Here is a 72,089-nt window from a genome sequence, read left to right as displayed (position 1 = left end):
ATTTTAAATGCACACAACATTTGTAATCTAAAACCAGTAAACTCTTAAGATACCAGTAAATATTCTGAGTGTACATAAAATTCATTTGGTGAACACTATACTCAAAGAGAGGTTAAGTTACTAATAACGGAATAAAAACTTTAATTAATACAATATTTTTCTTCTGACATAAATTTTGTGTTAGCACTAACAATTCTGACATGCAAATATAGTTGAAATTATTGTGACCAGATAAGCACAACGGTTTAAATAAACAAAGCCATGTTTTTACTGTTGTTGAACTCAGTTATTGTATTTGCAGACTCTTCCTGTATTCTGAGGTCTGTCAACATCATCACTTGGACTAGCAAGGCTCAGTGTTTAAGCTCACTTTGGGAGGAGGCCAAAGGGATGAAGCAGGTGACTGCACTAAAGGTTTCAAAAAATGAAAACTCTAGGGCCTTGTTCCGAAATGATGGTGGTGGTGGAGTGATTGCCTTCTTAGCTCACAACACTGTACAACATCAGCAGCACAGGGGCACAGATCATTTATCTGTTTCTTTTGTTTTGCCTTTGTTAAGCGGAATAGTCTGACTGCGCATAAAAATCCCTGTTCAGCATAGGTTTTCGGAGAAAAGTTCCACAAAACAAATAAAAGATTTATAGTAACATTTAACATGGTACAAAAAAAATGGTTAAACATTGTGACAAAATGTACAACAGTAATTAAAATGATAAAACATGCTGAAGCATGGCATGTACCTTTACACATAAAAGTGAAACATAAGTACATGATATTAAGTTAGAATGTAGGAAAATTAAGGGTAAGTAATATGAATAATATTTAATGGGCGGCCACGGTGGTGCAGTGGTTAGCATTGCCGCCTCACAGCAAGAGGTTCTCCGGTTCGATCCCCGGCTGGGGTGCCTTCTGTGCGGAGTCTGCATGTCCTCCCTGTGGTCGCGTGGGTTTCCTCCGGGTGCTCCGGTTTCCTCCCACATCCCAAAGACATGCTGCAGGTGGATTGGACACTCTAAATTGGCCCTAGGTGTGTGTGTGAGTGTGCCTTCTGTGGAAGGTTGGGCACCGGGCTGGCAACTCGACACCGTAAAACTCCACTGCCATTCAATGTGCGGACAAGGTGATCCGCTGTGGCGACCCCTGACCGGGAAAAAGCCGAAAGAAGAAGAAGAAGAAGAATATGAATAATATTTAATAAAGAGGTCAACATAGATAAGTAGATATTGTATACGTTAGCTTGATTGTCATTTGTATACTTAAACAAAAGAGGCAAATAGATGAAATTGGGAAAAAGAGGGAAAAAGAAAGTTCAGGTGGAATGAAAGCTTTAAAATGACCAATACGTCTCACTAGACTCATATGCAAAGCCATGGAAATAATTATCATGGAAATGCTCAATAATGATATTGGAAACCTCCAGACACTGGACCCAACCCAATTTGGTTTTATCAGGAAAAGGTCATGCCTTCTCAACCTGGTGGACTTCTCTGAGAAAATCACCAAAGCAATAGATGAGGGCATTTTGTTTCACTCTGCCTACCTTGACCTGGCCAGGGCATTTGATGCAATAGCCCACAAGGCCATTGTTGACAAACTCAAGAGGTTAGGTACAAACCCTTATGTCACCAGGTGGATAGCCATCTCGTGGACAGGACCCAGGAAGTTAGAACTGGGGAGTCCACCTCTACAAAGAAGGCAGTCACAAGCAGAGTCCCTCAGGGATTGATCCTGGGTGACTCCTTTTTGGCATTTACTTCTCTGAAGTCAAGGCCAATATCAGTAGCCTCTGGCTGACTAAATTTGCAGATGATTGCAAATTAGGAGCTGTCATTGAATCTCCTACTGACCCAATGTTCTCCAGGAAGGGATGACACAAACAAATAACTGGTGTCAGAGCCATGGACTAAAATGTAATACCAAGAACTGCACAATAGTATCAAAGTCATCCACCCCTGCTTATTATCATATTGACAACTCACACCTAAAGGTTGACCCAGTGGTGAGGGATTTGGGGACACACATAGACAGCAGTTTAGCCTTTGACCATCATGTGTCTACAGTGGTGAGGAAATCATTCTATGCTGAGCACCTTATAAACAAAGGTATGGCATCCAGGTCCAAGGAAGTCATTGTTCCACTGCATTCGGCATTCATCAGACCTACAGTTGAGTAAAAGTTCCCCTTTGGTATGTACCTAACCAAGTATATCCAACAACTGGAACATCTGCAGAGGTTCTTCATGAAAATAATACAGGGTGTAAGTAACATGTCCTATGCAGACTGCTTCAAGGCCCTATCCCTGTATTCTGTCTCCTACAGCTTATTGATGGGAGATCTATGCCTGGCATGCAAAGCATTGTTGTACCCCCATTCTGATGGACCTCCTGCATATCCACAAAACAAACAGCACCAGAATTACCCATTTTAAATACTTAAATCCTGCTTATGATATAAATAGGACCTGCTGGAGAGACAGACATGTATCCCAGAGACCACTCCTTCTCTAGAACAGGCTCCCCATCCATGTGAAGCAGAGTTCCTCCTTAACCCAATTCAAGTGTAGCTTGGACAATTAGATGGGGTACAGGAAATTCATCCCTGGTTTGGCAACTATGTCTCTGATGAGCAAAGGCAGCCTGTAAATGGTTCAACTGCCAGACACTGCTTGTAAATGTTTCATTTCCCAAACCCCTGCTTACAAAGATCAAGGGTACCAGAACTTGCCAGTGATTTAGGATGCATGGCTAGGCTTAAAAAGGTCCTTGTGGTTGTTAGGCTAGTAAACACCTATGAAGCTATAAACAGAAAGGAGGATAAATCAATGGAGTTAAGAGTGAGAAGAATAAGGAAACCGGAGGAGAAATACAGATCCAGGAGAAATAGTGATGCTGAGACAGGCAACTCTACAAGATTCTATAGTATTACATGTTATTGTAGAAGGTTAATAAACAATGAATGTTAGAGATGTACATTGTTTTATCCAGGGGATTAGACAGCCTGAGAGGAGGGAGAGAATTCCTAATTTTAGAAACATAGATGGAGTATAGACCATCTCCAACTGAGTTTTATGATTTTTTTCTATGGCAAGTAGCATTTTACGTTGGGAGTTTAGAGTTCTGATTGCCTTATAAGATTGGTTAATATCTTTTTAAAGCAGGGCATTTACCAGGATTATTTATAAGATCATGTGTGACAGAAAGCTAAGGTAGATGAAGGTTGTGAGGGAGTTAATGGACACGACCCACCTTAGGGCTTGTATTCTCTGGTAGTAGAGAAAAAGCATCAGTTCTAGATGTCTACATACAACGCCTGTATCTATGACCCCATCAGCATGGAAAGGAACAGGAGAACCTGGAAAAACTTTTATCTAGAAGAGGAGGGCACACATTCTTCATGTTTATGTGATGGGAAAGTATTAACAGAAGCATAATCCTTTAGTAATGCAGGGAGTACCACAATAATGCTCTGATACCATGAAAAAGACAAGCTTGTTAAGTACCTTTCTGATGTTAGAAATGTGCTTAACAATCTTTTGTTAAGCACAAATAAGCACTATCAGAAATCATGCTAAGGATGGACATGGGATCATCCTGACTGGTAAAAAACTGCAGCAGAAGGCAAAACAGCTATTAAAAGCCATGAGACCTTCACTTTGTCACACTAACAAAAATTTGTCAGGATCAAGTGTCTGTCAGATTTTAAAGCTCTTCATTCTACCATTTATACCTGCTGTCTGCTTGACAGTGTTTTTACCAGTTTTAAAGGCTTTGAAAACTAATGTATAATACTTCACTGTCCTACACTTTTTTTTCTGTATCTCGCATACCATGAAACAAAAAAGCTCCATAAACTACAAAGAATTATGATCATGTGTCACAGATTACAGATATCAAGATTCACCTCTCGAGCTTCAATATCAAGGTGAATTTCTTGGCATCCATCCATGTGTCAGACACATACGTTTGCTATGATCGCTGATCTGATCGTAATCCCCTTTGAGCCCCTATTAGCAAAAGCATCCCTGACATGTATGAGATGCACAGTGTAGTCCAACCCTTTAAAAGTGAGAGGAAAACTGAGTAATGGGGATCACCTGACGTGAGGAGACAGGGACTGTTATAGACATTGCAATGATTACATGAACTGCCAGCTCAAGAGGTAACAAGGATGGAAAACCCAATGAAGTTTTTACATACAGCTCTGCTCAGCTCAAGAACGGAAGACACAGTAGCTTCCACTCTCCCTTATAAATAAACACTGCATACGCTCTATTTCTTTTCTCTTTAGAAATATTCTCTTGTTTTATACATTTCTCAGGTAAAATGTATGTAATTTTTAATTTCTATACTATCTCTATTAGTAGATGTTGTACTTACCCATACCTCTCAACTGTACAGATTTTTGCAGAATGTCCAGATTTTGGCCTCATAATTTGGTCCATTTTTCATATACGTGTGGTTTTCTGGAAAATTAGTGGTAAATCATTACAGATTGAAGTTAAAAAATAATAACAGACATTTGAGTTTCAGACTTCATATCCTACAGAAAATCTGTGCTAATGCAAAACTTGTTATTCTATCAACTTTCTAAGTTTGTCAGAGCAGTATTTACAAAAATAGTCCCTATTTTTGGGCCTTTGTCCCACTTTTATTTATGGCTTTGTCCAGATTTCTTGCTTTAAGAGGATGAGAGGTATGCTTACTACATATTCTACATTTGTGATTCTTTAATTGTGTTAACTGCAATGTCTAGCCATTGCTTAAGTCACATATTACCTTTCCTTTTAATCTTTTGTTATATCTTATTTTGTGTACAGATCTGTATTGTTTTATTTTCCTATGGTATAATTCATTTGAGCTGTGTCTGAAACGTGCCCACTCTGGTAAATAAATTTAATAAATAATAAATAAGTAATAAAGCAAGTGCATTAAATAATATTAGGTGCAAGACCAGAAGACTGTAACTAGTGTTCATGGAAAGAAAAAGGAATGAATTATACTCTGATGTATATATTTTGGACATATACTGGCATGAACCTTTTTGCCCACATTTAAGTTGTTTTCAAGGAAAGAACAATAATTTCAACCATAGATAAAAGTCATGACAAGCACAGTGCATGGTCTGTTGAGACTGGAAAATGCCAATGCCACTGCTGGCCAAATGAGTTTAGATAAAGGTATCCCTCTTCAGCATTGCTGACTTGGGTTCGGCTAGTTGGCTGTGAGTCAAAGGTCAGCAATGGGAGGTGGCCTCTTTAACTAGAGGCCAACTCATTTTTCTTGAAAGGGGAGAACAAGCAGAGTCACTGCTTCAGATCCCACCCGTAGCAAATCACCCCAAAAACACAGGGGGGTATAAATGATGACGGCAGAAATGTACATGACCTTTGCATACTGCAGCTGTCTCTATGCCCAGGCTCACACCTCCAAAAGAATAACCAGGTCCCACATCAGGAAAAAATACAAGCAACAACAATAAAGCTGGTCTATGAGCATCCCTCCACGCTCACAGGTCAGAAAGCAAAACTGTCCCTTCCAAGAGGAAAATTCCAGGTATAGGGCAGGAATGGGAGGATCCAGTGAACTCAGGCAACAGCTTGGCTTGCCTTAAAAAAACTACCACTGGTAGCATATGGGTGAGCAGGGGAGCATCACCCGTGCAACTTTGTTCATTTCTGTAGCCCATATCTACAGTAAGGTAAAGGCCACGGAGAAGTTCAAACTGTGAAACAAATTATGCACAGGACTGATTCCAAAAGATTAAGAGAGAACAGGAACAGGAGACTTAACTTGTGAACAACAAGGCCAAGGATGAATATAATACAATGCCTCAAAAATATCCCAAATGGGGAGTGGATGAGCTACATGCTAATGGGAGTACAAACTGTTAGGTGTATTTTGTGGGTTAGAGCCATGTTGCATGATGGAGAATACTGGGCAGGTTCTAATGTTCTAGAATAAAGGAGAATATGGCAGGAGTCCACTAGGGAACACATGGTAGAGCGTGGGGGTGGGGGGGGGGGGTGGAAGGGAAGTAATAGGGACCAGTTCAACTGACTAATGAATTAGGTGAGGAGAAACACGACTGACAGGTCTAGGTTTCTAGCAAAAAATGTACTGGAAAGTTATGAATAATCAATCTATTTCATTTATTCTGTTATTCATGTTTATTTTTAACAGAACATTTCAGGACCTTGCATTGGATCTTGTTATTGTATGTTCTAAGCAATGGTTTCAAATAAAATTGGGCTGGACATGGCTTTCTGTAAGCAGTCGCCCTTTATGGGAGATTGCAAGGCACAAATAAAAACAGTTTCTGAAGTCTTTCCAAGTGGTGCAGTTCAGAGCCGTGCACCTTCATGAGATGGACTATATATACATCTATAGCAGCACTAAATTTGATAACTGGCCTAACTCATCTCTTTTCCATGCAAGAACTTATGCATTTTCTCAAGCTGCATTAGAAGTTTTTTTAAAGACCAAAAAGCAACACTATATTCTATAACTAGGTTAAGCACTGAGGTACAGAAAAGGGGAAGGACATCATGTGATCGACTGCATATCACTATGAGTATCTGATATACTAAAGAGTAGGACTCTGACTATGATTGTAATAAGCTGATTAAAACGTTATTTACAACTTAGGCTGGGATTCATAAACACGTTGCATACTGTGCAGTACAAAGCAGCATGGGTAATTACAACGGCTTTGTCTCCATGCTTTGTAACTTACTTAAGAAACTTTAGTGTTACAATTGACCCAAGAATAAAGGAAACACATTTAGCATATTCAGTACATACATTTTTCAAAACTGGTTTACATAAAATGTGATTCAATTAGTCTCAGCAGTTTATAATAATGCTAGATTAAGAGATTCACATCTTTGTTGCATTCTGCAATGCATGACAATTCTCATGTCCCAAACCTCACATAAACATTACTTTTTATAAATGCTGCATCTGCTTAAGTTAAATCATGTTTCAGTTTACATGTTGTATCATTTGTAAATAAATGAAGAAATGCAAGCCAGTTAATACTTCACAGAAATATCTGAGGTTTAACCTGCTGCATATTTAAATTTCACTATGATATGAGAATTCTTACTGTGTTTTTTCAAGGAAAGCATTTTGAGACACCCACATGAATACATGGGGGACCCTATTTACTTTAGATTTAAACATGTTTTTGGACCATAAGAGTGCGGTTGAAATAAACTTTGATATGGGGACAAATAAAATTCTGGTGGTATGAAGTGTAGTGAAAGATGAAGAATGCTGCAATAATCAGATAGCAAATTATAGAATACAGTTGATTCTAATGTTATTCTACCAGAAATGTACATGCAGACAGTACAGGGATTCGGCATCATTATATTTCGGCACACTGCAGGAAATACCAATTATTTCAGCTGGCACTTTGAAGCATTGTGACTCATTCAGATATATCAGCAGTCCTGAATCAGATGCATTACTATCTCTAAAGTTCTGAGATAATGTGCTTTTCTGGTGGAGATGATTTCTAATGGGAACAAGAAGACACCTTACTGTTACTACAGTTCTGAAATATTATATTCAGTTGGTAGGAATGATGTCTCATGAGAACAATTATTTTATTTTCTGTGAAGTAAAACATTTTGATTTTGAACTGAAATGGTGTCATTTCAAGCAATGCAATTTCTGAATCATACAGTTAAATGCATATATACTGACTGTTTTGTACAAAGACCCTTTCCCCATGAGCAAGTTAACTCTGCCAAGGAGAATAACTTTTAGAGTACAAAACATGACTCACTAAGTCAGAAAAGTGAACTCAATATTCAGACAAAAGACTTTTCAGAATGGCCAAAAGGTTTATCGTCCAAGACAATGTGTATAATATGTAAATGCACTGACCAAAGACCTGGAACACTAAAGCAACAGTAAACAACAGCCTACATGGCGTATTAAATACTGCTAACAGGTCATACTGTTACAGCAAAGACTGGCCATGGTAGTAGTGACAGAGAACAAGAAATATACAAAGGAAAAAGAGACCAGTGTCTGGACTGGGCATTGGGCATGTGTAAATAGGAAACATTGATATGATGCTTTGCAAAGTGCGTAGAAATAAACAGAGGTGCACTGCAGCACAACCCAAAGCACAGACATATTCCTCATGCACAGCTATACTCATCTCAGCAGTTATCTCTGCTTCGTAGCTCAGCACCGCTGGACTGTTGTTGGTTTTGAAGGCAGAGTATTTCCCTTGCTGTTGCAAGATGGCACCTGTCTAAGAAACTGCTACACTGGCATGCATGAATTATGGGTACTTCTTCTATCCATCTGTCAAGCATGCAATGCATGCTGTGTGTGTGTGTGTGTGTGTGTGTGTGTGTGTGTGTGTGTGTGTGTGTGTGTGTGTGTGTGTGTGTGTGTGTGTGTGTGTGTGTGTCTGTGTGTGTGCGTATATCTGTATATCTGTACATACTTTGCTAAATGCAATGTCCTCACATCTTCATCACCCTAGAGAGTATTGTATATGTATTAATAAATTTTTGCATCCTAGAAATGCAGTTCAGCTATATAAATAGAAATAATACATTGGCCAAGATGAGTGAGCAGAACAAAATGTACACACACACACACACACACACACACACACACACACACACACACACACACACACACACACACGTATATGGGTCTATGTTCCTTGATCGAAATCTCATAATCTCAATCAAGTAACATCGAAACCCATTAAAGCAAAAGTGCACTAGATCGAAAGTGCACTTTCGCAAAAGCCAGCTCTCTGAAGCGCATTACAGTGGGGATAAGGAAATATATCCTTTTCCCCACTGTAGTGCGATCTTGGAGTTAGTATATTTAAGTAGGGGGTGTGTGGGGGGTGCAGCCCCCCACATGGGGGTACAGGGGGGCTTGTACCCCATGCAAAATACTGTTTGAAGCAGTTTTGTTTTTTTTTCAAGTTCAGAGAACCGGCTTTTGCGAAAGTGCACTTTCAATCTAGTGCATTTTCACTTCAATGGGTTTCAATGTTACTTGATCGCGATTGTGAGATTTCGATCAAGCAACATAGACCCATATATATATATTTATATATTTTATATATATATATATATATATATATATATATATATATATATATATATCAACCAGAAATGTCCTCTACATTTACATATGTATCATTAAAAGTTTTGCAGTATGCAGACAAGGCACTGATGACTCAACAGCAGTTTTTACACCTGTACACCTATGCAGATATCACAGGTTTTAGGTCTGTACTGTTGCCCTGTCCACTACTGCGCTGTGACTAATCTCTAATGCATTGCAGTGATGAGAAGATACTTAACATGTCCAGCAGCTTGAACACTGGGCATGCCAAAAAGGAGTTATATACACTGAACATAGGAACAGACCAAGCATGTGGAGGAAAAGACATACTATAAATTGGTCACTGCCCAAGTTGTGCAGAACATGTTCAGGAAAAATATCTGAGGTGAAAGCTGGTAGCATTTCTCCCAGACAAGAATATCTAGAATGGCAGCCAACAGAGATTTGTGGCAAGTGGAAGGAGTAAGTCAAATCTGATCCAGTTTTATGAATGGGTTACAGGTGAGCTTAGCAGGAAATTACAAGTGCGTTTATATAAAAAAAAATCATACTGTCATTAAAAAAAGACATTTTATGTCACTTCCTATGGCTCATTTAAAATGCCTGCTGAATTAAAGTGACAGGAATACAAAAATACAAAAATGAACAGGAAACACAAAGAAACGCATTGTTAAAGCACCTGAACTTATGCAAGTCAATCACTGTGAGCTAAGATGACATACAGAACACCCCACAAAGTAAAACACATTCTTAAATGGTATATTCTGAAATATTATTCCTGAAGTCAATTGTTGTTAAAAAATATTACAGCAAACTCTGTATGCATAAAATATTAAGAATCATATAATATTTAATGTTAGATAAAAGTATTAACATATTTTCAAAAATCCAAATTATACTTATTGTCTCTGAATCATATAAAATAATAATAATGCAGTACTGTTATATACCACCCTCCTAGTACCCCAGTTAAAATACCTATATACTCAGAACATTTCTCCAATACTAGGAAGGGATAAAGCACCACAATTTGCCATATGGGCACATTGATGGCACATAGCACATTTATACGTCCCAAATGGTTATCGATGAGTCTCCATCCATTAGTACCCTTCTTGAAAAACTTTTTAAGGTTGTAACCTCTCTCGTAGGTGTAAAGAAGAGTTTGAGAGGACACTGATAGACTATTTGGCATTTTGGAGAAAAGATCCCAAAATTGTGTAGCTATTTTCTGAATTTTACCAGAGTCATAAATGAATTTCATAATAAATGACCTGTCCATTGTTTGTTACTTCCCTTGGTAAGGAACAGCCAGATTAATGGTATACATTATTGTTTTCTCGTGTTTAATTCAGTAAAAGAAAAACAAACTTAGTACCCCACCCTGATATAACTTCATTTTTCAAATCCTTAACTAGGGGCTCAGGATATTCCCCTTTCCAAAAAAGCTCTCTATAAATTCCAGTTCAGTTAGAAAATCTTCATATCCAGATGTCATACCGGCTGCTCTGACCATCTGACCCTTTACTATATTTTTCTTTTGATGGATGAGATGGTCGCTATTATAGTACAAGTGAGAGTTAGAAAAGTGTTTTTTTTTTCTATAGAGTTTCGATTTATAACACCCGTGGTCAAAATCTTTTAAAAGTATTACATCCAAATAATTTATCTCAACACTACTAATGCTACTTCTAAATTTCAAAACACTAGTACCCAAGTTAATATACAAATTAAATCCATTTAATGTTTCTTTGGTCCCTTGTCATATAAGGAAAATATTGTTAAGGAACCTGAGATACAAAACAATTGAAGGAAAGTATTGAGAATTAAAAATGTATTCTTGTTCCCAATGTAACAGTACCATGTTGGCAAAAACAGGGGCACATGCACCCCCCCCTTCCCAGCAACCCACTCATTTGTTTGTAATATTCTCCTTCAAAAAATAAAAGAATATGGGTCAAAACGAATTCCATACATCCCATAATTAATCTGTGTGTTTTAAAATTCACTTTGGATCATATTTTCACGTTATTGTAGACCCAAAGTATGCGGGAATAAGAATGAAAATATCTTTAATATCGATGGTCACAAACGTACGGACGGGATGATAACAGTCGTAACAGACATTACTTACTTTTGCTAGAAAATCCGCCAGAATGTGTTTGAATGATTTTAAAACTGATTTGAGCCTTCTGCCAACAAAGACTGCAAGAGATTTTATTTATTAATTTATTTATTTTATTTATTTTACATTTGTTTACCGGGAAAGTCCGACTGGACTAGGTCCATTTACAGCGGAGGCCCGGGGAGAAAAGCTCCACAGTTATAACAATAATACATGTTTTAAACAGAATTATAAGAACAAGCTAGCAGTGAAGAACACCAATAGATCTTTACATGTGGGAATTTATAGGCAGACAAGACATAATAGATATTTAAATGTAGGAATTTTTAGACAGACAAGACATATTAAAACAACATTATTCACATTTTCAGGCTAGAAATATGAATACACACAGAAAATATGTCAGCAGTGATCATGGTTGATGAGCTACTGACTAGCGATAGCTTAACTGTTAGTGCTGTAGAGCGTTACAGTGAAGTAATTAGAAGAAATCATTGTCAACGGAGAGTGAGAGATAGGAAGCATTTATTTTTATGTAATACATGGACATAACCAGGTATTTAGTAGGTGTGCTTTTAGGGTGTTTTTGAAGTGTGAGGTAGAGGAACTTGCTGTAAGTTTTGGACTCTGTAGCGGCCACACTGATTCTGAGAGGGGAATCCAGGATACTCTTGTGTATCTTGGGTATCCCGAAAATGGCTGGAATTATTGGTTTTGAGACTATACGAGAGTCATATAAACTCTTGTCAATAAGATCCTGCAACAGATTGTCCTCTAGGATCATATCAATGTTCCTGTATGTCATCTAGATTTCATTCAAAGAAACCTGAGAGTGTCATCACACTGTTTAATAGCGCAATAATTTTAGCTAAGTACATTCATTGATCCATAATTACCACCCCACTGGCTTTGTTGGGCTTCATCATCTGAATATCCTTGTTCATACTCAACTTGAGAGCTGTCCTTTAATCTTGGGAAAGATTAGGAATCAACCATGTTTTCCTTCTAGGATATCATCTGATTTCATGCTCAACTAGAGCTTCAAAATTTGATAACATTGGATGGGGGGGGGGGGGTTAAAAACACTTTTCTTCCTAAACTCAGGATTCTCATGGCAAGTTCCACTGTGACCAAAAAATAGTTCTAAATTGACCTTTCTTAAAAATAACTTAAAATCAACCAAAAATTCATCAATCCACATATGGGAAGATAGTAGAAAAGTAAATCCCTTATGAAAAATAGAAAAGTGGTTTGAATTGAATTCACAACGTCTATAATGAAATGCTTTGCATTACCCTAATGTACATAGAATGTCATCCATAGTAATAATGTGTTTCAGTTCCTTCTATGATGTGGTTTAATTTCTCCTCCTTTTTGCTATCCATAGTGATAATGTATTTCAGTTCCTTCTTTGATGTGGTTTAATTTCTCCTCCTTTTTGCAATCCATAGTGATAACGTGTTTCAGTTCCTTCTTTGATGTGGTTTAATTTCTCCTCCTTTTTGCTATCCATAGTGATAACGTGTTTCAGTTTCTTCTTTGATGTGGTTTAATTTCTCCTCCTTTTTGCTATCCATAGTGATAACGTGTTTCAGTTTCTTCTTTGATGTGGTTTAATTTCTCCTCCTTTTTGCTATCCATAGTGATAACGTGTTTCAGTTTCTTCTTTGATGTGGTTTAATTTCTCCTCCTTTTTCCTATCCATAGTGATAACGTGTTTCGGTTCCTTCTTTGATGTGGTTTAATTTCTCCTCCTTTTTGCTATCCATAGTGATAACGTGTTTCAGTTCCTTCTTTGATGTGGTTTAATTTCTCCTCTTTTTTGCTATCAATAGTGATAACGTGTTTCAGTTCCTTCTTTGATGTGGTTTAATTTCTCCTCCTTTTTGCCATCCCTAGTGATAATGTGTTTCAGTTCATTCTTTGATGTGGTTTAATTTCTCCTCCTTTTTGCTATCCATAGTGATAACGTATTTCAGTTCCTTCTTTGACGTGGTTTAATTTCTCCTCCTTTTTGCCATCCTTAGTGATAATGTGTTTCAGTTCATTGTTTGATGTGGTTTAATTTCTCCTCTTTTTGCTATCCATAGTGATAACGTGTTTCAGTTCCTTCTTTGATGTGGTTTAATTTCTCCTCTTTTTTGCTATCAATAGTGATAACGTGTTTCAGTTCCTTCTTTGACGTGGTTTAATTTCTCCTCCTTTTTGCCATCCCTAGTGATAATGTGTTTCAGTTCATTCTTTGATGTGGTTTAATTTCTCCTCCTTTTTGCCATCCCTAGTGATGATGTGTTTCAGTTCATTCTTTGATGTGGTTTAATTTCTCCTCCTTTTTGCCATCCCTAGTGATGATGTGTTTCAGTTCATTCTTTGATGTGGTTTAATTTCTCCTCCTTTTTCCTCTTTGTCCCTTTCCTTTGGGAAATCTAAAATCTCTTCTTGTTGAGGTTGCTTCTTGGTAACTGGGTCTCTTAAATGGTCACTTTAATTTAGCAGGAATTTTAAATAAGTCATAGAAAGTGACATAAAATGCCTTTTTAATGACAGTATGATATTTTTATATAAATGTTTTGTATAAGTGGATTGTTCATTCTGATGAAGTCTTTCTTACAAGATGAAAGCTCTAAATAAATGGAGGTATAATTTTACTGCAGTGTTGTTGTTTGTAATATCATTTCCTGCTTGGTGAGCAGCATTTTTTGTTCTAGCTACTGTCAGAGAGGCGTTTAGTTTGGTTATTAGTGTTTTTTTTTTTTTTAACCTTTTCCTGCCAATTGGTTTTGTGCTTCAAGAAAAGTCTAGGGAAGGATTTGAAAAGGCTGACCACGTAGGTAGAAAGATAGCAACTGAAGTTCAGTGCAGGAAGATGCAAAGTGTTGCAGTTTGGGCCATAGCAACCCCGGTGTGAAGTATGATTGAGGGGAGTGTATGAAAATGTTCTGGTGTGTCCAGCATGCATGAAATGGATCAGAAGGAGCAGAGAAAGTGGGCAGTGGAACAGGCACTGTAAACACAAGTTTTATGTGTATCCTCAGGGAAACAGACTCCAGAAGCAAACTCCAAATCCAAGGAAACCACTCCATAAAAGATTCTACACAACCCTGTTTAGACCACACCTTGTGTATTATGTGCAGATTGGAAGGCCATATAAGAAAAGTGATACTAGACTGCTGGAAAGAATCTAGAGAAAAGTCTCATAGAGGTCCATGGTGGGAAAGTAAGACCAGAAACTAGAGGAGCTACAGTTCATCTCACTTAAGATCAGAAAAGATCATGGGGACATGACAGGGTTACATAAGACTGTTTCATGGAGTTGTGAAGATGCCATGCTAAACAGCAAGGACAGACACAGAAGAAAGGAGAGCAGACAGCAGATTGCATTAACTAAGCAATCCCTAGAGCTACAAAACCTGTTCTCTGCACAGAGGGTTGTAGTCCACAGTAGAGCTACAAAACCTCTTCTCTGCACAGAGGGTTGTAGTCCACAGCTGATCGACCAAAACGGTGAAAGTAAGAAACCGTACAAAACAGTTATGATCAAAGACAGACAACAAAGAAAAAGGGCATGTAGGGGAAAGCACTGGGAGGGAAGGAGATGCAAAGGGATGCAGTATTTTAACTTGACGTGACATTACATGTGTGGCAGAAAGGTAATAAGAGGTCTGTGTGGAAATCATTCGATTGTCTTCTCAGCAGTTTTATTTGGTTGTCAGAAAACTGCCAGATTCTAGTGTCATTAGAATAAGCAACCCAATGTGATAATTACCAACTCATCACTACTACTTGTGACAAATGTTAGAGAGTGAACTATGAGAAAATGTAACTGCATATCTGTGAATCTGTTGCATGGTGAAATACAAACAAACTGCACTTTTTATAGTTATTTCTTAGTCTGTAACATGGGTTGTGCCTCATATAAATAGCCTCTCTATCAAAGTGATTCAGAATTTCTAAAGAAGTAGTTATGGGGGGTGCGTCACTTACACCTGAATAATTTCTTCATTTACAGCTGAGAGGTGTAGTCACAGGCTGCCTCACAGAAGTACTGTACTGATCCCTTCACAGTCGTCACTTAACATGTTTAAACATAGCTGAGAGGTGTAGTCACAGGCGGCCCAATAGAAGTACTGTACTGATCCTTTTATAGTCGTCACTTAACATGTTAAACATAGCTGAGAGGTGTAGTCACAGGCGGCCCCATAGAAGTACTGTACTGATCCTTTTATAGTCGTCACTTAACATGTTAAACATAGCTGAGAGGTGTAGTCACAGGCGGCCCCATAGAAGTACTGTACTGATACTTTCATAGTCGTCACTTAACATGTTAAACATTTAGCTTCATCAACAATCTACTCTTTTCTGTATTTTTCATGTGCTCATCGCAGGCAGATGAACATGTTACGTACATATAGGACTTCTAACAATATAACCTGTGAAAGAAATGCTTGTGTGTATGAATATCTGCATATATTACTCAGATTTTAAAGTATGCCAGTACAGTTTTGCTTAAACAGTAGTGCAAACGCCAGGTAAAATGCTCTCTATTCTGATGGTACCAGAATTTTCACTGGCACTGCATTTTTTTTTATTGCACAGCAAAGATTCACTTTACTGAAAAAAAAAAAAAGGCTCCGAGGAGCTTTGTTGCCATAGCAACGATTGTCTGGCCTTCTTGCACAATACCATGTATATAAGCTGCGCTGTATCAGAAAGGCCTTAATAAGTGAGCAGGATGAAATTAGCAAAGGGACTAGTCTGTCCAGTTTAGAGGCAGAAGATAGTGCTTGTCACCATGTCAGATTGGGATCTGGGGATCTGACCTTGGCAGCATCACCAAAATCTAGAACACTGTCAAAGCAGCAATAATAAAAAAACAATAATGAGGGGGGGGGGGTGGCATGTTCTCTTAAATACCCCAGCAGGTATGTGATCTCAGAGAAAAGTAATAACAGGAGGAGATGAAACTTTGATAGTAAACTGCTACAAGCTTGGTACTTAATGAGGGTCTCTATAAATTCAAACACATTTTAGTCCAAGTAAAATAATAATTAATTACATATAAAAAGAATTGACCATCTTAAGTATATTACGTAAGCAGTCCATCATCTGTGAACCTCATACAGCCTCATTATAGTCTTTATTGTAGTGAATTCCTTACAGAGAGCACAGCAATCTGCAGGACAGCAACCAACATGGAATCATGACCAGAAGGACCGGCCAGTCAAACCTGATCCAGTTTTATGACTCGGTTACACATACCTGTGACAGTGGCATAGTAGTAGATGAGTCTACATGGACTTCCAGGAAGGACTTTTGACTGTTTTCCACAAACAAGGATGATAGGAAAACTGGTATTGTTGAGGGCAGGACTAAGATAGAAGAAATAGCTAGCATGTGATTGAATGATAAGACACACAGTGTTTTTGGTGACATGGACAATGTCAGAAACTAGTGACATGAGGAGAGGAGAAATGTGAGTGTCTGTCCTGAGTCCAGCATCCCTCGAAGTGTCTCTGTCAGGCAAATCCAGGGTACTAGAGAACAAAAAGAACGACATCACCAAGACAGGTGCAGCAGTGCAGGACAGGTACAAGAGTCTAGTGAAGGACTGGAAAAGACTGACCACACGGACAGGAAGCTGTCAGCTGCATTTCAAAGCAAAGTACAGAAAAAGGGCCACAACACTGGAATTGCTGCTAAATGAACAGGAAAAGGATCTGGGTGGTGTTGCTCACACCTGGATTGGGCTACCAGCATTAAAGCGGGACGGCGATGACAGCAACAAACAGAAGCTGACCATATCGTCTGGGAGCAGATTTCAAAGACTATACAAGCTAAACCTCTTCTGACTTGAAGTCAGGATAGATTAAATCAGGGAGGTATGAAGTGGTCATTTTGAAGAGAAAGAGTAGAGGGAGGATGCTGGCAACAAATTCTGGTGGCTTACTCCCTGGATCTCCAAAGCTTGGGTACCCATGGTATGGACTATAAGAATAGGTACAGAAGGAATCCAGAGAGACAATCAAAAGGACTTTGGGCACTGGACAAATAGTAAGGGGAGATGGGGAAGGGTAGAAATTAAACCAGTTAAAAAGAAAGACTAGACTGGCATTTTACGCATCTTCTTTGGATGTTCAGATAAGCTCTTTTTGTTGCTTCCATACATGTTGGTCCTTCTCTCTGCTGTGATTTGAAATGTGAAAAGGGATATTTCTATACTTACATACGTATTTAAACCTGGAAAAAAGACTGGTGTGTTTGTGCTCTGCGTGAATATTGTAGTTATCACTCTATACCTGATTCTTCTTCCCTCCCATCTCCATTTCCCTTGTAAAAGATTTAGCTGCTTACTGCACAGTCTAGGATCCAATTCTACACTTCCATCCATTCACAGGGTAAGGAGACAGCATGCTGAAGGTGGGATGTCAGTTCACAGGGTAAGGAGACAGCATGCTGAAGGTGGGATGTCAGTTCACAGGGTAAGGAGACAGCATGCTGAAGGTGGGACGACCGTTCACAGGGTAAGGAGACAGCGTGCTGAAGGCAAGATGTCCATTCACAGGGTAAGGAGACAGTGTGCTGAAGATGGGGTGTCCATTCACAGGGTAAAGAGACAGTATGCTGAAGGCAAGATGTCCATTCACAGGGTAAGGAGACAGCATGCTGAAGGCAGGATGTCCATTCACAGGGTAAGGAGATAGCATGCTGAAGGCAGGATGTGCATTCACAGGGTAAGGAGACAGCATGCTGAAGGTGGGATGTCCATTCACAGGGTTAGGAGACAGCATGCTGAAGGCGGGATGTCAGTTCACAGGGTAAGGTGACAGCATGCTGAAGGCGGGATGTCTGTTCGCAGGGTAAGGAGACAGCATGCTGAAGGTGGGATATCCATTCACAGGGTAAAGAGACAGCATGCTGTAGGCAGGATGTCCATTCACAGGGTAAAGAGACAGCGTGCTGAAGGCGGGATGTCAGTTCACAGGGTAAGGAGACAGCATGCTGAAGGTGGGATGTCCATTCACAGGATAAGGAGACAGCATGCTGAAGGCGGGATGTCCGTTCACAGGGTAAGGAGACAGCATGCTGAAGGTGGGATGTCCGTTCACAGGGTAAGGAGACAGTGTGCTGAAGACGGGGTGTCCATTCACAGGGTAAAGAGACAGCGTGCTGAAGCTGGGATGTCCATTCACAGGGTAAGGAGATAGCATGCTGAAGGCGGGATGTCCATTCACAGGGTAAGGAAACAGCATACTGAAGGCGGGATGTCCATTCACAGGGTAAGGAAACAGCATACTGAAGGTGGGATGTCCGTTCACAGGGTAAGGAGACAGCGTGCTGAAGGTGGGATGTCCGTTCACAGGGTAAGGAGACAGCATGCTGAAGGTGGGATGTCAGTTCACAGGGTAAGGAGACAGCATGCTGAAGGTGGGATGTCAGTTCACAGGGTAAGGAGACAGCATGCTGAAGACGGGATGTCAGTTCACAGGGTAAGGAAACAGCATGCTGAAGGTGGGATGTCAGTTCACAGAGTAAGGAGACAGCATGCTGAAGGTGGGATGTCAGTTCACAGGGTAAGGAGACAGCATGCTGAAGGTGGGATGTCCGTTCACAGGGTAAGGAGACAGCATGCTGAAGGTGGGATGTCAGTTCACAGGGTAAGGAGACAGCATGCTGAAGGTGGGATGTCCGTTCACAGGGTAAGGAGACAGCATGCTGAAGGCGGGATGTCCATTCACAGGGTAAGGAAACAGCATGCTGAAGGTGGGATGTCCATTCACAGGGTAAGGAGACAGCATGCTGAAGGCGGGATGTCCATTCACAGGGTAAGGAAACAGCATGCTGAAGGTGGGATGTCAGTTCACAGGGTAAGGAGACAGTGTGCTGAAGACGGGTGTCCATTCACAGGGTAAAGAGACAGCATGCTGAAGGCGGGATGTCAGTTCACAGGGTAAGGAGACAGCATGCTGAAGGCGGGATGTCCATTCACAGGGTAAAGAGACAGTATGCTGAAGGCAAGATGTCCATTCACAGGGTAAGGAGACAGAATGCGGAAGGTGGGATGTCCGTTCACAAGGTAAGGAGACAGCATGCTGAAGGTGGGATGTCCGTTCACAGGGTAAGGAGACAGCGTGCTGAAGGTGGGATGTCTGTTCACAAGGTAAGGAGACAGCATGCTGAAGGCGGGATGTCCATTCACAGGGTAAGGAGACAGCGTGCTGAAGGCGGGATGTCCGTTCACAAGGTAAGGAGACAGCATGCTGGAGGCGGGATGTCCGTTCACAGGGTAAGAAGACAGCATGCTGAAGGCAAGATGTCCATTCACAGGGTAAGGAGACAGCATGCTGAAGACGGGATGTCCGTTCACAGGGTAAAGAGACAGCATGCTGAAGGTGGGATGTCCATTCACAGGGTAAGGAGACAGCATGCTGAAGGCAGGATGTCTATTCACAGGGTAAGGAGACAATGTGCTGAAGGTGGGATGTCCTTTCGCAGGGTAAGGAGACAGCATGCTGAAGGTGGGCTGTCCATTCACAGGGTAAGGAGACAGAATGCTGAAGGCAGGGTGTCCGTTCACAGGGTAAGGAGACAGCATGCTGAAGGCAGGATGTCCATTCACAGGGTAAGGAGATAGCATGCTGAAGGCAGGATGTGCATTCACAGGGTAAGGAGACAGCATGCTGAAGGTGGGATGTCCATTCACAGGGTTAGGAGACAGCATGCTGAAGGCGGGATGTCAGTTCACAGGGTAAGGTGACAGCATGCTGAAGGCGGGATGTCTGTTCACAGGGTAAGGAGACAGCATGCTGAAGGTGGGATATCCATTCACAGGGTAAAGAGACAGCATGCTGTAGGCAGGATGTCCGTTCACAGGGTAAAGAGACAGCGTGCTGAAGGCGGGATGTCAGTTCACAGGGTAAGGAGACAGCATGCTGAAGGTGGGATGTCCATTCACAGGGTAAGGAGACAGCATGCTGAAGGCAGGATGTCAGTTCACAGGGTAAGGAGACAGCATGCTGAAGGCAGGATGTCCGTTCACAGGATAAGGAGACAGCATGCTGAAGGCAGGATATCCATTCACAGAGAAAGGAGACAGCATGCTGAAGGTGGGATGTCTGTTCACAGGGTAAGGTGACAGCATGCTGAAGGCGGGATGTCCGTTCACAGGATAAGGAGACAGCATGCTGAAGGCAGGATATCCATTCACAGAGAAAGGAGACAGCATGCTGAAGACGGGATGTCCGTTCACAGGGTAAAGAGACAGCATGCTGAAGGTGGGATGTCCATTCACAGGGTAAGGAGACAGCATGCTGAAGGCAGGATGTCTATTCACAGGGTAAGGAGACAATGTGCTGAAGGTGGGATGTCCTTTCGCAGGGTAAGGAGACAGCATGCTGAAGGTGGGCTGTCCATTCACAGGGTAAGGAGACAGAATGCTGAAGGCAGGGTGTCCGTTCACAGGGTAAGGAGACAGCATGCTGAAGGCAGGATGTCCATTCACAGGGTAAGGAGATAGCATGCTGAAGGCAGGATGTGCATTCACAGGGTAAGGAGACAGCATGCTGAAGGTGGGATGTCCATTCACAGGGTTTGGAGACAGCATGCTGAAGGCGGGATGTCAGTTCACAGGGTAAGGTGACAGCATGCTGAAGGCGGGATGTCTGTTCGCAGGGTAAGGAGACAGCATGCTGAAGGTGGGATATCCATTCACAGGGTAAAGAGACAGCATGCTGTAGGCAGGATGTCCGTTCACAGGGTAAAGAGACAGCGTGCTGAAGGCGGGATGTCAGTTCACAGGGTAAGGAGACAGCATGCTGAAGGTGGGATGTCCATTCACAGGGTAAGGAGACAGCATGCTGAAGGCGGGATGTCCGTTCACAGGGTAAGGAGACAGCATGCTGAAGGTGGGATGTCCGTTCACAGGGTAAGGAGACAGTGTGCTGAAGACGGGGTGTCCATTCACAGGGTAAAGAGACAGCGTGCTGAAGCTGGGATGTCCATTCACAGGGTAAGGAGATAGCATGCTGAAGGCGGGATGTCCATTCACAGGGTAAGGAAACAGCATACTGAAGGCGGGATGTCCATTCACAGGGTAAGGAAACAGCATACTGAAGGTGGGATGTCCGTTCACAGGGTAAGGAGACAGCGTGCTGAAGGTGGGATGTCCGTTCACAGGGTAAGGAGACAGCATGCTGAAGGTGGGATGTCAGTTCACAGGGTAAGGAGACAGCATGCTGAAGGTGGGATGTCAGTTCACAGGGTAAGGAGACAGCATGCTGAAGACGGGATGTCAGTTCACAGGGTAAGGAAACAGCATGCTGAAGGTGGGATGTCAGTTCACAGGGTAAGGAGACAGCATGCTGAAGGTGGGATGTCAGTTCACAGGGTAAGGAGACAGCATGCTGAAGGTGGGATGTCCGTTCACAGGGTAAGGAGACAACATGCTGAAGGTGGGATGTCAGTTCACAGGGTAAGGAGACAGCATGCTGAAGGTGGGATGTCCGTTCACAGGGTAAGGAGACAGCATGCTGAAGGCGGGATGTCCATTCACAGGGTAAGGAAACAGCATGCTGAAGGTGGGATGTCCATTCACAGGGTAAGGAGACAGCATGCTGAAGGCGGGATGTCCATTCACAGGGTAAGGAAACAGCATGCTGAAGGTGGGATGTCAGTTCACAGGGTAAGGAGACAGTGTGCTGAAGACGGGGTGTCCATTCACAGGGTAAAGAGACAGCATGCTGAAGGCGGGATGTCAGTTCACAGGGTAAGGAGACAGCATGCTGAAGGCGGGATGTCCATTCACAGGGTAAAGAGACAGTATGCTGAAGGCAAGATGTCCATTCACAGGGTAAGGAGACAGAATGCGGAAGGTGGGATGTCCGTTCACAAGGTAAGGAGACAGCATGCTGAAGGTGGGATGTCCGTTCACAGGGTAAGGAGACAGCGTGCTGAAGGTGGGATGTCTGTTCACAAGGTAAGGAGACAGCATGCTGAAGGCGGGATGTCCATTCACAGGGTAAGGAGACAGCGTGCTGAAGGCGGGATGTCCGTTCACAAGGTAAGGAGACAGCATGCTGGAGGCGGGATGTCCGTTCACAGGGTAAGAAGACAGCATGCTGAAGGCAAGATGTCCATTCACAGGGTAAGGAGACAGCATGCTGAAGGCGGGATGTCCATTCACAGGGTAAGGAGACAGCATGCTGAAGACGGGTTGTCCGTTCACAGGGTAAAGAGACAGCATGCTGAAGGTGGGATGTCCATTCACAGGGTAAGGAGACAGCATGCTGAAGGCAGGATGTCTATTCACAGGGTAAGGAGACAATGTGCTGAAGGTGGGATGTCCTTTCGCAGGGTAAGGAGACAGCATGCTGAAGGTGGGCTGTCCATTCACAGGGTAAGGAGACAGAATGCTGAAGGCAGGGTGTCCGTTCACAGGGTAAGGAGACAGCATGCTGAAGGCAGAATGTCCATTCACAGGGTAAGGAGATAGCATGCTGAAGGCAGGATGTGCATTCACAGGGTAAGGAGACAGCATGCTGAAGGTGGGATGTCCATTCACAGGGTTAGGAGACAGCATGCTGAAGGCGGGATGTCAGTTCACAGGGTAAGGTGACAGCATGCTGAAGGCGGGATGTCTGTTCACAGGGTAAGGAGACAGCATGCTGAAGGTGGGATATCCATTCACAGGGTAAAGAGACAGCATGCTGTAGGCAGGATGTCCGTTCACAGGGTAAAGAGACAGCGTGCTGAAGGCGGGATGTCAGTTCACAGGGTAAGGAGACAGCATGCTGAAGGTGGGATGTCCATTCACAGGGTAAGGAGACAGCATGCTGAAGGCAGGATGTCAGTTCACAGGGTAAGGAGACAGCATGCTGAAGGCAGGATGTCCGTTCACAGGATAAGGAGACAGCATGCTGAAGGCAGGATATCCATTCACAGAGAAAGGAGACAGCATGCTGAAGGTGGGATGTCCGTTCACAGGGTAAGGAGACAGCATGCTGAAGGTGGGATGTCCGTTCACAGGGTAAGGAGACAGCATGCTGAAGGCGGGATGTCCATTCACAGGGTAAGGAGACAGTGTGCTGAAGGCGGGGTGTCCATTCACAGGGTAAGGAGACAGCATGCTGAAGGCGGGATGTCACTTGACAGTTATCAAACTAGTTTTGTTTGTTTTTTTTTTTGCTGCAACATTAAATACGAAAAAAATCTAATCTTGTCTGAAAATAAGTATTATTTTCAGAAATATAAGATTCTGATATTTATCGTTAGCAAACATCATATGTATATCTCTGAATAAAAAAAATATTGACTACATAGACCTGCTACAGCTACCTACTAACACAGGACCTTATCTCTGAACTAAAACTATTTGACATTTTCTAGCAAAATTTTCAAGAAAACATGCAATGATACCCAAAAACAGAATGCACATAAACGTGTAATTATAAAGTTGTGCACATATTATCCTTTGTGCAATGTATATAATTTTATAGATTTCTGTATTTGGGGGAAGTCCAATTCCAATTTCAAAAAATGCCACTTTTAAGGAGAAATCTGTGCATGTTTTACTTCTGAACAAGAATGGATTAACAAAGGGGCTGATGGAAGTAAAGCTCAAAGTCCACATGTCTGAAATAGGCCCTGCTGCTTTTATTCTCAGTTTAGTCTGAAATACAGTAGCATTGTCACATCACAGAAACAAGCCTCTTAAAATTCTCAGTCCAGGCTCATGCGGCTGATAATCCAGCACTGATCTAACCCCAGTTCTGACTAAGACTATTTTTTTCTTTATAGTATTAGCTAAGTACAGAAGTAGAAGGTTGGGGAATTTGCCATGGTCACTACAGGGATTTTTGGTGAGATCTTTTTGATGAAAGAAAAAAAAAGGTCACATCAATAGAGAAAAATGTTACACATTTATTTATAATGTAATAACAGCTTAGTACAACACATTCTTGGCAGGCATTATATTCCTCACCCTGAAGAGAAGCCATATATCCACCATTAAATTAAATCAAACTTCCTGCAACTCAGCAGATTGCAACTCTGAAATGTCTGTCACAATTATATGTAAGAGCCATTAGTCAATCACTCTTTGGCTGTTATTGGCAACATTTTCAAGGAATTAGTCATGGATGCTCAGGTACATGCCTTACCTAACACTGCCATTTCACCCTTCAAAATGAATGCAAAGTACAATCTTCAGTTTGGACAATTCATTTTGTTTTTGTCAGTACAGGGATATTTGGTGATGAGGTAGCACTTCTCCAGTGATAAAAGGCTGCTTTATGGGGAATTTAAATTATATTTACTCTACTGTATTGCTGGCTCAGTATGGATATATTCTGTTTATTTCTTGGACCACAAGCAAACACCCGAACCAAACTGAATGCTAATATAATGCAACTTGACAGACTGTGATAGTGAAATGACTATACAAGTCAGTATTTTGAGCCAACCTACAGGAGGCAATATCTCACTCTCTATTCGACAGTCCTTAGAATTACTTTTTAGTATTCTTTGCCCCCACTACCTGCTGACCATCAGCCTTTCCTGGTCAATTGGCACATTCATTCTCCATCACTGAGGCAAGGGTTGACCAGGAGGGACCATCATTAAAGTAGTCATCAAGGGTGGTCCATGTTCTTTTTCTTACTTTGCCACACCTCCCCACATACACACTTGGTTATGCTGACAGAGTTAAGTCATGCAATGGGTGGTCCCTCACTTGTCTCAATATATACATTGTAGCAAGCAACACCCCCAACCAACCTCAAAGCACGGGAAGTGGTTCCCTAGTGTTCTCCAGAAATTTCTAGCTTTCCCCATGTGTTCCATGAGTGTTTATAGCCCCACCCCCCAAAGAAAGGTGAACAGAACATGTCCCTTCACTCCTCTCCCTCCCTGCCTGATTCTGACAGGCCAAGTCTGCTAATCAGACCATAGTCACCTGGGCTGCAGTCAGTGCTTCATCTCTCTGCATCACATAGCCAGGCTATTATTATGATGTTTAACAAATTACATATGCACCTTCAGCTATATACTGCATCTAAGACTGCTATTCTACCTTTAAGAACCAACAAGCAAGCCCTGCAATATAGTTAGATTCTCTTTTAAGAATAGTGGCTTTTGGAGATTACATCATTTCAGTGACAAAAGGGTCACTCTGTTGTAAAATATTAATGATTTTTTTTACTTCTAATGTAATAGTAGAGTGCAGTAAAAGCATATACTTTCCTGATCCTCAGACCTCACCCTGAACAGAAATTGTATTCCATCCATAACATAAACTAGATATAGTACAGTCTGTTAGACTGCCACAGCCAAATGCCTCTGCATGCCTGTGTGAGAAGTAATACCTCATCATCATCATGTGACAGTTCTTATTAAAAGTTTCAGGGGGATTATATTTGGATAATCTGATACATACTACATTTGTTTGCCTGTGCCATTCCATGTTTAAGGGTTTATAAGCAGTTTAATGCTAAAGTTGTCTGAGCCCCCTGCCTTTAACAGTAAGGGCTTTTAGTTGTAGCAGTGTTCTGGCTATAAAAAGGACACTGTTACATGGATAGAGCTGTTTCTGCTATAAGACAAACTTCATTTAACTATGATAATGACAGGCATTGTATTCAGTACCATGAATGTAAGTGATAACCCCTGACCTACAGAGATCATATCTAATGCAATTTGAGAGCATGGCACATTCTAAGATCTTGTACATTACTGTTTTTTTTTCAGTCATCAATGGCTATTTGTTCTTATACCTATACCCTCCAGCAGTCTTGGATTTGATTCTCACAACTTCCATTTGCTTACTTTGTCATTCTGAGTAAATCATTTAACCAGACACTGCTCCCAGTTTGACTCTAGAAAATGACATACCCAATGGATATCCATTGTCAACAAAGTTTTATTTTTATTTTTAAAAGTTATAGCTCTGAAACAATTTATTTTCTTGAAAATTCAAAGCACACTCTTAGCTCTTCACTTACAGATTACATAAAGTTAGTGGTTTTAGGTACCAAAATAACTGATCAGCTGCACTATGGATCTTGGAATACAGATTTACAGCTCTCAGTAAGGGGTGTCCAACGACACAGCAGTTGGCCTTACCAAAGCACAGCATCTAGTATTTCGGATCGGGTGTCTGCTGTAGTGCCTTCTTTGTCCTACCTACATCCACATTACTCTTCACCTACAGCTCCAGTACCTCCAACATCCTAGTGACTTGTTGAATGTGAAATGCCAATCCCCCAAAACTGCTTGTAGGTACGTTTGCAATGTAAAAGTGTGTGTGTGTGTGTGTGTGTGTGTGTGTGTGTGTGTGTGTGTGTGTGTGTGTGTGTGTGTGTGTGTGTGTGTGTGCGTGTGTGTGTGCGTGTGTGTCTGTGTGTATCCTGAGATGGGCAGACACCCTGTTCATACTGTGCTTCTATGCCTTATGTCCATTTTTTTGTTCACAGCTGTCCATTGGCTACCCCAGCTACTCTCCTAATTCATCAAATTTATTGGACCCACCTTTAGCCTCCCCTGGGCTGTACCCATCCCTATGTCTGGGGCTGGTGAGTAGATCAAGAACTCCAGTGCAGCATCATAATGCTTCTGAGAGTATTTCTTATTATGACCTATGTGTTTTTTATTATGACCTGCTCTTGTCCCTCCTCCCTGCACTGGGGCTATGATATTGTCCCACTTCTGTGGTGACTCAGCCAGTATTCCTCACCTAATTTCCCGTAGGACCACACTCCCTATGTATCCATGGTCTCCACCAGAGATGAACCATAACGGGCACACAAGTGAGTGTCTGTCCCTCCAGGATGGGCACATTAATACTTCCCTGCCAGCTTCTCGGTCACTTGAGTCACTAATCAAACCCAGGTCAGTTGGACCATAGTCAGACTTTATCCCTCTATGCCATGGTGCTGGCTTAGTAACTTATGGTCACTGGATGCTGGGACAGACTACAGATGCCCCTACTATGTACTCAGTTGTATGCCTTATTGGAAAATGAATATATACATTTTCAGAAGTTTATTTTCATTTCTTTTTTTCTATCTAAGCATTTCACTTGCTTGATACCACATTTTTAGAGAAATAACAGTTATAGTTGTAGCATTACAATAGTATAATATAGTCAGTATTTTAGTAGATTTATATCGTCACATGAGAAAAGGAAACTAATACCTGTTTGTTGTGAACCAAATCTAATGAACACCTTCCCAGCATTTCAACCACACCTGTTGCAGTGCTCTCCTCACCAAGAATGAAGGCATGAAAGGGTAAGCACTGCTCTGTACCCACGTCCAGTATCCTGGGACATTGCTGCAGGGGAGGCATACCAGATGCCATCTGGTAACCATATATGCTAAACTCTGTGTGATAGACATGTTCTGTGATTAGCACAGTGAACTTGTCAATGTACAAAATACATGCCAGGCAGTGTGTGTGTGTGAGAAGGAGGGGGTTTATGAGTGTGTCACTCACATACTGATGCAAAACCATGTCCACATACATTGGGATAGTCAGCCAAACATAGTCTTTCTGACACTTGTCTGCGTCATCCACCTGGACATCAAAGGGTGTCTGAAAGACAAATGAGAGGACATATTGTAATGTGGACATGCTGCCAGAGTGCACACTGCATGCTATACATTACTACTGTACAACACCAACAAACTATCACTGTTCAATTCCTATGACACACTAGCAATGTGTGACACACACTACATACACACTGCCATGTGGCATACACAACACACTAATACTGTGTGACACACACTACAAACTACCACTATATGATGCACACTCCATACACACTGCCATGTGTCATACACAACACACTACCACTGTATGCCACATACTACATGCACACTGTCATGTGACATACACAACACACTAACACTGTGTGCCACATATTCAAACTACAACTGTATGACAAATACTACATGTACACTGCCATGTAACATACATAACACACTAACACTATGTGACACATACTACAAACTACCACTGTATGTCACACGCAGAAAACTATAACTGTACGAAACATGTGACACACTACCACAGTGTTGCATAATACACTACCATAGTACATCACATATGGCACACTACTACTGTATGACACATACTGGAAACTACCAACATATGGCATACCATACACTACCATTGCATGAGACATTCTTTTTCCACTATATTACACATACAACATACTACCACTGTGCAGAAAGTTTGACACTGTGTTACTCATATACATTATCAATGTATGAGAGTTATTACACACTACCAATGTCCAATACATATGATGCACTACCACTGTATGACACTTTTACAGTACCACTCTGTGGGTCTATGTTCAGCCATCGAATAGAACTTCCATCAAACAGCTGAACATTGAACCCTATCCATCGAACATTCATTCAGTGAACGTTCATTTCATCAATGGGGAAAATAACTAGTTGGTCACCACTTCCCTGTATGCCCTTTTCCTGCCTGTACTGCAGTCTCAGAGTTGGTATATATATATATATATATATATATATATATATATATATATATATATAGTTAGGAGGGGTGTGGGGGATGAAGCCCCCCACCTGGGGGGTCTGAAACACTACAGTGGGGTACACAGGGAAGTGGTGGCCAACTAGATACTTTACCCGTTGATGAAATAAACGTTCACTGAATAAACGCTCGATGGATAGGGTTCCATGTTTAGCTATTTGATGGAAGTTCCAATCAATGGTTGAACATAGACCCCCCCCCACTCTAGGACACATATTACAAACCATCACTGCGTGGCACACACTACATACTACACTGCATGACAGACACAAAACTCTATCACTGTGTGGCACATACAACACACTACCACTATGTGACAAATACTACACATTATGTATTACACTGCATAGCACACACAAAACTCTGACACTGTGTGGCACATACAACACATTACCACTATGCGACAAATACTACACATTGTGTATTGCACTGCATAGCACACACAAATCTCTATCACTGTGTGGCACATACAACACACTACCACTGTGTGACAAATACTACACATTGTGTACTGCACTGCATAGCACACACAAAACTCTATCACTGTGTGGTACATACAACACACTACCACAATGTGACAAATACTACACACTACCACTGTGAGATATTTACTGCACCCTACCACTTTAGGAGATATATTATGAACTAAAAGTGCATGCCATCTACTTGGCTGAGACCCACAGAAGACATGTGGTGCTGCACATATAGTATAACTGGCAGATAATGATTACCCAAATATCGTTGCTTAAGTAACAGAAAGAGATGCACAATTCCACATACTACAGTCAGACCAGCAAACACAAATACCTCTATGCATGACTGTAATAATACAGTCTGCTATCATGTATATTGTCATCTACCTTTACTAACAGGTCTTCTGGCCAAACTTAAAGCACTTATTCACTGAGGACCCCTTCATTTTATTGACAATCCAGATTGTAAAACCCATAAGGTCGAGACCATATAGTCGACAATTTAATTCTTCGATCATGGTAGACTGGGGATTGGGAAATTTGACCTTTTCCCAGTGCAGTGTGAACTCAGAGTTGGTATATATAATTAGCAGGGGGTGTGGATGGTGCAGGGGACTTGTTCCCACACACACACACACACACACACACACACACACACACACACACACACACACATACAAAATCATCTTTTGCATCATTTGTGGGTGTTGTTTGGTTTCTTTTAGTTGATCAACAAAATAAATTGTCGACCATATGGGTTTTGACAATCTGGTTCATCAGTCAAATGACCTAGATGCATTCACTGCCATGGATAGCTGGTAGTATGTTATCCATTTACAGTCCCAATGGAATAGCTGTTGTAAGTAAAGTGTCCTAAGGTGCCTCACCTCCCTTGGTACTCTGTTCTTGATCCAGACTGCATGCCTTTTGCTAGAGTGTAATGCACATCTTACAGTCTCCTTCTGAAGGCTGGTACATAGCTGTGGTCTTAGCTGCCTTCAAATCATACATTACCTGCTTCTGCAGTGACATCCCAAGCCAAAGAAAGTATTACATGGCCTGTGGGGAATGGCTGTCTCCTGAGGAGAGATATTCTTCATTCTTAGCACTACAGGGCCGCACCAAACGATTGTCACACTACCACTGGTCACCTGCTTTCTATGCTGCTGTGAAGGTGTTAGTATTTTCCCAGGGGTATATCAATATTTTTGATGCCACTTTGATCTGAATGGGAATAACTGAATTTTATTAGTTAAACCTATTTTAGACAAATACTGCAGCTTTACTAGTTTATGACTACAGATCTTTGGAGTAAGACAACTGAAGAAAAGTACTTAGAGACATAAGGGTATGGGGTGTAGTCTCTGTATGCGTGCATATAGGGGTGTGCAACACCCTGTAAAATACTTTTGTTTGACATGTTGATATAAGCTGACCTTTCCTATAGTCAGCTTTACTTCTGTGATATTACATGGTGTGAGTATATCAACTTTGATTAGTTAGATGCCATGCAACCATTCGATTATCGAAAGGTATTATAATAATCAATGTAAACTGCAGCAGTAAAAATTGAACCATAAATGCAACCTGACAACTTAAAACCTTTTATGCAACTTCTGCATTTACATTTACTACTTTGAAGAGCAAAATAAGGATGTTATTCAAGATAGGAGACAGATCTATATCATAAAACTCTACATAGGTGGTACGTTTATGTAGTATTATGTTATGTTGAAGTTCCAAAGTAATTTTGCTAATATTATTGGATATATACAGTGTTGCTTCACAAACCTGTTCCACTGATTTCATACAAATCCAGTCCAGGCAAACGTTATATAATTATGTTTGTAATATACAGCTAATTCACAAAGTGAACTGCAAATGTTTAGCTCAGCGTGCCTCACTATAAAAACAGAATGTATAAAATTATATCACATAACATAGCGATATTCTAGTTATTTTTCTTATGGGACAAATATGAATTAAAAGCATGCCATAATTATGCCACTTTGCTAGAAAATAACCCTATTTGTTAATAATTCCATTCAGTTGTTTAGAGACTCTGGGTGCAGTGTTAAATAGGGAATAAAATATAGCTTCTGTATTCTGCCCATATGTGTAGTGTTTCATATGGAACTACCAACTAATTATGTAGTTCTTCAGGGAGAATTCAACACTTGGAGAATGGTGGACATTTCTGATATGACTGAATATTTTGCCTGATTTCAGTGTTGATTTGTTTTTGGACATCTAAGTTAATCATGGACTGTCCATAACAAACACTCTTTTTAAACACAAGCATGCACATGGCCTGTTGCCATGGATATGAACTTTCCCACTATCTCCATACCAGCTTGGTGATATAGGCATCCTAAGGCAATGTAGGACTTGCCTCATGTTTACTGACAAGCAACTAATTCTTAAACAGACTGATATGGCACATGACAAATGTATTTACACAATGTCACTGGAGGCAAAGGTCTCACATAAAAGCAGTCCTAATGTCAATCAGGTTGTAAGTAGTACACATGCTGCACCCATAATGCACACAGTACAAAGCCAGGTTTTTAGTAGTACACATGCTGCACCCATAACACACACAGTGCAAAGCCAGGTTGTTAGTACACATGCTGTACCCATAACGCACACAGTGCAAAGCCAGGTTGTTAGTAGTACACATGCTGCACCCATAACACCCACAGTGCAAAGCCAGGTTGTTAGTAGTATGCATGCTGTACCCATAACACACACAGTACAAAGCCAGGTTGTTAGTAGTACACATGTTGTACCCATAACACACACAGTGCAAAGCCAGGTTGTTAATAATACACATGCTGCACCCATAACACACACAGTACAAAGCCAGGTTGTTAGTTGTACACATGCTGCACCCATAACACACAGTACAAAGCCAGGTTGTTAGTAGTACACATGCTGCACCCATACCACACACAGTACAAAGCCAGGTTGTTAGTAGTACACATGTTGTACCCATAACACACACAGTACAAAGCCAGGTTGTTAGTTGTACACATGCTGCACCCATAACACACAGTACAAAGCCAGGTTGTTAGTAGTACACATGCTGCACCCATACCACACACAGTACAAAGCCAGGTTGTTAGTAGTACACATGCTGTACCCATACCACACACAGTACAAAGCCAGGTTGTTAATAGTACACATGCTGTACTCATAACACACACAGTACAAAGCCAGGTTGTTAGTTGTACACATGCTGCACCCATAACACACAGTACAAAGCCAGGTTGTTAGTAGTACGCATGCTGTACCCATACCACACAAAGTACAAAGCCAGGTTGTTAGTAGTACAAATACTGTACCCATAACACACACAGTACAAAGCCAGGTTGTTAGTAGTACACAGGCTGCACCCATAACACACACAGTACAAAGCCAGGTTGTTAGTAGTACACATGTTGTACCCATAACACACACAGTACAAAGCCAGGTTGTTAGTAGTACACATGCTGCACCCATAACACACAGTAGAAAGCCAGGTTGTTAGTAGTACACAGGCTGCACCCATAACACACACAGTACAAAGCCAGGTTGTTAGTAGTACACATGCTGCACCCATAACACACACAGTACAAAGCCAGGTTGTTAGCAGTACACATGCTGCACCCATAACACACACAGTACAAAGCCAGGTTGTTTGTAGTACACATGCTGAACCCATACCACACACAGTACAAAGCCAGGTTGTTAGTAGTACACATGCTGCACCCATAACACACACAGTGCAAAGCCAGGTTGTTAGTAGTACACATGCTGCACCCATAACACACACACAGTATAAAGCCAGGTTGTTAGTAGTACACATGATACACCCATAACACACACAGTACAAAGCCAGGTTGTTAATTGTACACATGCTGCACCCATAACACACAGTACAAAGCCAGGTTGTTAGTAGTACACAGGCTGCACCCATAACACACACAGTACAAAGCCAGGTTGTTAGTAGTACACATGCTGCACCCATAACACACACAGTACAAAGCCAGGTTGTTAGCAGTACACATGCTGCACCCATAACACACACAGTACAAAGCCAGGTTGTTTGTAGTACACATGCTGAACCCATACCACACACAGTACAAAGCCAGGTTGCAAGTAGTACACATGCTGTATCCGTAACACACACAGTACAAAGCCAGGTTGTTAGTAGTACACATGCTGCACCCATAACACACACAGTGCAAAGCCAGGTTGTTAGTAGTACACATGCTGCACCCATAACACACACACAGTATAAAGCCAGGTTGTTAGTAGTACACATGATACACCCATAACACACACAGTACAAAGCCAGGTTGTTAATTGTACACATGCTGCACCCATAACACACAGTACAAAGCCAGGTTGTTAGTAGTACACAGGCTGCACCCATAACACACACAGTACAAAGCCAGGTTGTTAGTAGTACACATGCTGCACCCATAACACACACAGTACAAAGACAGGTTGTTAGTAGTACACATGCTGTACCCATACCACACACAGTACAAAGCCAGGTTGTTAATAGTACACATGCTGTACCCATAACACACACAGTACAAAGCCAGGTTGTTAGTTGTACACATGCTGCACCCATAACACACAGTACAAAGCCAGGTTGTTAGTAGTACACATGCTGTACCCATACCACACAAAGTACAAAGCCAGGTTGTTAGTAGTACAAATACTGTACCCATAACACACACAGTACAAAGCCAGGTTGTTAGTAGTACACAGGCTGCACCCATAACACACACAGTACAAAGCCAGGTTGTGAGTAGTACACATGCTGCACCCATAACACACACAGTACAAAGCCAGGTTGTTAGTAGTACACATGTTGTACCCATAACACACACAGTACAAAGACAGGTTGTTAGTAGTACACATGCTGCACCCATAACACACAGTAGAAAGCCAGGTTGTTAGTAGTACACAGGCTGCACCCATAACACACACAGTACAAAGCCAGGTTGTTAGTAGTACACATGCTGCACCCATAACACACACAGTACAAAGCCAGGTTGTTAGCAGTACACATGCTGCACCCATAACACACACAGTACAAAGCCAGGTTGTTTGTAGTACACATGCTGAACCCATACCACACACAGTACAAAGCCAGGTTGCAAGTAGTACACATGCTGTATCCATAACACACACAGTACAAAGCCAGGTTGTTAGTAGTACACATGCTGCACCCATAACACACACAGTGCAAAGCCAGGTTGTTAGTAGTACACATGCTGCACCCATAACACACACACAGTATAAAGCCAGGTTGTTAGTAGTACACATGATACACCCATAACACACACAGTACAAAGCCAGGTTGTTAATTGTACACATGCTGCACCCATAACACACAGTACAAAGCCAGGTTGTTAGTAGTACACAGGCTGCACCCATAACACACACAGTACAAAGCCAGGTTGTTAGTAGTACACATGCTGCACCCATAACACACACAGTACAAAGACAGGTTGTTAGTAGTACACATGCTGCACCCATAACACACAGTAGAAAGCCAGGTTGTTAGTAGTACACATGCTGCACCCATACCACACACAGTACAAAGCCAAGTTGTTAATAGTACACATGCTGTACCCATAACACACACAGTACAAAGCCAGGTTGTTAGTTGTACACATGCTGCACCCATAACACACAGTACAAAGCCAGGTTGTTAGTAGTACACATGCTGTACCCATACCACACAAAGTACAAAGCCAGGTTGTTAGTAGTACAAATACTGTACCCATAACACACACAGTACAAAGCCAGGTTGTTAGTAGTACACAGGCTGCACCCATAACACACACAGTACAAAGCCAGGTTGTTAGTAGTACACATGCTGCACCCATAACACGCACAGTACAAAGCCAGGTTGTTAGTAGTACACATGTTGTACCCATAACACACACAGTACAAAGACAGGTTGTTAGTAGTACACATGCTGCACCCATAACACACAGTAGAAAGCCAGGTTGTTAGTAGTACACAGGCTGCACCCATAACACACACAGTACAAAGCCAGGTTGTTAGTAGTACACATGCTGCACCCATAACACACACAGTACAAAGCCAGGTTGTTAGCAGTACACATGCTGCACCCATACCACACACAGTACAAAGCCAGGTTGTTTGTAGTACACATGCTGAACCCATACCACACACAGTACAAAGCCAGGTTGCAAGTAGTACACATGCTGTATCCATAACACACACAGTACAAAGCCAGGTTGTTAGTAGTACACATGCTGCACCCATAACACACACAGTGCAAAGCCAGGTTGTTAGTAGTACACATGCTGCACCCATAACACACACACAGTACAAAGCCAGGTTGTTAGTAGTACACATGCTGCACCCATAACACACAGTACAAAGCCAGGTTGTTAGTAGTACACAGGCTGCACCCATAACACACACAGTACAAAGCCAGGTTGTTAGTAGTACACATGCTGCACCCATAACACACACAGTACAAAGCCAGGTTGTTAGTAGTACACATGTTGCACCCATAACACACACAGTACAAAGACAGGTTGTTAGTAGTACACATGCTGCACCCATAACACACACAGTACAAAGCCAGGTTGTTAGTAGTACACAGGCTGCACCCATAACACACACAGTACAAAGCCAGGTTGTTAGTTGTACACATGCTGCACCCATAACACACACAGTACAAAGCCAGGTTGTTAGCAGTACACATGCTGCACCCATAACACACACAGTACAAAGCCAGGTTGTTTGTAGTACACATGCTGAACCCATACCACACACAGTACAAAGCCAGGTTGCAAGTAGTACAAATGCTGTATCCATAACACACACAGTACAAAGCCAGGTTGTTAGTAGTACACATGCTGTACCCATACCACACAAAGTACAAAGCCAGGTTGTTAGTAGTACAAATACTGTACCCATAACACACACAGTACAAAGCCAGGTTGTTAGTAGTACACAGGCTGCACCCATAACACACACAGTACAAAGCCAGGTTGTTAGTAGTACACATGCTGCACCCATAACACGCACAGTACAAAGCCAGGTTGTTAGTAGTACACATGTTGTACCCATAACACACACAGTACAAAGACAGGTTGTTAGTAGTACACATGCTGCACCCATAACACACAGTAGAAAGCCAGGTTGTTAGTAGTACACAGGCTGCACCCATAACACACACAGTACAAAGCCAGGTTGTTAGTAGTACACATGCTGCACCCATAACACACACAGTACAAAGCCAGGTTGTTAGCAGTACACATGCTGCACCCATAACACACACAGTACAAAGCCAGGTTGTTAGCAGTACACATGCTGCACCCATAACACACACAGTACAAAGCCAGGTTGTTTGTAGTACACATGCTGAACCCATACCACACACAGTACAAAGCCAGGTTGCAAGTAGTACACATGCTGTATCCATAACACACACAGTACAAAGCCAGGTTGTTAGTAGTACACATGCTGCACCCATAACACACACAGTGCAAAGCCAGGTTGTTAGTAGTACACATGCTGCACCCATAACACGCACAGTACAAAGCCAGGTTGTTAGTAGTACACATGATACACCCATAACACACACAGTACAAAGCCAGGTTGTTAGTTGTACACATGCTGCACCCATAACACACAGTACAAAGCCAGGTTGTTAGTAGTACACAGGCTGCACCCATAACACACACAGTACAAAGCCAGGTTGTTAGTAGTACACATGTTGTACCCATAACACACAGTAGAAAGCCAGGTTGTTAGTAGTACACATGCTGCACCCATAACACACACAGTACAAAGCCAGGTTGTTAGTAGTACACATGCTGCACCCATAACACACACAGTACAAAGCCAGGTTGTTAGCAGTACACATGCTGCACCCATAACACACAGTAGAAAGCCAGGTTGTTAGTAGTACACAGGCTGCACCCATAACACACACAGTACAAAGCCAGGTTGTTAGTAGTACACATGCTGCACCCATAACACACACAGTACAAAGCCAGGTTGTTAGCAGTACACATGCTGCACCCATAACACACACAGTACATAGCCAGGTTGTTAGCAGTACACATGCTGAACCCATAACACACACAGTACAAAGCCAGGTTGTTAGTAGTACACAGGCTGCACCCATACCACACACAGTACAAAGCCAGGTTGTTAGCAGTACACATGCTGTACCCATAACACACACAGTACAAAGCCAGGTTGTTAGTAGTACACAGGCTGCACCCATAACACACACAGTACAAAGCCAGGTTGTGAGTAGTACACATGCTGCACCCATAACACACACAGTACAAAGCCAGGTTGTTAGTAGTACACATGTTGTACCCATAACACACACAGTACAAAGACAGGTTGTTAGTAGTACACATGCTGCACCCATAACACACAGTAGAAAGCCAGGTTGTTAGTAGTACACAGGCTGCACCCATAACACACACAGTACAAAGCCAGGTTGTTAGCAGTACACATGCTGCACCCATACCACACACAGTACAAAGCCAGGTTGTTAGTAGTACACATGCTGCACCCATAACACACACAGTACAAAGCCAGGTTGTTTGTAGTACACATGCTGCACCCATAACACACACAGTACAAAGCCAGGTTGTTTGTAGTACACATGCTGAACCCATACCACACACAGTACAAAGCCAGGTTGCAAGTAGTACACATGCTGCACCCATAACACACACAGTACAAAGCCAGGTTGTTAGTAGTACACATGCTGCACCCATAACACACACAGTACAAAGCCAGGTTGTTAGTAGTACACATGCTGTATCCATAACACACACAGTACAAAGCCAGGTTGTTAGTAGTACACATGATGCACCCATAACACACACAGTGCAAAGCCAGGTTGTTAGTAGTACACATGCTGCACCCATAACACACACACAGTATAAAGCCAGGTTGTTAGTAGTACACATGATACACCCATAACACACACAGTACAAAGCCAGGTTGTTAATTGTACACATGCTGCACCCATAACACACAGTACAAAGCCAGGTTGTTAGTAGTACACAGGCTGCACCCATAACACACACAGTACAAAGCCAGGTTGTTAGTAGTACACATGCTGCACCCATAACACACACAGTACATAGCCAGGTTGTTAGCAGTACACATGTTGCACCCATAACACACACAGTACAAAGCCAGGTTGTTAGTAGTACAAATGCTGCACCCATAACACACACAGTACAAAGCCAGGTTGTTAGCAGTACACATGCTGCACCCATAACACACACAGTACAAAGCCAGGTTGTTTGTAGTACACATGCTGAACCCATACCACACACAGTACAAAGCCAGGTTGCAAGTAGTACAAATGCTGTATCCATAACACACACAGTACAAAGCCAGGTTGTTAGTAGTACACATGCTGCACCCATAACACACACAGTACAAAGGCAGGTTGTTAGTAGTACACATGCTGCACCAATAACACACACAGTACAAAGCCAGGTTGTTAGTGGTACACATGCTGCACCCATAACACACACAGTACAAAGCAGACACATAGAGACACATAAACCCACCTATGCTGAGGCTCTTAAATGTAACCTTCCTAAACCTCAAAGACCTCCTAGATGAAGTCCACATAACAAATACCCTCAGCAGCCCCAAATGCAATCTTCAAAACAATGCCTACATCAACACATACAGCCACATCTTATAGAGTCTCTACTTCTAAGCCCATAAGGCAAGATACCATACAATTCAATATTCTGTTTATTGGAGACTCCATTGTGAGGCACACTGATGTCCCTCCCAGGCTGAGTATGGAGAAAGTCACAGTCAGTTGCTTATCAGGGGTCAGGATCTGTCATATTATGCATGCACTCAGGTCACTGGACCACAAGTACCAATATGACTTAGTTATAATCCATGTGGGTGCAAATGACCTGAAACATACCTCCCTAGACTATATGAAGAGAGACATCATGAAGCTCTTGGAATATGTGTCCTAGGCTGGTATGAGCCTAGCACAGAGCAACATTTTACCTTCTCCAAGGATGATGCCACAATATAAACAGAAGATGGCTGACTTTAATAATTGGCTTAGTTTCTGATGTCATTTCTAAGTGGTGCAGTATTTGTCAGTAGAAAAGGAGATGGTCAATAGACCACACTGCTTTGCCAGGGATGGTCTGCACCTCTCCCCTTTAGGCTTTCAAATATTATCTAAAATACTATCCTTCCCTATAGTGCCTTTTTAGGCAATGCCAAACTGGAAGTACTTCCAACATATCAAATCAAAACCAAGAAAATCTACAGCTGTTACTGCTAAATGCTAAGAGTCTAAACAAAAATAAATTCCACTCCCTATAAGCTCTTCTCACCCTGGAGAATACTGACATCTGTGTAGTCGCTGAGACATGGTTTAAACCCGCAGAGAGCACACTGTAGTGCAAGGCTGTAATGCGTTCCACACATTTAGACTAACTACTACACAGACAGGGACTAAAGGTGGAAGTGTCTCGATTTACATAAAAAATAAATATACCTCAAGGCTGGTCAAACAGGAAAATCCACTTGAGCCTCTCCACATTCAAATCACCATATGCAAAATCCCATACCACTTCCTTGCAAGCTGTAGGTCTTCCTATATGACCCAGGAAACCCATAGCATGTACTTAAACTTATTGTAAACAGTCACCATCCAACTCAGTACCATATTCAACTGTGAATCATATACATCACCAAATGTACAGGCCCAGAGATTCCTGGATTTTGTAAACACAAACTCCCTGGACTAGATTGCCAATACCCCGACCAGGGGTGCAAACATATTGGATCTGGTCCTCACTAGTATGGGAGAGTGCTGTACACCCACTTGAGTAATGCCTTCTCTGGTAAAGTCAGATCACAAAATGGTCTCCTTTGAAGTAAAAATAAAACCTGGAACCACAGCTAACCACAGAATGTTCCAGAACTACTCTAAAGCCAACTTTCTACTATTAAGTGATAATCTGGCAAAATTTCAAGCACCCATAAACTCTGAGACCACTGCTGCCTATAAGGAAGTCTTCACATAAACCCTATACAATCATGTTAATAGCTGCATTGAGGTAGCTGTACCCACCAGGAAGAAGTACAGAACTAACTCAAAAAACAAGCCACCCTGATAGAATCACATCATCAATATTCTGTATATCAGAAGGATGAAAATCATGGCAGAAATTAGAAGGTGTAGCACCCAGCAGGATAAAAGCACTTTCATCAATTAAGCAAATAAGTCAGAGGACAAATAAAGTCTATCAAAGCCAAATTTAAGATAAATCTGGCCTGGCAGACAAAGGACCACCACAAGGCATTCTTTAGCTATGTCTGCAACCTCAAAGGCAATACACAATAGTGTGTGGAGCTCGTTGGTAATGGAGCCACCTGTACTGAGCCAGAAGATATGGAAAACCTACTGGATGACAAATTCGGCTCCAGCTTTTACTCCTAACTCCTCCTCAATCTCCTCTCAGAAAATATCATCAAATACAACTCCACCTACTATCATTAGGGAATAGGTCCTTAATACTCTCTCTAAGGCCAATAACACTGCAACAATGGGCCCCGAAAATATCCCAGGATGCCTTTTAAATAGCATGAAACATGACCTATCAGGCCCTCTGGAATTGCTATTTAACTGTAACCTCCAAATAAGCTTTGTGCCTCATGAATGGAGGACAGCAACAGTCATCCCTCTGCACAAAGGTGGGCCAACTACAGACCCTGGAAACTACAGACCCATACATATTACTAGTCTCATACGCAAAGCCATGGAAAGAATTATCACAAAAATGATCAGTAATGATATAGTAAACCTCCAGACACTGGACCCAACCCAGTTTGGTTTCGTCAAGGGCAGATCATGCCTTCTCAACCTGGTGGACTTCTTTAGAAGGTCACCAAAGCAATGAATGAGGGCAAAATGATCCACACTGCCTACCATGACCTGGCCAAGGCATTTGACACAATAGCCCACTCGGGCATTGTTGACAAACTCATGAGGTTAGGTATAAACACTTATGTTATCCGGTGAATAGCCAGCTGGTTCACAGACAGGGCCCAGGAAGTTAGAATTGTGGAGTCCACCTCTACAAAGAGGCCAGTCACAAGCAGAGCCACTCCAGGATGAGTCCTGGGGCTGCTCCTTTTTTGCATTTACTTCTCTGAAGTCAAGGCCAATCTCAATGGCCTTTGGCTGACTAAATCTGCAGATGATTGCAAATTAGGGGCCATCATTGAATCCCCTACTGGCACAAATCTTCTCCGGGAAGGGATGACTCAAACAAATAACCAGTGTCAGAGACATGGAATAAAAATAAATTCTAGGAAATGCATAATAGTATCCTTCTGGAAATCATCCATACCTAGTAACTATCATATTGACAACACACCGTAAGAGTTGAACCAGTATTCAGGGACTTGGGGACACAGGTAAATCGTAATCTAGATTTTGGCTATCACATGTCTACAGTAGTGAGAAATCTTTCTATGTTGTGCAACTTATAAACAAAAGTATGGCATCTAAGTCAAAGGAAGTCATTGTTCCACTGCATTTGGCATTCATCAGACCTATCATTGAGTGCAATGCCCCCTTTGGCCAACAATCGGAGCAACCACAGAGGCTTCTTACTAAAAGAATACAGGGTGTAAGCAACATATCTTATGCAGACTGCCTCAAGGCCCTATCCCTGTATTCTGTCTCCTACTGGTTGTTGAGGGGAGATCTATGCCTACCATACAAAGCATTGTCAGACCACAACCTTATGGACCTCCTAATATCAACAAAAAAAACAGCACCAGAATTATACATTCTAAGGACTTAAATATTGCTTGTGAGGTAAATAGGACCTGCTGGAGAGACAAGTATGTATCCCAGAGACTACCTCGTCTCTGGAACAGGATCCCCATCCATGTGAAGCAGAGTTCCTCCCTAACCCAATTCAAGTGTAACTTGGACAATTGAATGGGGAACAGGAAATTCATGCCTGGTTTGGCACCTTTCCTCTCTCAGGACCTGCTTGTGAATGTTTCATCTCCCAGGCCCCTGCTTGTAACTGTTTCATCTCTCAGGCCCCTGCTTACACTTATCAAGGCTAGCAGTACTTGTCAGAGATTTGGAATGCATGGCTAGGCTTAAAAAGTCCCTTGTAGTCATTAGCCTAGTACCCACTTCTGAACCTATAAGTGTACTTGACTTCAGAACGCTTTGTGCCAAAGGTCAGTTATTGACCTTGTATCATTAAACCTGATGTCATATGCTCTGCACTCAGGCCAGGAGAGATGCTGAGTTGACAAATCATCACTATCAGTAGTCAGCTAAGTCAGAAGGATGGATGACAGCTGGAAAGCAGCAGGAAACTCAAATGAAGTGATGGTGACATGGAATACCCCATCAATGCACCTGTGTGATGATTTCAATCCTCACCAACAGAAAAGCTTTGTCCATTCATTTAGCATAAAGGATTTAGAGTATGAGCCACTAATGAGTTTCATCAAGCAGTCCAGGGTTTGATTTCCTGAGCCTTCATTTGCCTGGTGTGTGACTTTTAGCAAATCATTTAACTAAACATAGCTTTCAGGACACGCCTAAAAACAGACTTATATCTAGTGGGTTTCCCCAGTTAATGAATGAGTAACATAAAAAAATACAAATAAAAAAGATTCTCCCATATACCTGGGGAGGTCAGTGGTGTAGTGTCAAAGTGTACCCTATTCAAGTCAACAGCAGCTGAGGTGGGAGCAAGAACCTGTGGCCAAAAGGTGATCATCACTTGTCATGGTGATAACTCTAGGGTCCACTAGTAAACAGTGGAGATAAGGGGAACTGTTCGGTTAAAGAAAGAGGCCTTTCTTGCAATGGTAGCAGATGATGTCTGGATTTGACTAAGTACTAACAAACCAGGAAATCAGCAGTTGTAGCAACTGCCAAAATGGCAGCTCAGGTGTGGGAGTAGTTTGACAAAGCCACGGACAGAAACTTTTGAATGGTTTCAAAGATGTTCTACCAAACAGTCTAGTGACTCAAGAGAAGGAGTCTAGGTTGTTCTCAGCAAGAGTGGAGAAACACTGACCTCAGCTAGGGACACTACTAATATGTCGAAGAAGTACACTGAGGAACTCCTGAATCTGACCGACAAGCGTAGCTTGGAATAGGTAGTGCCAGAAGGAAGAGGAGGAACTAGACTCATCTCAGGAGATAAGGTCACCATGGAGATTAACTATTTCCACTGAGGTAATCCTGCCAAAGTGTATGACAGCTGGAAATGCTGAACACTCTGGACACTGGCAGGCTGTCATGGATAACACACCTTTTCAATGTTGTATGAAGGAAGGGACAGTACTTCTGAAATGGGAAACTGGGAAGTGGACCTATGTTCAAAAAGAGGAATAGGAGAATGTGTTCCAGTTACACAGATATTACAGTCATCAGCCTGTCTGGAAAAGCATATATGCCAGGTGCTGGATTGGTGACTTCATCTAACATTCAAGACTTATTCAGGAGGAACTATGCAGATTTCATCAAATCATGACACAGTGTATTAATTCTCTGTCCTTGTACAGGTACAGTAAAGGTCATGAGAGTTTGGCAATAACGCCTACATGTTTTTGGGTACTTGAAGGTATGTGACCCTACACCCCAAATGCATTGTGGGAAGTACTACAACAATATTGGATTCCAGGGCATGCGATGCATGCCATTATGTCTTTGAATATGAGAAGTGAGACTTGTGGCTGCCTTCTCAAAAGTAAGCTGAACAGACTCAAGGTGTGCAAAAGACTTCTTCAAGGATGTTTTGTCTCTGCTCCTGTCTGTATTGGACAGGATATTGGGGTTCAGCTAGGGTTGGACAGCACTCACTCTGAGGATTTGAGAGCTGCATCTTTACTGCTTTCAGATGGTGTTGTCCTTTTAGCCTCAAGTGACTGTGCTTTTCAGACAGCAGCAGAAAAGTCTGAAGCAGGAGAGATGAAAATCAGCAGTTCTAATTCAGAAGTCACTGTTTTCTCTGGGAAAAGAATGAATTATATTTACATGTGAGGGAGAAACAGATACTTCAGTTAGAGGAGTTTGACTGTCTTACAGTGTTGATAATGAGTGAAGGTAGAGGGACTAAGAGCTTTGACCGGTAGCATTGAAGACATTGTACCAAATTGTTGTAGCAAAATAAGAAATGAGTCATAGGACCACATCCCCAACTTACTCGTCAGTCTATTTCCCTGCATCACCTGTAGTCATGAGCTTTGGGTAGTGACCAAAAAAGGATGGGACCAGGAATATATGTGGCAGGAATGAGGTTCCTTTTCAGGGTAGGTGGGTTTGTTCTGCATAACAGAGTAAGGAGCTCATGGCTTGAAGGGTCTTGGAATATCCTGCTCCTTCATGCTGGGAGGTGTCATTTGGAATACCTGGTTCCTTCATGCTGGGAGATGTCACTTGGAATACCCTGCTCCTTCATGTCGGGAAGTGTCACTTGAGATACCTGGATCTTGGGAGGTGTCACTTGGAATACCTGGTTCCTTCATGCTGGGAGGTGTCACTTGGAATACCCTGCTCTTTCATGTTGGGAGGGGTCACTTGGAATACCTTGATGCTTCGTGTAGGGAGGTTTCATTTGGAATACCTAGTTCCTTCATGCTAGGAGGTGTCACTTGGAATACACTGCTCCTTCATGCTGGGAGGTGTCACTCCTCCTTCATGCTGGGAGGTGTCACTTGGAATACCCTGCTCCTTCGTTTTGGAAGGTGTCACTTGGAATACCTGGCTCCTTTATGCTGGGAGGGGCCATTTGAGGTGGTCTGGGTATATCTTGTGAGCATGTCCCTTGTGCTTCTCTCATGGGAAGGACACATGCAGAGCCTGTCTGCAAAGAGGCCTCAAGCAGGACCAGGGCATGTTAGAAGTCTTAACAAGAAACTGCACTCCCTGCAAGCCTTCTTCTCCCTGGAGAGTGTAGACATCTGTGTAGTAACGGAAATATTGTTTAAAGTCATGGAGAGTACTCCAGCAATGCAAGGTTATAAAGCCTTTTACACCCTTAGACTAGCTACTGCACAGGAAAGAACTAAAGGTGGAGGAGTCTCAGTTTATATTAAAACCAACCTCATAAACAAACTAGTTAAACTTTATGATCCACTGGAACTCATACATGTGCAACTCACCATAACTAGGATCTTGTACCATATACTTGCAACGTATAGATCCCCTTTCATGTCCCAGGAAACCCATATTACCTATCTTAGTGTACTAGAGTCCCCCATAATTCAATCTAATATGATAGTCATAGGGGATCTCAAGTATCCCCTCTATAAACTGGTAATCCTACACTATTTCTAATGCCCAGTAATTCCTACATTTTGTTAATACCAACATCCTGGAATACTTGGTCCATTCTCCTATCAGGGGTACAAACATCCTTGACCTTGCAGTCATGAACATGTTCCTTAGCCAATGAAATGTCTTTGCTCATCAGGTCTGATCCTAAGGCAGTATTGCTTGAAATACAAATTAAATCCAGGGATCCAGTGAAACCAAAAACCTTAAGGAACTATTCCAAGGCTAACCTCTCTCTACTAAGTGACACCTTGGCTAAATTCCAAGCACCCCCATCCCCAGTAAAAAACATAGCATGTGCTGAGCTATCTAGAAAATCTCTGTACACCCATACTGACAGCTGTATAAAGTGGGCTGGCCCACTTGTATTAAGAATAAAACATACTCAAATGACAAGCCACCCTGGTGGAATCACAGTATCAATAGGTTATACAACAAAAGAAAAAAGTCTTGGCCAAGCATAGGAGGAACAAAGCCTTACATACTAAAAGCCCATGACCAATCTCAATAGGCAGCTAAAAGAATTAATTAATACTTCAAAAGCTACATTTGAAGAAAAAAAAATAACTTCTCTGACAAAAGACAACAGCAAAGCTTTCTACAAATATGTCCATAACCTCAGGGGAAATATGCAACAATGTGCAGAAATTATTGCAAATGACATCACCCACAGTGAACCAGAGGCCATTTCCAACTTTTTGGCTGGCAGGTTCAGCTCAAATTTCTACCTCCACTCCCTCCCCTGATAGTCCAAAAAAAATACTGCATACCACAATCTCCCCAACCATTACTAGGGAACACATCATCAATGCCCTATCCAAGGCCAAGAACATTGCATCACTGTGCCCAAATAACATCCCAGGGTGCTTAATAAATAGCATAAAACATGATGTCTCTGGTCCACTTAAATCACTTTTCAACTGGAACCTACAGTCAGGTTTTGTGCCCAAGGAATGGAAGATGGCTACAGTCATTCTCCTGCACAAAGAAGGTCCAACCATTGATCCATGTAACTAGAGGCTCATATGTCTGACCAGCCTCCTATGTAAGGCTATGGAAAGAATTATCATGGACATGATAAATGAGGGCATAGGTAACCTGCAAACTCTGGACCCATCACAGTTTGGGGTTTCATTCTTATTAAATCTGCTGGACTTTTTTGAGAGGGTTACCAAAGAATTGCACAAAGCTTACCTTGAACTGGCCAAGGCTTTTGATAAAATACCCTATTCAGATATTATTAACAAACTCACTAATTTAAGTATAAACCCTTTTGTCATCCACTGGATATGCAACTGGCTCACTGTTAGGACCCAGGAGGTCAAAATATGTGACACCATCTCCATCAGGTGGCCAGTCATTACTGGAGTTCCCTGAGGTTCAGTACTGGGCCTGCTCCTTTTTGGAATCTATTTCTCAGAAATGAAAGCAAATGCTGGAGGTTTATGGCTGACTAAGTTTGCAAATGATTGCAAGCTGGGAGTTATCATCGACTCCCCTGCAGACACTTGCATTCTTCAAGAAGGCCTATCTCTGACTAACAAATGTTCCCAACTCAATGCTAAGAAATGCATTACTGCACCCTCTGAGAAGTCAACCATCCTGGCTAATTACCATGATGATAACACTCCCCTAAGAGTCAACTCAGTGATCAGGGATCTGGGTACGCTCATAGAGAGTAGCCTTACCTTTGACTCCCACGTGGCCACAGTGGTAAGGAAATCCTTTTATGTTGTGCAGCTTATAAGTAAGGGCATGTAATCTAGGTCCAAAGAAGTCATTATCCCACTGTAGTCCACCCTTATCAGACCAATCATAAAGTACAATGCTCCCTTGGGTGTGTAGCTGACCAGGCATATGTAGCAACTAAAGTGACTTCAGAGGTGTCTTACAAAAATAATACAAGGCATAACAAACCTCCCTTAGGCAAAGTGCCTTAAAACCCTTTCCTCTTTACTCAGTATCCTATAGGTTGCTGAGAGGTGTTCTATGTCTGGTTGACAAGGCTTCCACAAACCCCAGACTAATGAATCTCCTGCTTATTTGTAAGGCAAACGGTAGCATAAATACAAGGTCTGGGGACCAGAATTTTGCCTGTGTTGTAAACAGAACATGCTGAAGAGACAGATATGTGTCCCAGAGACTGCCCCTCCTGTGGAACAGGCTTCCCATCCATGTGAAGCTGAGTTTGTCTATTACCCAGTTTAAGCTCAGCCTAGATCAGTGGATGGGGAATAGGTAATTTACACTGGATCTGACACCTATATCCCATATGGACAGATGTAGCTTATGCCTGGCCCACAATGTCCTGTTTGGATACAGGACATTATTGTTATTCTGGGAAAACTTGACTAGGCTTAGAAAGGCCCCCCTGGGTCAATAGCCTAGTAACAATGTATAAATCTATGGCTCTGTGGATATATGTTGAACAAATTATATCCCTCAGCTCACCTAGGAACACTTGGAGATCCTATAGGATGACTTGGAGATGGCAACTGGAGCAGGAGAAGTTTGGTCTACCCTGCTTGGCTTGCTAACACTCCACTGCAACTCTCACTAAAACTGATGTCTGGCAATTAGCATTGAGGATTAAGGTTATGAAATGTCAATAAGCATCTTCCTGAAGATTGTGTCTGCTTCCATTTGCCTACTATGTGAGCAAGTCACCTAACCAAACAGTGCTCCCAAACTGAGTCCAAAAAAGGTTAAGGAAGGCCATTATTCTGCCCTCTTTAACAAATGCAAAATTAATAAAAGAGGACAAATGGTTTTGAACATGAACGAAGATTAATGAACAATGTATAAGTAACATTGTGTAGTAAGTTATCCTTCAGGCCAAAACATTCTGAATATTTGCAGATGGGATTATATGCATTTTATATCAATGGTATGGGGCTTAATATATATTAAATCATGCGATGGAATGAATCAATAACATATTATACAACCATTTCAGCATACCATCTTATTATGAAATGCAGAGCTACATACTGGGAAAGAACTGCCAGCCACCTAGTCTGACTAAAAACTCATGAACCCCCACCCCACTGCCTCTGTTTTTGTACTTGTTGCCATTATAAGCTCAGTGGCACATAGGTTGGTACTAGGCTATCGCCCCTAGGGCCTATACAAGCCTAGCCATAACAATTCCCTGGATATTTCTTCCCGCAATATTTACTTCCCTGGACCCCTGTCCAGCAGGGTGACTGATGTGATCCCCGGGGTGAATTTCCTATCCCCATCCAATCATCAAGGTTCCTTTTGAAGAGGGCCAAAAGGGCACTCATCTTGACATGTATGGGCAATCTATTCGAGAGTCTGGGGAGTCTCTGGGTCAGGAACCTATCCCTCCAGCATGTTTTGTTCATTGTGATGACAAGGTTTAGATCCCTGGAGCGTGTGGCTCTGAGGGATTGGGAATTCTTTAAGTGTAGCATGTCCAACAGCTCAGCTTCAACATTCACAAGATATCAAAAAACAAGAGATGAATAAATACTATATTTTCAGATTATGAAATGGAACATGGACAACAATAAGTGGGTAGATAGATAGATAGATAGATAGATAGATAGATAGATAGATAGACAGCTAGATAGATAGATAGATAGATAGGTAGGTAGGTAGATAGATAGATAGATAGATAGATAGATAGATAGATAGATAGATAGATAGATAGATAGATAGATAGGTAGATAGATAGATAGATAGATAGATAGATAGATAGATAGATAGATAGATAGATAGATAGATAGATAGATAGATAGACAGCTAGATAGATAGATAGATAGACAGATAGATAGATAGATAGATAGATAGATAGATAGATAGATAGATAGATAGATAGATAGATAGATACACAGACAGACAGACAGGTAGGTAGATAGATAGATAGATAGATAGATAGATAGATAGATAGATAGATAGATAGATAGATAGATAGGTAGGTAGGTAGGTAGGTAGATAGATAGATAGATAGATAGATAGATAGAGCGGAAAGTTCACATGCAAACGGCTATTTAATATTGGAATTCTACTACTAGTTATGATACATTTTTTCATATCTCAACTGCTGATGTATTCATGGAAATTTAAATCTCAATATTTAGAGCTGACAAGTTTGTGCTACTATTAGTCCCAAATGTGCCCCTTCCATTATTTAGGGGTGATGGCATTTTGGATGATACCATGAAAACTGCTATGGAATACTTTATTATTTCTGCTCAGTTCTCACTGTCTGGGGTCATGAAGCACTGATATCACAGTTACTTTACTAGAAACAAAGTGTGATGCCATCAAATAAGATTATGAATTTAACCAGGACTTTATTCAGAAAGGTATACAGAAAGTAAAGGAAGTATTAAGGACAAAATTCATAGAGTTTGCAGATTATTTTATTAGTAAATAATGGCGAACAGAAACACATAATGTTCAAATAAGGCATGTACATACAGAACTATACACTTTTTAGTTGAGGTATGAGTAGTTTTTTAAAGTTAATAAATATTCTCCTTATCGAGAATTTCAGTACTTAAAAAATTATGTTAATCATATCTAGAATTCAGAAAGGACTTATATAGTGTCTTAAGGCTTACACACTCTTTGAGTTGAATACAATGGGTAGAATTCAGAAAGGGCTTACACACTTTGTACATGATAAATAAAAAAAAAATACACACGCACACACACACACACACACACACACACATATATATATATATATATATATATATATATATATATATATACGTACACAATTGATATGAAGAACTCCAATAAACAATTAGTGCTTTTTGACTGAAAGGTAATATCAGACTTCTTCAGAAAGAGTGATTTACCTTTGTACAGTATGGACTTCTCACACACAAAAGCTCCTGAAGTCCACCAGATAAAACACAAGTAGTAAGCACAGCACGGCTCAGTCTAACAGGAACCACGAATCACTGCAGTAAAATTCTTTTATTATAAAACCATCCAGCAGTTATAAACACTTAAAGATGTTGAGCGCTTTCATCTAGTACCTCTAGATTTCTTCAGAACATAAAACTGAGTGTAGCACAACTGTTAAATACCTTGATTGCCCGCCTTTTTTCCAATTAGCTTATCCTAATTGTAGTTTTAACCCTTAATTAAACATTTAAAATAAAACCTACAATTGGCTTATAATACTAAGAATTCAAAATTAGTTAATTATAACAATTTCATATTCCTTATAACTATGACAATAATATTAAAAAAATCAAAAAAATACTAAAAAATACATAATTACACAGATCTACGTAGTGTAATGTATAATGTAATGTAATGCTGCTCTGACTTATATGTAACTAAAATAATTCCAATAATATCAATTGTATATGTACCCCTGGCATAATTGTGTAGATCATATTATTTTTGTATTTAATGTAGGTATCAAGTGTACATTACATTCTCAATAAAGGTTTGGTAGGTATAACTTCGTTGAGCCCTGGGGGTGTAGCTGCCTCTAGTCGCAATTGCCACTTTATTTCTTTTTCCCCCACTATGGCCTTAATGTTGCCTCCTCTAGGATTATAACTGACCACCTCTAATATACCAAACTTAAAATTCCTACATAACTCATTGTTTAATATGTGTCTCGATAATGCATTATTGACATCTTTTCTTTTGATACAATATAAGTGGTCATACATTCTGTTTTTTAAAAATCTATCTGTCATTCCTACATAATAATTTTCACAAGTGTCGCAGATAGCCAGGTATATCACATGTCTTGTTAGACAATTACCATTTTTAAAATGGATCTTAGTTCTGTTTCTATCCTTTAATATTATATTCTTGCCTTCATAAATATATTTGCAATAGTTGCAACATCCACACTTGGTAGTACCCCTACTTCTACTCTTAACATCTTTAACGGAACTTTGTCTTATTTCTATAAGTCTATGAAGACTATTGCCTGCCTTATATACAAAACTAGGTATTGGGGGAACCTTGTCCTTGACACCTGCATCATTTGTTAAAATGTGCCAATGTTTAGCTATTATCTGCTTTACCTGATGTGTTTGGTCACCATATTTCACAATACATGCTCTATTGTACCGGTCCCCCTCTATATTATTTTGTCTCTTATTCGTGGATATACCTATGCCTATCAACGGGTAATATTTCTTACCCCATTCCTGCATTACATACTGTGTTAAATCTGCCAGCATCTTACCAGGATATCCCTTTTCTCTAAACATAGTCTCCATAAACTTGATTTCCTTAATCATGTTATTCCTTTCAGATGTCAGTATGAACTTTACAGTATGGACTTCCTCATAAAAGGGATTCAGACAGGTAAGTATGATATTGTCACAAATGCCTTGCAAAGCCTGGGCATATATATTTGTTTTACACAATTAAATCACCAATAAGTACAAAGATTTTGCAGTTGCCAGCTTGCAGTGTCTGTTTTATGGATGTTTGAGTCCTGCCTAGCTCAGTGTTAAATAATGTATTTCATTATTATCTGCTCTGCCTATTACCATGTTATGATGACTATGCTTGTATGATTTAGCTGGTAAGTGCAATGTTTGATTAATGTGTAGCATGTATGAGATTCCATTTTTATTGAGGTTATAGCTTCGAGAATTAGGGCTGAGGCTTTTGCAGATATGATTGTATAGGAGTAGGTGTGTGTGTGTGTGTGTGTGTGTGTGTGTGTGTGTGTGTGTGTGTGTGTGTGTGTGTGTGTGTCTGTGTGTCTGTGTGTGTGTGTCTGTGTGCGCGCGCACTCACAAGGTGGGGCTGGATGCTGCTGAGGGTCTTCCCTCACTACTCTGGGTATACCCCTCACAGATATTTAAACTCTTGTGAGCAAGCAATGTGAACATGAAGCATTCCATATATTGTTTGAGAAATCTATCTATCATGTCTTGAAGCTTGTTTCATTTAGTGTCTCAATAAGTAAAGTGCAATCCTTCCTATTTATATCAAAGAAAATCAAAGAAATGCACACTTGTTGTTGTTGTTTGTCTTTCAGCTTTTCCCGGTTAGGGGTTGCCACAGCGGAACTCCGGTCCGCTAATGATTGGCAGTGGATACTAATCAAAATATAGTTTTACTTTTTTCCAAAAGACCACTAAACTGGTAAATGTTGCAATGAGCTTTCTATGAAAACAGATTTATAAGTGTTCAAATGTATCTGTCTGCAGGTTCTTTGTAGGACAATACTAGGTAGTGGTACTAAATGGAGATTTTAAACTAGTCAAGGGATGAAGCTGTGGGTATTTAAGTATGGAGCTAGCAGATGTAATGAAATGAGTGGCATGATAAATAAAGTACAATTAATTTAAGGGGAGAACTTTGTGGTACGATAACTTGAAGGAATAAAGGAGATGGTCTGGTCTGGGTAGATGCTTTTTATCTTGTTAACATTAAGGCACAGGAAACACAAAAGCCACAATCGTAGTAAAACAAAAGGAGCGGAGGCTGCCTTGTGGGTAATGGAGTACCCCTTTCAGTGAGATTTCAGCAACATCTGTTTTTCAAACAATAATGAGAAAAGTAGTGGAAGTTATAACGTAACTGTACGTTTGGATGATTTGCTGATTACAGATAGTAAGCATTTCAGTGACTTAAAGGCAGTCATTGTGATTAATTGTGTGTCATTTAGTCAATGCATGATTAATCTAAGCTAAAACATCTAAACCAATGGGAGGTCAAGTCACAAAACAGCTACACTCAGTTTCACAATAAATAAGATCTTCCTTTTCCTCTTCTCCATCTACACGTCACAGTTAATGTGTGACCTTGGTAGGCACAATTTAATGGACTGCTGACTACAGAAATGTTACTACCTTTCTGTATCAGCTTTCTGAGATCTGCTGTTCCAGGCTACCTTTATGCATAGTTTTCCCTACTATATATTTTTTTTTAATTTTTATTTTATTATTTATATTTCTCAGGTGTACCCATTATGAGGAACATGCATCCTTTTGAGTCTTTAGAAGGCTATGTTTCACATTTTTCCACAGTGACAGCATCCTTTACACATATAATGATAATAATTGTAACTATAATCTATTATAGATAATACTGAATTATATTAATTCATCAAAAGAAGTTTTGATTAGTGTAAAATAACTTATTTTAACCATCCTGTGAGTTTTCTGGTGGAAGTTAATAGGAGGCTGTTAGAATGTGTTCCACATTTCACCCATTTGTTGCAGATTGTGAGGTAGTGCCCCACATTTTGGAGATGGAAGGTTGAGAGCTATATTCCTGACAAAGTACACCCAAAAAATACAAGATTACAGACTAAAATGTAAAAATTAGAATTAATGTGTTGAATCACGGACTGAATGTGTAGGACATGTGCTGAGCACAAAAAGGATATCACTCTTTCACAAAGACAATTAAGGCCATTCCACTCATGAGATGCCCCCCCACACACACACACACACACACCTCCCACATATGTAAAATATTTAAAGGCATTTATTGGTTTAATTATCATGGAATGTTCATGCCAGACCAAAGCACCATGTTAGTAATACTGTACAGGTTGCTGTAAGTAAATGTGTCTTTGCAAAACAAACAACCTGAGCAAAATGGTTAAGTGTAGAGAATGGTGGCCATGTGATAAGATATGATCACAAGTTAGAACTGCCATTTGCTTATAAAGCCTCGCCTGACAGCATATGTACAGCAGTTCAATATGACATGTCTTCTGGTGATGGAAGCTTAAATGCATAAACATAAAGAATCTTCTCACTCACTTGCTGGGAAAAAAGTATTCAAACTGAAAAGAAAACACTTTCTTTGACTTTTTAGAGTAAAGAAATTCATGATTGCTCATGACTATTGTGAATGCATGTATGAAATGAAATCACTTGTTGCTGTGGCTCCATGTTGACTTGAATTGTTAAAGCTGATGTACTACAGCACTGACCACTACCTAACCTAAGATGCTAAGCATTCTTTCTACTGCTGCACTTGTGAGGCAGGTACACGACTATCATTTCCGCTTCTTCGGTCTTTAGCTAACCTGCCTGCACAGTAAGTAGTTACTTACAACTGTTAACCCAACTGCTAGCTGTAATCTGGGTCCCTTTGGTGTCTGTGAATGCAAAGTGATTCTATCCAGCGAGTTCATCCCTCTTTATCTAGTAATATTGAGACAAATTATACACAGGTGTGATCTTTCTTTGTATACCTTGAACATCCCATGTTTGCTATATTTTTCAGTCTTTTCATTGAATTTGAATATATAGTTTAAGTCTTCATTATTTTTCTATTTCACACTGATGGTTTTATACTTGTGCATGCTTCTTATTTATTTATTTGTTTGTTTGTTTATCGCTGTCTCCTGCTGGTGCTCCTAAGTTAATCTGTCTTTCTCTTGCTATGTATTGAAAGCATTTTTTCATTATTTTAAATACCTTGTTTCCTTCTTTCTTCATAAAAAACCCATGCTGCTCTTGTTTATTGTTTAAAACTTGTTGTATTTGCCAACTGAGTTTTATCGAATGTATGTATTGTATAGATCATTGTGGAGCTTTTCTCCTTGGGCCTCCACTGAAAATGGGTACTTTTTGACCCAGTGGACCTTCCTGGTAAACAAATACAAATAAATAAAATAAATAAATAATAAATAGTTATTTCTAATGATCTTCTTGCAAATTAAATTTTTGTTGCCTGTCAAAGCACACAATTTTTTTTCTGATGTAATAATGGCGGTGTGATGGAATGGGAGCTACTGGACTCAAAGTACCAGATGTTTCTGACCCCTCCCACTATCTGATCAGTATTTCCCGATGTACATATCTACCAATTTTGCACATCCAGTATTAATACCGTACTGCTGTCTGGGGGAAATCATCTCTCCTATAGCCTGTACCCTCCTCGCTCTGTAATTCTGTCACTACTCTTATGTGATCCCTACTTCAGTATGATGAATGAGACTTAAAGGGTGGCCCATCCTGAGGTCATTAAAAGAGTATACAGTTATGGACTAATAGCCAGATGCCTTACTGTGAGTCTCTTCTTTCAGTGGACCCTTAGTAATAGCAGCATCCAGGAGAGAAGGTGCCTACCCCAACTCAGCTCCTTCTCTTTTCAACAATATGAAGGATGGCTTTGATTGTAACACAGCCCAGTATATCATAACCACCATCTTCTAGTACTTAAATACTGCTCTCATTCAATCTGTGCGCACATTTTATTTAGACTTGGATTTATAGCCTCCTTTCCACCAGTTGCTCAATTGTTCTCTTTTACAAATGTATGTATTTTAGTTTTCTTTTTCAGACCCCCACAGTGTAGCAGTTTAAAAGCAGTGATGGTGACGGTGTCTCCTGTGTGCATGTAAGAAGTAAAAAGGCCTCTCTAAAATGATGATTTGCCAAGCTTTTTATGTGATTAAATATATTAATTTATTTAGCTCTAAAGCATTTCATATTCCAGAATAAACAACAGGTCGGCCAAGATGACAACAAAAGTCACTGCGAAGATCAATCAACTCCTGCCGTGGTAGTGTGGACCCGGTTCGTGGGGTTATAAGGTGGCGTAATATTCGGGGAAACGGCGATTAAAAACCACTGAAGGCAATAGTTTGTCTGGCGCTTAAACGGGTTTACAAGACAGTTTATTAAGCATCCTGCCCTGCAGGAATGTAGAAATGTTAAATTGTGTTCAAAATACAAGTTACCTAGATAAGTTCTTCCCGGGAACTGCAATAAGGGGTATATATTCTTCTGGACAAAGAATGACACACCGAGCCAATTAGCTCATGTCCGTCTCAATGTCTTGCATCCTATGTTTAGAACACAAGGGCACTTCAGATGAGGTGTTCTGGCAACTAGAAGCAATTATTCTGAAGCCATCTGTCTCTAGGTGGCAGCAGGGCTTTAGTAAAGACTCGAGAAGCCTGCATTAACATTGATCTCATTATAAACTGTCCTTTTCGCGGGGAGGGGGTGAAATGAACTACAGCAAAAGGCAACCCTGAATGATGCAGGCATTGCCTGGTGCTCTGCAGCAGACTCAGGACTACTTACCGATGCCCCCCCCCCCCCCTTCATTTTTCTTTAAAGGGTTGCAGAAAAGGTACAGCGCATAGAGCAAAGGTGTTGCAGTATTAACACCGGGAAGCAGCCTGTTCAGGCTGAAGCTGCATGGATCTTGGATGTATCATACAACTCGGTTTGCAAACTCTGGGGTTATTTGCATCAGTTGCTCTACCTTAACTGTTCTTATTGCACACTAAACGGATCAGAAACCTGTTCAGTAGCACAGTCTTCTTCACTGTGTACGTAAAAGGTGTTGAGAAGCATATAGCACATATGGCATAAAATCCGGTCAGTTTTGTTTTTGCAGCAGTGAATCTGTGAATGGGTATTGACGAACTACGTCCTCGATTTTATATGGAAGGGACAGATTTAGTTACATATGCTTACACAGTTGTGTAGGTCCTAACCTTTTTCTGGACGTCTGGCTCAGCCTTCTTGGCCTCTTACCCTCAAAAACGGCAGGCTGGAAAAACAATACAGGTACGTGTAATATTCAGATTTTGTGCATTGCATTATTTATTACATTTTATGCATTAACGACAATTCTCATACCGTTTTCTTGGAGGAAAACTGCTGCAAGGTCAATGCATTTAAACGTCGAATAGGAGGATGTCTTGTGTATGTCCGGCAAACAAGATAGCGCATTCGGCATTTCTGAACCCATTCGTCAAATGTAAAATGTGAATTATTTTAAACATTCACACACTAGGGTCACTTTTATAACAAATTACTCCAAAAATACGTCTAACAGACGTGGGTGTGAAAGATACGTTGTCTTTCGACAGCATTATAGCACTTGCTTTGCTTGATATCTGCCCGCTGACCCAGTACTCCAGAGATTTATTTTACAACACGCATTCATCCAAGTCCTTTTTTGATGACCTTACATCTCCTTCGTCCACTTCCAGCTATGTACAATTTTAATTTGTTCCTGTTAAAAAACAGACCTATAACATATAGGTTATATATGTGAAACATTGTGCCTTATGGGTAGATGCCCTAGACAAGTGACTGCAACTCATATTTTGTGACAAGGTTGTAATAGCGGATTTTTTTAACTTGCAGCACTGCCTCTGATTGTCTGAGTCTATGAATGTGTATTTTAAAGCTTAGCACATTTGCAGGTGTTTCAGAACGGATAATTCATTTGCACTAAAATAACTGCTGGCTTCACCCCCCCACCACCACCACTACCACCACACACACACACACACACACACACACACACGGACAGAAAAAGTTTCCTGGTTTTCTGCTTTAACCCAGAGTTTGACAGCATGTGCGATACTTTATAAGGAGGTGTAATATTTTAAGAGACATTCGAGAAAGGGCTTTTAAAAACACAAAGGGAAATGTTTCGCCTGGAGTTCGATAAGATTACAAGACAGTTTATCTAACGCAGTGCAGGAATGTTGAACTATTACATTTAAAACTATAAGTCGGGATGTCTCAAACATCTCTGCAATACAATGTGCCTTGTAAAAATAAGTAAAGTAAGCAATGCAGAGACTGCAATAGATGCGTATCAAGTATCAGCAGCGGACACCGCAAATCACTAACCTGGTCCTAGTGGTGCTGAAAGGAGAGCTCCTTGAAGCTGGAACAACGCAGCTAGTGCTGAAAAGGACAGCTCCCAGACTAGGCACTCAGTGCGAAAACACCTTTGTTATATTCACTGTGTAGTTCATCATTGCGGAGAACCTGGTGTTCACTTGGACTGAGACAGAGATGGTCACAGAGTCGACTTTATCTTTCTCGGAGAGTCTGAAAAGATTAGAGAAGTTAAGCTGGTTTACACTGGGACACTGCATGGGTCATGCCATTCTGCCCAATTGGTAGTTCTTGTGCTTCTACGACTACACTCTAGTGGTATCGGTTCCACTGAAAGCATAGCATAAAAGCATTACCTACGCTCATTTCCTCAGGATGTTGCTGGCATCCTTGTCAAAACTAGAGCATGTGTGTAGTCTGTTTACGGTGGGAGGGCTGACGTGGCTGAATTCCCCATGCTATTTGTAGTACTAGGGGCAAGGAGGCACTCACGTGTGCCATCGAGATGACATGCACAGTATAATATATGGATCAAGGAAAGCTTTTGCAGCACGTATTTTCTCCAGGCTGTTGGTGGAAGATATACAAAAAGTATACACTTTACATGCAGAGTGGGGTTTTTACAGCATTTGTAGTGTGCCTTTCACGCCATTTGCTAAGGAAGGAAGGTGTTAATGAACGGCTCTTGTTTTGCGTCATGGTTAGACTGTGGGTTAGGTGGCCACATTTTAGCTGACGCTGAAACATTACAACCCAGTATAGCACCTTGGAGTGCAAGGACTGTTTGGATGTTTTAATTAATGGTAGGAATCGGTGTATTTCAGAAAATTTACTAAAACCAGATGAAGAAAGCACTGGGAACAAAACATTTATTGAAAATAAATGGCAATACATCCAGGTAAAACACTAGCTGGCATGCTTTATAGATACTATATATAAACTATACAAACTATGGTAACCTGCATTTGGTCTGATGATACATAGTGACAACATCCACGTTGAACGTCCTTTGCTAAACTGTATGCTTACTTTTAGGCATTTCAGAAAGGTTGAGTAGCTTAACTGAAAATGCACTTCGGAGTTTCTTATGTGAAAAACAAATTGATAGTTTTGAAGCTTTCAATGAATGCCCTGTGGGATTTTTTCCCTTGGGAACTGGAGTTGCCATTCTAATCAGTGCTGTCATAACGTTTGTACGTTTGAATTCCACGTTACCATTATAAAAGAGAAATGCAGTATAACTGAATTGCAGTGGCTTAATCATAACATATGACTAGGTTAGCTATGAGTAGAGTCTGAATATCAACATGGAAATACCAGTGGACATTCAGCAGGTAACTGTATAAGTAAAATATTTCTGCTTTGTTTTCTAGGGAAAGGAGCACAATACAGAGTAGCACAACCGCATGAACTAGGGATGACCACCGCAACTGCTTTCCAATGGCTTCTTGTCAGCTGGAACTGAGGGACCTCGGTGATGGTCGGAGAAGCTGCAGGGAAGAGAGCGCTCAAAGAAAAGCTGCAGCAGGTTCTTCAGCACAGTGGACAGCTCCTGCGCCGGGCATCGAAAATGCAGCTTTCCAAGAAGAGGAGGGCGAGACTACCTTCGCCACTGCAGATGGCAAAATTCCACCTATTCGGTCATCGGATTCTGCATCAGGTGTGGGGGGATCCGGAATCCCGGTTTCACAAGGGCGTCCCAACAGGGAGGACATCTCCCCCAGATCCGAAGATGACCACGAAATGGAACCTAACGTCCATTCGGTGGACTATGGGTTCATTTTCGCCTTGGTGTTCCTAGTAAGTGGAATCGTACTGGTAGTTATTGCCTACACCATCCCGAGAGAGGCTAAGGTCAACCCCGACTCAGTAACAGCCAGGGAGATGGAAAGACTGGAGATGTATTATGCTCGCCTTGGTTCTCATTTAGATAAATGCATCATTGCTGGCCTTGGGTTACTGACACTAGGTGGAATGCTTCTTTCTATGCTGCTGATGGTGTCCATTTGCAAAGGTGAGCTATATCGCCGGAGGACTTTTACAGTTTCTGGAAGGCCAAGAAAAACATATGGCTCTATAAATCTGAAGATGAGGCAAATAAACGGAGAAGGAGTACAGTCTTTGATTGAAAGTGACATCATTCAAAACGGAGAGGCCTCTAATACCGGAAGCACCTAGATGCACACAACGGAGTATTATGTATTTTGAGCTTTTATTCCGAGTCTTGATTTTCTGTAACCTGTATACTGCAGTCAAAAACCAGTATGGCGATTCTGCTGTCTAATGACAAAGACTTCTATACAAACGCCTCCCACTTTTTTCTAGTAGGGAAATCTCTTGTTTATTTGGCTACAGGGACAGCCAGATAACTTCACTATAAGTAGCAAATTATAGCACACAACGTTTTAGTACGATATGGTCCCCATCATAGAAATCCAAACCACCATACGGCAGCTACCAAGGTGATATAGATTTGAATTTGCTCCTGTTGTCTGTTGAAGAGTAATGCATGAAATCAGCAGAGTCCAGATGTCAAATGTAGATCACATTATATAATACGGGCACACACTTCAGTAACACCACCCTGTTCATTTATTTGTGCTGTGACTGGTTGTTTCAAACTTAGCTTGATCTCTGTGGAACTGGAATTAGCACCACAAAGAATCCTAAAAGAAAGCGCAAGCTTGGAACCATCATTTTCTAGTTTTATAATTTAAACCCACAGAGGACTTGGTATTTTCATTTTTAGATTATTCAAGTTGCCTTATAACTGGCCTTAACTACCACCACCCACCCACCCCCACTCACACACACACAAAGAGATTAAAGAGGGCTGTCGTATTACACTATTTAAAAAGCTGCCTTTTTAACCCGAGAAACATTTGTGAAAGCTTTATCATCTCGTTTGTCCATCCAATAGTGCCATTAAGACAATTCAGAAGACGCTCAAACTGGTGCCGTTCAATCTGTTTGTTGCAATCTCTGAGCCACAATTAAGGATGTGGAGAGCACTGGCACCCTTACAACTAACCCAAAAGGTGTACCCCATTTATACAGCAGTGCCATGCATGTAAATAAAGTGAGAACCACTCAGCCCCAGTGTGCTGACAAAGCTGCAGTTTTCAGGTTTTTACTATGTTTGTACATTACTGTATGCAAAAGGTAAATCTCTGATATTTAATTTCATCACTGCAATACCAGTGTGAGGCTTATTCATCCAGTTTAGGGTCTTTCAAGTTTACACTGGGTGTCCACATAATGCAGTTAACAGTATGACCTTAGTCATTATTATGTTTCACCATAACTCAGTATGTATTTCTATACAACCTTAACTGCATCTTTTATATCCCTTAAAATTATAACTGCTGTAACTACAGTCCAAACAGAAGTCAATCCACTTTATTATATTTTAAGTGAAGCATTAGCGATCAGGAAACATGTTCTTACTGTATACAGCTCTGATATTTTGCGCGCGCGCACACCCACACACACACACACACACACACACACACACACACACACACACACACACACACACACACACACACACACAATTCAAACTGGAACCAGCAAAGAGCTTTTAGTGAAAATTAGACATTTTACTACACTAAAGTCAATGCCACATATCAGTAAATGACTTTAGAAAGTGATGTCTCCACTGATAGCAGTACTTCAACTTTTTTAAATTATCAAAACAATTTGAATAGACATCATTTCTAAGTAACAACCATCATTCAAGGCTATTGCTCACAACATAGAGGGCTGCTTTTCCAAGGTGGACATTTAGGTGTCAGGAAGGCATATGGAAAGTAAAAAGATTAGCATGTTAAAATTGTCGAGAATCTATACTTACATAAACACATCTAGGCAATGGTGGCATGTAGTCATCACTGCACTCATTGGGTCTGAAGTACTGTGTCAAATGCAAAATCTGGTTTCACTAAGAGTTTTTTTCTGATGAACATTCTTTTGCAAGCAAATCAATAGCTATTCTGATTTAATACCCAACCTGATGCAATAAAAGTAGGTATTGCCTTTATTAAACTCTTCAACAGGTACTTTTGCTCTTATAAGGAAATACAAGTGAAGCTCCAGACAGCAATAGTTCTGTGTGGGCTGTGGATAGGTGAATGGAAGATGAAGGTTGTGATGTAGTGGAAACAATTTAAAGGAATGTGAAAAAGTAGTTCAACAGTGTAAAGGCAACACAAAATGCCATAAAAGTAGACCAGATAGCATGATCATAGCATAAACAAAGCAGTTTATAAAGTCACATGTGCATTGTGTAAACAAAAGAGCTTTAAATAAGCAAAGTGAAAGAAAAGATGGTTGTTAAAATAATCAGTTACTACATTTACTCCAAAGAAGCAGAAAATGTATAAACAGTTGGAGGGAGAAAGCAGTTCCTTTAAAGCAGCTGCATTATAGGTTACTTTGTTGATGTTTATTTGGTGTCTAGAAAAAGTTCTTACTTGAATAACCAAAGACCAAAATGCCACAGTCGTTTTGGGCAGAAACTCACAATACAGTTATACAGTAGACAGGAAAGTCAATTCACTTATTTACATGTTCACAAGCTTGACAACTTTAGAAAAGTGACATGGTATTGACCAGCTGTGTGAAGATTAGAAACACCAGTGAGTTTGCAGTATAGTTTGCACAGCTCAAACAATGCAAATGGGAACAGATATTTTTAATTGCCATCAGGAAAATATCAATTGATAGGTACCCCTTCTTTTAGGCAAGCTTATTTTATTCAGATAATCTTTATGTTTTGACTGTGCCTCTAGTGTGGAAGTTCAACTAGTATTCAGATGCATAAAATACAATTAAATTATGGACAGATATGACATAATATAATGGGCTCCACAACAAAAACTGTGATGCAGCAGTGATCCACAGTGAGCATAAAATGTAACTACTAACTTATTCACTGAAACTCCAAACTCCATCAAATACTTTATAAAGAATTTTACAGGGAGATTCCACCCCTGCATACCCTCATCCTTGCTACTCATATATACTAGCACAGAGACTGCTGTGCTCAGAGTAAGAGGAGTTTTCTAATATACCACAATGTCTGTCTCAAGACAGGAACCACAGAGATCACACTTCTCTGATTTCACTTTACGGTGTTAATCACCAGCACATTGCACTTGTGCCTGGGTAACCAATATATTGCCATACTGTAATGCTTTTTTTTTCCAAAATTACTGCATGAATAAAGTACACCTACCAATCATAATGAGAACATGGATTCATGACAGCTGCAAAAAAGCTTAATTCTCCACAGCCTGTTTCCACAAGAAATCTGCACCAACAACAAAGTTTCCCAACTATAAAATAGCTGAATTCCTGACTGAAGAAAAACTACTAAACTCCTGAAGCCTTACTGTCATTGTTAATAGGTAGTCACAAAGAAGGTGTGTCACTTGTACTTGTAGATGTATTCTTGATTTACAGCACACAGTCATCTGTACTACAGTTTTGCACAACAGGCTCCAAACAGCAAAACTTTTATGTCACACACAAAGTGTTCTAAGTATATTCCAAAATGAAGAAAAGATAACTGCATCATAGCAAGGTTGCTACACACACACACACACACACACACTACAATCTCCACAGAACTGTATGACACACCAACTAACAGCTTTAAAAGCTGCAACACACCACACATTGTCAGACAAATGGCAACCTGAAACAAAGCACACTTCTAATCAGCCAACACCATTAAAAGTTGTTAAACACCTTATGCTACCCCACCTTTATTTAATGGCAGCATATCTGGGCACCTACAACTCATCATGTATTACAAATAATTCTGATCAAGTCTCTGATAACCTGATTATTGTGTGTTCCTGACAATGATTAAAGAGATTCACTTCTAGATGTGAAGTTTTTTTTTCTCTCTGCCAAGGTCTTGCCTGATGGCTTCTCTACCTTTGTCCAGTTGTCCCATCCATTCCAACAGAATGAGAGATAGATATTCCTGGGCTAGCAAGAACCCTACAGCCTATTTGTTCCTGCATGGGAACCCCCATAAACCCTCTTTTCCCTGGCAAGAATTAGGCAGTAGGTAGTGGGACAGCTTACTGTTCCTAAGGGGCAGCCTACCCCATCCTCATGGTAGTACCCTGGAAACTCCTTGTTAGCATTTCTGAGCTCACTAGTACTACCCCCTAAGGGGAAGTGAGCCTCTGCACACTAGTTTCCTTTTGGCTACTTAGTGTGACTACACTACAGTAACATGCGTTTGGCATGCCCAGTACTCCTCTGGGTGAACACATACTGCTCTTTTTAGGTGTCCCCCTTGTGGGGAGCCCCAGTCTCCTTCCTGGATGACCTAGCTAGCAATGATTGTTCAATCCCATCCTCTGCAGCTGCCACCTGTAGGCATCCAACCTGCTAATCAAACTTAGGTGCCCATAACTTAATCAGGCCTTTGTTCCACTATGTCATAGAGCTAAACATGAATTTCTTAAATCCATGTCAAAAACACATAACAATCAGGTCATGACTGGAGACCTAATTACAATCCTTTGTTTATATCTCAAGAGAAATTATTCTTCTGAGATTCATAATTGTATCCTTAATGTCATGAGACCCTGAATCAGAAGCTGACTGATTCTGTTGCTCAAAGCAAATAAAATAAGATGATCTATACCTTTTCTTGTAAGTATGTGACTGTATTGTTTGTGGTGCAATTTAGAATATAACTAAAGTATAACTGCTAATGATTTAAAAAATTAAGCAGCAGAACTAGCATTTACTATTTGCTCTCGTTTTCACTTGCGCTTGAATTATGTGATGAACAGTTGCATCTCATGTACTGGCAAACATACCAAAAAGGAAAATAAACCATGTTGCACTGTTCAGCTGAAGTGACAGCAACTAAAGTTTAATACCCCCGCCCCCCAGTTATTCTGGACATAATATGCTTGACATCAAACTATAATTGGTTAATTCAAAGGTTACCCCTGAAAGTTTTCCTGAAAGATGCCCATGGCATGATACACATGGAATGTCACAGAACAACCTCATGTAAAGAAAAAAAAGCTGGAGTTTGGTTGAAGTGCTGGACTTTATCATATAAATTAACCGAGTACTTAACTGCATTAAACAGTATCAGGCCAGCTTTTGCAACGAGAGAATGTGCCAAAAAATGTAACTTCATTAAATTTCTGTGAACACTTGCTTATCTAAAAAGGTGGTGACTTTGAAGCTGATTAGATTAATTAGATTGGGAATTACCCTGAAATGCAACTTTGTATTTGCCTTTTTGGAAGTACTGTTTCACTTTAATGGAAATATGACTCATGCGTATTCGATGACAATCATACCCTCTTAGCATGTAAAAAGCATCATGCCCTTATAGGTCATAGCAGACTCTTCAGACAATATAGGGCTCCATTGTACTACAGTTGCTGAAATATCAATATTCATACATTCCAATCACATTAGCAATTGACACTGGGGCAAAGAAATGAGGGCATTTATCATCATATAGAAAGAGATGTAATACTCTGAAAACATTCCTTAAAATGCAGACATAGTATTATTCAATGAAAGAGCAGTAAAGCAGCTTTGTGAAGTAGACTGTAGTATCTAACCTTTGCCCTTCCCATAATCCTGATATTTCCTGATTTCTTTTTCATTAGGCTGCCTCATTTTTATATTATTTAGGTGAGTAAATACTATTATAAATGACATTTAACTACGTCATGCTGCCACAACTGATAATTAAATCATTTTCCATAATATACATTCTCTGTAATAGTTTCTAATGATTTCTATCTTCTGTGTCTTCCCTGCAAAATGACATTTGTATTCTACTAAGACTTCCCTTGTCACCAAAATAGTAAATAAATAAATAAATTCATTAAGGGAAAGCTTTACAATGTAAGAAAGCTTATTGTGGTTTTAATGGTGCTTACTGAAATTAAGTTCAATTCTGGAGCAAGTGAGGTTATAATTTTACTGTCAGCTAGTCACTTTTCCTGCACGATCCTGAGAAAAGTAACAGATCTTTACAAGATACAAGGTACAATTCAAACTTATATGTTTGACAATATTTTGTTTTGTTAACACGGTAGCTCTGGCAAAAAGCCCTTTTCAGTGGAGACCTACACAGCACTTGCTCCAGTTTTATTGTGTGTGTGTGTGTGTGTGTGTGTGTGTGTGTGTGTGTGTGTGTGTGTGTGTGTGTGTGTGTCTTTGTCTGTCTGTCTGTCTTTGTACGCATCTATGGTATAACTCATCAAGTCTCAATTCACAAGGGGACTGCTTTGTTGAAAACTGACCCAAATCATAAAATTACCGTTGCCTAATGAAGTGAGAGGCACAGCCTCCACAACCCCATTCAATTACTCCCTCTTATTTTATAAACAGTTTTGGAGCAAGCTTGCAGCTTTCAAAGAAACAGTTAATTACTGAAAATGGATTTGATCGTCTAATAAATAACAATATAAGCAGCTATTGCACATGCAACAAACAAGCAAAATTCAGACTGTAATTACAACTAGGACTAGCCTTCATCATTACTAAAAGTTTTATACTTCTGATCAAATTTAGCAAGTTTTTATGAAGTATTTTTATGAAATACATTTTTATTTTATCAACTACATGATAGAAGCACTGGGCTCATTTTGCACAGTTTTTAAGCATAGAAAATAGTTACAGTAAAGAAAAAAAGGCAAATAAATAAGACAGATTCAAACTGCTAATACATGACCAGAGACCTAAAAGTACTGATGTACAAATTAAAGTGCCACAGCATATTTTGCAGTTACTGAAATGGCTAACGATGCCCAGGCATTTACAGTACTAATTATCCGTGGCATCCACACAAGACGTGGCTAATGATGCCCAGGCATTTACAGTACTAACTATCCGTGGCATCCACACAAGACGTGGCTAATGATGCCCAGGCATTTACAGTACTAACTATCCGTGGCATCCACACAAGACGTGGCTTTGCATGATGTTGTGTGATGCTACTTGTAATAATGTCTGTCAGTTAAAACCAAAGATTAAGCTATAACCTATCAACACAGTACTTTCTATAGTCCAGAATTGTACTCTCTTAGCCTCTGTTTGCCTACTGTATGACACTGAGTAAATCAGTTAACCAGCCAGTATTCCCAGATAGCCCTGGAAAAGGACACATGCATCCAGTGGGCTTACCTACTAGAAAAAAAAAGCAAAATAAGGGCCGCAAGTTTATAACCATTTTCATCCTCAGCTGCAAAAATACAACAAAGATTCCAGAAAACTGCAGTAACCATGTGACATTTGTGGTAACCGATGCATTGCAGTGTGTGTGTGTGTGTGTGTGTTAGAGGAAAGTGAGATGTCTGCCTCAGAGTACTATTTCAAACCCTCCTTTGTAGCTTTGTATCTGCAGAGTTTAATGGTTTAATGACTGTAGTCCTTATGGTTGCATACTAACAAAACAGTAAAGGCTGAAGACTGAATGAAGAATTATTTGTGAAGAAAACTGTATACATATCAGACAGCAATATGGAAGCTTATTGTATTCACTGACAGTGGTATTAAATCAGAGTAGTTTTCCTTCATAAAGATGCACAATTTTAGGATCATAAGAAGAAAGATATATGCCAGTCTACTGGAACTTTACAGGCCTGACAGAGAGGATGAGCAATACAAGATTTAAAATTTCAAGTCACAGTGATTCATGAGGCAAGATGTTCTCAACACTATCCATAAAAGGGGCTTGTGTTCAGAATTCTTCAGCTGTTTCACTCATTAAGTTGATGAGTCAGAATGCAATCCAATAAACAGAAACAAACAAAAAAGAATTACAACATAGTAGTCAACTAAAAGAGTGAGTGATTCCATAAGCCCAAAGTTATCCTTTCATCTTGGCATGAAGCACAATTATTTTGTGAATTTTCATACAGATAAATGGCCTGAAAAAAAAATGTTGTACAATTACAAGTAAAACAAATTTGTGCATCTTGCTCTTCTCTTGATATAACAACGAAGACCCACTTACATTTCGAAGAGGGCAAATCTCCCAGTCTTTGATTTGTAGCTCAGCACCAACAAGTTATGGATTGAATGAAACATGGAACTGTTAAGTGTGGTCTGTGTTAAGCTATTAACATTTAAAATAAACATTACCACGCTCTACCCAAGGAAGATGAGTACCAAACTCCACATAAGAGCCTAAACACAGTAATGTCCAAATGCCATTTTTTATTTCCTTTGGGCTACCAGTAAATGTTGGAATAAAATAAAGTTAATGATAACACAAGCCATACTCTTAGGTCATCTCTTTAAATAATTTGATTACTTTTATTTCTTTCATAATTAAGCTGGCTATTTGTTCTTCTTCTAAGCTGTATAGAGAATTTTTTGACAAAAGACCATATTTGCACCATCAACTATCTTTATTTATTTTTTATTTATTTATTTGCAATTGTCATGCACTTTGATTGATAAACACTTGATAGGAAAATTAATTAGGCCTGTACAGCTCTTAGTCTCAGATTGTGTTATTGTCTGCTTTTACTGAAAATATACAGCTTTTCTGGTGTTTTTCTTTTTTGAGGAGGTAAGGGGGAAATTACTTTGTCACTTACTAGTTTCTCATCAAATGTAGGTAACATATAGTGATACAGACTTTTAACATACAATTCATAAACTCCTCTTAATAGAAGCTAACTATCCTTGTAAGACACTTTAAGTCTAGCCAATTACCTCATGTGGGAATCAAACCCTGCACCTTCTGTCTGCAAGGTAAACACCTTAACCATTATGGCAGCCTCCCACCCATATTTGTCAGTACAGCACTAGTATCACTTTACTTTTAATGTTTTGCTTATCGTAACCACCCTGAACAATGTCAGCTTCTTCTGGCATTTTATTAGGCACAACCCTCAAAAGCGACACAGATAAAAGAAGGCATCCTTTTTCTCGAACAAGTTTGATGTTATCCAGAATTTAACAGATTTAAAACATATCTTTCATAGTACGTGTTCTATGAAAAGATAAGTCATAGCAAGGAATGACTACAAAACTTTTATAAAATGTTAGAATTCACTATTCTTCTGATTAGAAGGTGATGACACATGTCTCTATAATTACAGCAGTGTGGATATTTCTGATGAGGAAAGCTACACAAAAAAGGAGTTCCTGTTTCAGAAACTCACTCCTCATCTTATATGGGGAACAAAACGTTTAGTAATCTTATATCAGTGAACTACAGAAAGTAAGTTAAAATATAAAGAACACATTTGTCAGATGGTGTGTTGCAAGCTAACAGAAGACCTTACCCATTAATAAGGGCAAAAACACTAAGAGTAATGCAAGCTAGCGTAGTGCGAGTCTGGTCCCCACTAGTATATTCCTTTCACTAAATGAACAGCAGCATTCCCAGCTAATAACTGACTAGAAACACACTAGAATAAAGCTTTTGTACAGCTATTAAAACTGGAAGAGAATTCCTAGAATTCATTCAATTGGCATTTGAAATTATTTTTTTAAATCAGTACCTCGTTTCCAGATTTGCAGCATTACAACAGACATCACATCAAAAGCTGTTACTTTCTGATAAATTCTTTGTCCATCTAAGCTATACAAATTTACCGAATCAATAAGTCCTGAGAGTGAGGCTTTTCATTATGTATGTTTCACATTTACTCCCAAAGTGCATGTACTTTTCGGCTACGACCTACAACATTATTAACTGTCTAGGGCAGTCCTATGCACCCTGCAATGTAGTAGTAAAATGGAGACATACTGTGTGCTTCAGTGTTAAATTTTCAAGTCAGCAAAAGCTAAGTGGCAGTTAAGCTTGCAAATATTTTATGAGGAATCAAGTTCTTAATTCCACAGTATGAATGTTGCTGTGTCAGCCCCCCCCCCAAAAAAAAAAGTAATGAAGTGAAAGGGTAATTACAGTCGTCAGTGAAGCTCTCAGATTTATTTATAACACTACTTTATTATAATATGCTTTGCTTCAGCATACAGCAAAATAGTTTGAAAAAAGTTTTAGGAATATACAATGCCTGCTCTTCTCAAAGTTTTTCTTTTTCAAGTTAGGTTTTGTATGAACCCTACTAATATGAGTCAAAAATGCAGTTCAAAAAATTTGCATTTCATCTATTATCTGAAACACATAAGATTGCTTATTGTGTCAGTCTACAGTATAAACCATAGCTAATTAAGGAATACTCTATTTAATGTGGTTCTGTGTCTCTGCTCCACACTATGATAAATGCTTGGCTGAAATTTACTGCTACTCAAAGTATTACAAATCACACTATCACTTTTGTCTGAACTCAAGTCAGTTTCTTTCAATGTAATGTGTTTCCAGAAAGGACACCCCTACTCAGCTGCTGTGCTTCCTCTTAAGAATACTGTACCAGCTACATTAAAATGTAGCATTGTAGCATGACTACATTAATATATATATATATAGGCAAAAAATGCATTATATTATACTGTAAAGACAGTACCATTACAGTCATCACAATACCGAAATGCCACATCCCTTATATACTATAATACCAATATTCAGCCAGTTACCAGTACTGAACTGGCTGTTAGGTCTGGCCAATGGATGCTGCTATAACGAGCCATTCCAGTAGTCTTCAGGGTGTTTCACAGCATCCATATTTAGGCAGAATTATTTTATGTAAGCTAGATAGATGTAAAGCTCTTTAGAGCAGTTTAGCACAAAAGATTAAGATCCAGACCTGTTGATGGGCTTCATCATGCAGCCCCTTTCTTTGATTATCTTAGCCTGTGAACTATGCAACTCAGGGAGAGCTGGTTAAGCAGACAGTGCTTCTGGCTTTCCCATGGAAGGATGTAATTAAGCTAAGTGACCTTGCCACTTAACAAATAAATACATTTCAAAATTAAAAGATCCATATCTTTCTAAAAAATCCATTTGTAGTCATAGCCATGTGGTCAGACACATAATGTCAAGTTCATAGGTAGGTACTAAACTATCGGCCCTAGCCTATACAAGCCTAGCCATAACAATTCCCTGGCTGTTGCTTCCCGCAAATATTTACTTTCCTGGACCCCTGTCTAGCAGGGCTACTGATGTGATCCCCCGGGGTGAATTTCCTATTTCCCATCCAATCGTCAAGGTTCCCCTTGAAGAGGAAAGTCCAAAAAAGTACTGCTAGCCCAAAGTGGTGTGGAAAAAATATATATTTAATATAACAATAAACATGGTTTTCTGGGTGGACAAGACGAAACAATTCACTAGCAGGAACACTGGCCAGGTTTATGATATAAAGTTTGCTAATTGCTCTAATGAATGGTTGATTTACTTGGCCACCTGCTCATGTTCTGCGTTTTATGTAGGACAAACCTCGAGACCTGTGAAACTCCGTATTAGTGAACACATCAGTGATATCAAAAATAAGAAAGCAAGTAGTGCCTTGTATAAGCATGTTTTGAATCACCCTACAGCCAATTTCAGATTTACTGTAATAGATATAGTTATGGGTAAGAAAGGGAACAAGGTTGGCTGGCACGATATATTAAACTCCAAAGGAAGGAAATTAATTATTATACTGGGGGGGGGGTATTCCCCCTGGGCTCAATGAGCAATTGTGACCAATCATGTTCTCTTGCCAGTTAACTGTTGTGTACATATTATGTGGCTATTTGTGGAAGTTTTGTCACACTGAGGAAGGCTATGTAATTTTTTTGCTCAACCGGTCTGTTTATTGTTACATTAAATATATATTTTTTCCACACCACTTTGGGCTGGCAGTACTTTTTTGGACTTTGCTTATCTTTTTGGCGCCGTGCCCTTGCCATGCCTGCTGAGGCTGGCTGCTGTGTCCTCTTGAAGA

The 72,089-nt window shown here is 40.5% G+C and overlaps 1 protein-coding gene across 2 annotated transcripts; it reads left to right on the top strand.

Annotated features, from left to right (window-relative positions):
- The first annotated feature begins 56,605 nt into the window (after window positions 1-56,605).
- Window positions 56,606-61,357, top strand: TMEM74B (transmembrane protein 74B). Of its 2 annotated transcripts, none has more exons than XM_044090429.1 (2): window positions 56,606-57,174; window positions 59,619-61,357. In XM_044090429.1, the coding sequence occupies exon 2, from the start codon at window positions 59,686-59,688 to the stop codon at window positions 60,421-60,423; it is 738 nt and encodes a 245-aa protein (XP_043946364.1). In that variant the 5' UTR covers window positions 56,606-57,174; window positions 59,619-59,685; the 3' UTR covers window positions 60,424-61,357. The 2 variants fall into 2 exon arrangements, with proteins under 2 accessions (XP_043946364.1, XP_043946365.1); XM_044090430.1 differs by lacking the exon at window positions 56,606-57,174 and adding an exon at window positions 58,831-59,143.
- Window positions 61,358-72,089: the final 10,732 nt, after the last annotated feature.

This window comes from Protopterus annectens, chromosome 12.part0 (assembly GCF_019279795.1).
Source record: "Protopterus annectens isolate FY-2018-M chromosome 12.part0, PAN1.0, whole genome shotgun sequence".
NCBI classification, from domain to species: Eukaryota; Metazoa; Chordata; order Ceratodontiformes; family Protopteridae; genus Protopterus; species Protopterus annectens.
This window is presented reverse-complemented; position numbering and strand designations above follow the sequence as displayed.

Coding starts and splice junctions, on each gene's coding strand:
- TMEM74B (XM_044090429.1), top strand. CDS start 59,686: ATGGCTTCTTGTCAGCTGGAACTGAGGGACCTCGGTGATGGTCGGAGA.